The sequence below is a fragment of the Sander lucioperca genome, chromosome 18 (genome assembly GCF_008315115.2).
Source record: "Sander lucioperca isolate FBNREF2018 chromosome 18, SLUC_FBN_1.2, whole genome shotgun sequence".
NCBI classification, from domain to species: Eukaryota; Metazoa; Chordata; class Actinopteri; order Perciformes; family Percidae; genus Sander; species Sander lucioperca.
The window spans coordinates 4,057,471-4,120,084 of record NC_050190.1 but is presented as its reverse complement, the minus strand read 5'-3'; the positions used below and the strand labels follow the sequence as shown (position 1 = coordinate 4,120,084).

At 41.0% G+C, this 62,614-nt stretch overlaps 2 protein-coding genes across 12 annotated transcripts; both read right to left on the bottom strand.

Moving 5' to 3' along the window:
• Positions 1-3,862: 3,862 nt before the first annotated feature.
• Positions 3,863-19,644, bottom strand: pgrmc2 (progesterone receptor membrane component 2). Its single transcript, XM_031280457.2, has 3 exons — positions 19,243-19,644; positions 9,863-10,018; positions 3,863-5,607 (listed from the first exon to the last, which is right to left on the bottom strand). The coding sequence occupies exons 1-3, from the start codon at positions 19,583-19,585 to the stop codon at positions 5,510-5,512; spliced, it is 597 nt and encodes a 198-aa protein (XP_031136317.1). The 5' UTR covers positions 19,586-19,644; the 3' UTR covers positions 3,863-5,509.
• A 1,198-nt stretch (positions 19,645-20,842) lies between these two features.
• On the bottom strand, positions 20,843-60,928 carry larp1b (La ribonucleoprotein 1B). 11 transcript variants are annotated; one of them, XM_031280423.2, is made up of 21 exons: positions 60,117-60,927; positions 56,727-56,788; positions 54,249-54,305; positions 52,946-53,177; positions 50,675-50,848; positions 48,874-48,999; positions 48,429-48,597; positions 45,713-45,857; positions 44,564-44,741; positions 43,763-43,923; positions 43,529-43,603; positions 41,898-42,257; positions 34,353-34,467; positions 32,584-32,768; positions 31,059-31,165; positions 29,886-30,046; positions 28,742-28,886; positions 26,074-26,183; positions 23,043-23,170; positions 22,236-22,343; positions 20,843-22,205 (listed from the first exon to the last, which is right to left on the bottom strand). In XM_031280423.2, the coding sequence occupies exons 1-21, from the start codon at positions 60,481-60,483 to the stop codon at positions 22,068-22,070; spliced, it is 3,303 nt and encodes a 1,100-aa protein (XP_031136283.1). In that variant the 5' UTR covers positions 60,484-60,927; the 3' UTR covers positions 20,843-22,067. The 11 variants fall into 11 exon arrangements, with proteins under 11 accessions (XP_031136283.1, XP_031136286.1, XP_031136287.1 ...); XM_031280426.2 differs by having other exon boundaries at positions 32,584-32,765; XM_031280427.2 differs by having other exon boundaries at positions 34,353-34,464.
• Positions 60,929-62,614: the final 1,686 nt, after the last annotated feature.

The following is a 62,614-nucleotide window of genomic DNA, read 5'->3' as shown; positions in this document are numbered from 1 at the left end:
TTATTAAGTACAATTATTATTATCAATAAGTGTACTTAAAACATCAAAAGTAGGCTAATTATTATGAGACGCATTTCTCATGCGTCTCATTATTTTAACGTCTAATTTGAATTTGTTATATGTTGAATATGTTTTATAATATGTGGTAGATTCATCTGTATTATATTTGTATAAACTAATCATTGTGTATGTATGTCTTAATCTGAAAAGTAACTAAAGCTGTTTGAGCAGTCAAAAGAAATGTTCATAACCTATAAATAGGGCCGGGTACTGAATTCAATACTTTCTAGGCACCGACCGAACTGCCTATAGAGTATCGAGTATCGAAAAATTGCCTCGTCATTCAATACCCAAATTTCAATACCTAAAGAGTAAATCTCATCAGCGTCAGTGAGCCAATAAGCACGCAGCATGCTTCTACCAAGATCTAATAATGTTTGTGATTGGCTGTCTAACATTACACGTTGTAGAGGCACGTACACCTTTAACCTTAAAGATATCATCTGTTTCTGCGATAATTCAGAAAATGGTGCTCTTGAATATCTAATTAATTTCATCATTCTGTATGCCAAATTTTATATTCACAAGCAGAAATGTTCTAATTCATCTCCTAATTTTGTACCTTTTCTCATAGAATTTAAATCTCTACTGAAGTCACTCAGATCGTTGGATAACAAAAAAAAGTATTCAAATTGTGGAAACTGTAGAGCTTTTTTCCCCCTGAGACCTCTGACTAATTGTAAATTTATGTTTTAATGTAGGCTACCTCTTTTTATTTATTTTTTCTGTTATGATTATCTTTGTATTGCTTCGTATGTTTTTTTTTAATTTTTATCTTCATAAGTTTGTACACTTGATGTTCATGTGCTATTAATGTTTACCTGATTCTCTGTATACTGCCTTTTTTCAATAAAAAAAAAATTAAATAAATACATTACACAGAGACGGGGCTCATGTAAGCAGAAGCTAAAAAATAAATAAGAAAAGATTTGTGCCGTAATGTTGTTATTTGTTTTTGTTTTATAAAATTGGTATCGAAAAAAGTATAGTTTAGGAACCGGTATCGAAGTCACGGTATCGGTACCTAGCCCTACCTATAAATAGGGATGCACGAAACGACTTTTTCAGTCCCGATACCGATGCCAGGGCTTTGTGTATCTGTCGATACCCGATACCAATCCGATACTGTTGTTGAATTAATAATAAACTGTATACCTTCCACCTTATACCTTCCTTCCACCATGTGGAAGAGACTAAAGGCACCAGACTCTCCTAACTAAACATTACTTTCCTAACTAAGACATAATAACGTAGATGTAATGTATTTGTACACTCAACTCTTCCAGCATGCGACACATGTGCAACAGAGGGGAAAAAACTAACAAAACTATTTTGTCAATATCGGGACCGATATCCGATCTTAATATCGGATATCGGTCCCCCATTTATGGTGCACCCATAAATAATTAAATGAGCAACAAATATATCAACAATATCTTTTTCTTATAAACTTTCAGTTGTTTTACTTATTTCCTCATTAAGGCCTATTTATTTATTTTACTTCCATATTTGGTCAAATGTAACTATCCTATTTAGTTTTATTTCATTTGACTATAAATTAATTTCCTTCTTCATTTATTGGTTTTGAATGCTTTACCCAATATATGAATATTCCTACTAATTTCTTTTTGTATTATGTCCCATACATACAAATGATTTACTATATCATGCATCATTTGTACCAGTGTTATGTTTCCATATTTTTTTTCTTCTGTATTTGTTTTCTCCTTTATGATAATGAGAGGGCGTTGCCTTGTCATTAAAGCATCTGAGCACATTCATTTATTTATGTCCCCTTTAAGTACCCATTATTAAAAAAGGAGCTTGCAGTTAAACGATTTGGGATTTTTTTTCTTTCAAAAACCACCTTAAACAAGCCCCATAATTTGTGACATCTTACTCTCTAATGTAGTGAAAGTTTCAGGAAAACAGAAACTTTCCATGAATCTCTCAAGTGCTTCTCTCTTTTCTAGGGATACGTTTTTTGTTTTCTGTTTGAACTTTTCTCTTCCCTCTTATTACCTCAGTTTCCCTGTGTGCTCTTCAACATCTGGCGTTGATAATGGTTCGTGAGAGGTTTGCCATGAAGCAGTCTGCACGACACGAACATTTTGTTCCTGACTTTCTTTCCAAATTCACAGCACTGCTTTCTCAAGATATGCAGGAACAACCATCATCTCACTAGAAACTTAGTTTAACTAACTTTCTGTGGTTAGTTAACAACACCAGTGGTGGAAGAAGTATTCAGATCCTTTACATAAGTAAAAGTACTAATACCACACTGTAAAAATACTCTGTTACAAGTAAAAGTCCCTCATTGAAAATGTTAGTTAAAGGTGCTGTAGGTAGGATTGTGAAGATCCAGGACTTAGCCAAAGAATTTGAACATCAACTTCTCAGTCCCTCCCCCCCTTTCTGCTAAAGCCCAAAACGGTCTCCTAAGCCCCTATCCCCACAAGGGAGAATGAATGTGTGTGCATGAGCAGTGATTGACACGCAGTTAGAGAGAAGACACACCAGCCCGATAATCGGCCGTCGGACCGTCTGGCGAGGTCGGTGACTCGAGCCTGTTATGTGTGTCCCGTGCCGTCGTCCGTCTGAGGAGCCGTCGGCATTCATTTGGGCCGACCCGACATGTTCAGTCAGAGACAGGGCAGTCGGGACTCACCCGGAAATGGGGAGCGGATGAGCCGCTCAAAATCTGACGAAAATCTTTTAAACTGACCTTTGTCAATCTGAAATGAAGACAGATTCAGCAACTGCACGGCCTATTTCTCGCTTAAAATGTTTTCAGAAACACGTTTCGGTGAACCATTTTAGTACAATATGAGATCGTATTCTGAACAAGCCGCCATGACAGTCTGGCTGTGAATTTCCGGAGAAAAAAGAACCACGTGACGCGTTCGTCCAATCAGCTGCCGGTTCTCATTTTCTGGGAAACAATCAGACTGTTAATGGAAATAATACAGAGCAGCGCCGCCTGCTGCTATGGAGACGTATTACGTTTCGCGCACACGCAGAGCGTACGCTCAAGTCGGCGTCGCCTCAGTGTGTTCTGAGGCACTTTTTGGACCTCGGGACCCGACTGATCAGTCCAACTGGCTTTTCTGCTGACAGTCAGCCCGTCTGGTTGGTGTGTCAGGGCCTTTAGACACCCCCCCTGGCCCTGATTGGTGCATCTGAACAGGGAGCTGTGGATTTCTGCAAATCTCACTACAGGCCGATATATTGTTGGGTAGATTCATTTATAATAAAACCGTGTGTTTATAAACTACATGTCTTTTGTGTGCGAAAACCTTAATGTGTAAATTAACTAGTAACTAAAGCTGTAACAGATGAATGTAGTGGAGTAAAAAGTACAATATTTCTCTCTGAAATGTAGTGGAGTAGAAGGAGAAAGTGGCATGAATAGAAAAGACTCAAGTAAAGCACAAGTAGCTCAAATTTGTACATAAGTACAGCATTTGAGTACATGTACTTAGTGACATTCCACCACTACAACAACACTGCATGCTTATCATTATCACCTGTTTATTTTTCCTTGTAAATACACTCAGCAGTACTGTACTTCGCAGAAAATGAATTCATCACGATAAGTCTGATGAGTTTTATGCATTCGTATCTTCTAAAAAATATCAAACACCACACAACATGAATGTCTGCGCCTTTGTATTTTCCTTGTAGCGTAACAGCCCTGAAGCAGAGAAGACACTTAATGTCAAACACTTTTATGTACTATACAACTATTTCCTGGTAGTGATTCAATCACGCTGCCTCTAAAAGCAAATAAATTCCAGACATCTTCAATTATTAACCAAATCGATTTATTATGCATGAACAAATCCCTTCCTGCTTCTGTCACGCACACACGCACACACACACACACACACACACACACACACACACACACACACACACACACACAACATTTAAATACATGACGTGGTGGGAATTCGGCATAGCTCACTGTGTTGTTGCACATGCTTTAATAAAACGATAGATATATTTACAGGATAAGCAACGTCTCCGAACAAAAACAAAAACAAAAAAAATCGCAAGAACAGCTCCCGGTCCCGCCCTGCAGCACTTTGCAGCTCTCCCTTTTTTTTGATTTAATTTTATTTATTTTTTTGGAAATTTACCCACGTTTAAAAAGAAGTTCAGAACCCAAAATTTAAAACACAAACCATGGGGGTTTTGGCCAATACGACATAGCATTATACATATATGGAGTTTATCAACTACATAAATATGGCAGTAACACTGAGTAATTCATACGATCTATTTACAAAGTTTGTGAAGTGGGGAAATATTACAGTCTGTGTGTGGACGACTGACAGAACGTACGCCTTCTTAAAAGTCTGGGGGACCGAGTCTAGGGGAAAAAAAAAAAAACAAAAAACCTGACACCTCCATCCCTCCGCTCGCCTCCTCTGTTAGAACGGTCAGGACTGACACAGCAAACAAAATAAGGCACGATTAATACTTGGACCATTTTCAAGGGGAATCTACAGACTTGCAGCTGGCTTGTGAGGCGTGTAAACAATTGCGTCGATTGATTAGGACTGCCTTTGTCACCTTCCCTTTGTATTCCCGATCAGTGATTCAGTCCGTCTGATGTGATTCAAAACAGGTTTCATGTGGCAAAGACCTTTAAACCCCCACCCGAAAGAAAAGAAAAAAAAAAGAATGTCCCTCCCTCACTCAATGCTACTCGACAAATACAATCACATGGTGACAAACAAAGAAAACTAGTAGTGCATACACTACAAACACAACAGGAAAATGCAACACCCTGCCAACTTCCACAGCACCTAGGTCTTAGGCCGCAGCGCTGCCCTCTCAACAAGGGGGGGGGAGGGGGAATTATCTGAACACAAAGATTGATTGACAAAGCTGTCCAAAGCTGAAGCAGTTTCAGATACAATGTGACTAAATCAAGAGATAAAAAAGAGAGAGAGAGAGAAAATGGTTTTCCCCTGTCCGGATCCACTGATCATCTTTGGACCGATGTGTTTCTCTACCTCTGACCACGCGCCTCCCCAACCTGGAGAAATGACTAAAATCTTATGTTGTTTTTCAAATACATCTAATGGCACAACCCCACCCCCCCACCCCGCTTCTCTCCCCCACAGACATGTTTTCTGTCATTAAAAAAAAAAAAAAAAAAAGCCCTCATTGAAGGTTTTTCAATCGCTTCCTCTTGGCAGGATGAAGAGGGAGGGAGGTCTGGGCGTCGAGACTTGAGTCCTGCCCCTTTCCAGAACAGCCACGGCACTGGACAGATTCAGGGAGGGGGAAGAGTTTTGGGGGAGTGGGAGTGGGGGGGCAGGAGAAGAGGAGTGGCATGTAGATCGATGGGGCGGGAGGAGGAGGAGGTCTAGGGGGGAGGGGGTGTCTGTCGCAGCTGTTTGGGGCTCCTGGCTTTGGTCGGTGTGATGGAAGCGCCTCAGTCGTGCTTCAGGTGGTCCTTGATGTCCTCCTCGTCCGTGTACTCCGACGGCTCGTCCCCGGGCTTCAGCAACCTCCCCACGTAATCATATTTTTCTGGAAAATATCGAGAGAAAAAAATGATCTTGCGTTAAAAACAGGGTTGGCGATTGGGGACATATCCTAGGTCAGCGCTCCGTGCTGTAATCCTACTTTTATTAAGAGAGCTTTTACAACTAGGGTTGGGCATCGTTTGATTTTAACAATTCGGATTCTTCCTTTCCATTCCGGTTCTTACCGATTCTCGATTCTTTGAGGGGTGGTGTTGAAGCAGGTCACATGTCTAGGAACGTTTGATTTTGATTCAACGGTGATTTACAGTTTTTTTTTTTTTTTAAAAGATTATTTTTTGGGGCTTTTCCCTTTATTTTTGAAAGTGGATAGACATGAAAGGGGGAGAGAGATGGGGGATGACACGCAACAAAGGGCAGCAGGTCGGATTCGAACCCTGCGCCGCTGCAGGACTCAGCCAACATGGGGCGCACGCTCTTACTAGGTGAGCTAGAGGCCGCCCCGGTGATTTACAGTTTTACCGGGCTTTTTCAGCCACACTTAAGAGCGCTGCCTACTTTACTTCCAGAAAAATGCGGAGTTTTTTTGTGATTGTTGCGGGCAAAAATGATTTTGCTGATTATGCATTAAATTATGCGATCATAGGGACTGACAAGCGCCTGGCTGGGCCGCTACGGAAAAACAAAACTTGCACATGTTAAATTTGGAACCGATGATCGGATTCAAAACCAACTTTTCCAAATGATTCCAATAAAGAAATAATTCCATTGGAATGATAATTTTTGCTGTCATTTAAGGCCGCGCTGCTTTCACTCCTCTCCATTGATCTATTCCACAGACTCTATAAAGTCAATAAAGTAAAAAAAATAAAATAAAAAAATGTTTGCCGACAATGCCGAGTGCAGATGCTTTCGCAGCACAGAGGGCGACTCAGCAGTCCGCTAACTTGTTGCTCTCTCTGCCAATGTAAGCTGCTCTGTTTTAGGCTACAAAACATGCATGCAGGCTGAAACTTAACTGTGCGGTATTGTCGGGATTAAGCTATAAGCAGAAGGAAACGCCGCTAGCTGCGAGGCTAATGTGCAATGGTAGACACTGCAGCGGTAACGTTAATGTGTCCACGTCCACCTCAGCTGAGAACGGAGAAATGTCGTTGCCTTCCCTGCCGTGTATTTTATTAAACGCCGAAAAGTTCACCGAAAAGTGTAGAAATAATTTATAATAATCTGACACACAAAAGAAATCCCCCATATAGCCTATGTAATGGACTGTCCATCGGCTTGTACAAAGCTGAAGTGACGAGCAATTTCATTTTTTTTTCTCTCTATAATCTCTTGAATACAAAATAGTAGTCATTGAGGATAACTAAACAATAATTATAGCTTTCATTATATTTAATATCACACGACACCTTTTCTCCTGTAACTTTCTGCCAGCAAAAAGTCCAAAAAATTATAATACCACGTCACCGCGGGTATTGCGGTGATGCGGTTATCGTCACAGCCACTAAATGCATTTCACGGTGTTGGAAGGATGACCGACCGCCATTTAGGGACAGGTGGATTTCAGACATGGCTGCTTGTGTGCCTAGTGAAAAGAAAACTAGGATGGTTGATGAATGCCCTACATTCTGACCTGACATCAGGGAGAACTCTGGACTGTGATCAACAGCATGCTGAGAGTAATTTACTGACATCTTCTTACATGGTTTAATCAGACATCGTTTGCGGCCGCCAACTTCCAAAGCTGCTGCCCATTCCAACTTTAAATGTGTTAATGCGTCCAGTGCACTCTGCTGTTATTCAAGGGAGCAGAGGCCCGACATGGATTCAAAAAGAACACCTGACAAGCACATTTGAGAAAAGTATTTAAACGACAGACTATAAAAATAGGACCTAAATCTGTGTTACATTTTAAGGATGCACTGAATCCAAATTTTTGGGGTTTGGCCGAATACCGAATCCACTGGTTAAGATTCTGCAGAATCCGAAACCGAATTCCGAATCCTATCTATCATTTTCCAATTGCTGCATGAATGGCTTTGGCCCGTGGGTGATCTGAGGCCCACTGTTTGTTCGGTGTAGGGCTAGCAAAGCTGGTAATGGGCGTCTGGTTAACACCAGTTTTTAGCCATGACTGTCCTTCCTTTGCCGTACCTGAAGTTGCTGCATTTTGGCTGCTGTCTGTAGATTCCTTCATGCACAACTCGTATTCTTTCGGATGTTTCATACGCAAATGTTGTAACAGCGGCGATGTTGTGTATAGTTTAGGGTCCTCGCCACCATGAGACTAATCTGCATTGCAAGTTGAACATGTAGCTGGACTTGAATGGCCTTCTTTTGACTGAAAGTACTGCCAAACTACACTTTTTCTGCTCACGAGTTCCATTTTCACTTTCTCACAGTCTACTGCATTGAACGCTCCACCTACGTAAACACCGTCCCGTAATCAACGGTGCCGTCATTACGTCGACCAGCGTAGCGCGCGTAGTGCAAGCGAAGGGTTCGGTGGGAAAAAATTCTAAAATGCGGCAGAAACCGAACCCTGGTCAAAAAGCCCAATATTCAGCTGAATCCGAAGCCGAATCCTGGATTTGGTGCATCCCTGTTACATTTAATCCACGGATGTGATTCACCGACATATAAAAGTATCTGAGCCCATTGTTTCCTTCCAGTTCCAGTGCTTCCTGTTTCTCAGCAGATGTGCTGGCAGAGGATATTTTTACTTGAGGTTTATTGCATGTTTGTCTCACGTTCACTCCCTAAAGTTACTACTATTTTGATAGTGGATGGATTTCTTGAGCAAAAAAAAAAAAATGGAGAAAATTCACTGGTTTCAGGTTTTTAAATGTTAATATTTTCTGGCTTTCTTACCCTTATATATATATATATATATATATATATATATATATATATATATATATATATATATATATATATATATATATATATATATATATATATATATATATATATATTAGTAGACTGTTAACGGTTTTATTTAATTATCGTTTCATCTGCCAATTATCTTCTCAATTAATCCATACATCGTTTGATCTAATAAATGTCAGGTAAATGAAGGAAAAAATCCTATCAAAATTGTGACAAAACTAGGGCTGCAACTGACAATTATTTCCATAATGGAATAATCTGCTTGTTATTTTCTCAATTTATCATCAGAAAATAGTGAAAGATGACCGTCACATTGTCTCAGAGTTCTCGGCGACATCATCAGGTTACTGGGTTCGTCTGAGCAACGGTCCAAAATCCAAAATAGATTCAGTTGCTATTGATATGACACAGAGAAGAGCAGCAAACACTGCCTCTGGCGAAGAAGGATCCAGAGAATGGCCCAGCAGCAGTGCTTATTAAAAAATGATCGAGTGATAGCTTCAGCTTGGCCTGCATTGTCGAGAACTTCACAAATTCTGAATTTCTTACAGAATCTAAATTTTTCCAGAGCTTTTTTTTTTTTTTTTGGCCATTTCTGCCTTTATTAGATAGGAAATCTGAGATATGAAAGGGGAGAGAGAGAGGGGGAAGACATGCAGGAAAACCGTCACAGGTCGGACTCGAACCCTGGACCTTCTGCATCGAGGAATAAACCTCTGCATATGTGCGCCCGCTCTACCAACTGAGCTAACCGGCCACTTTCCAGAGTTTTTTTTTTTCATTCCTGTATCTTTGGGTTTGAGCAGATGATTGCCTGATTGTTGTCTGTAGTTATTTTGCTCCCACGTTGTCTCCTCATCTTGGTATTTTGGCTCTACCTGCATATCTGTTGTTACTGTGGGATTCTTTCCTTGCATTTAGTATTTTTCTATTCTGTGCATATAAACAATCAATCAATATGCATTACGGTATAAAACATGACTTTTGAGCACTGAGCTTTTTCATAGTTCTTCTTCTTGTTGGACGCACAGTGAATCTGCAGCCTTGCAATCTTTTTTTCCCCTCTCCAAGCGGAGGCTGATTTATTTCTGAACATAAACTGAAGGACAGTGTGTGTGTGAATCGGTTCATCAGCCTCGTTACAAATGTGTGTACTGGCTAGCAGCTTTAAATTGTCCTAATTTAACAACATACAGTAAATCGTGCTGTTCAAACTGTAATACAACGTGTAAAAGCAGTGGATGCGGTTGTCGAAAAAACAAACGAAAGACAAACTTGTGTTTGGGATCCTCCGTCTGACCCGACTGAATATACAGCGGCCCTGTGGATGCATCTGTGAAATCTGAGCCAAATCAATCAATATCGGTGGAGCATTTTTCTCTGGCGGGATTGTCAGGAAACAAGCCTACCCATAAACTGCATCTCCCACTCCCTCACGCTCTCCATCTGTACAGCGTTGAGGTCTGACAAGTCGTCGTACTCGTCCCGCAGGGCGTCTTTCTCCAGGCAGAAGGTGGCCAGGCCTCTCGAACCGTCCCGGCCAGCGAAAATGCCGTAAGGACCATCTGAGGAAGGAAAACATGAAGTCCAGATGAGTCAGGATGCACAAGAGATCAAGCATTAGGGCTGGACCGATCGATATGAAGAAAATATGCCATAGGGTGTGGAATATTGCGATAACGATATTACTTGCAATCAGAGTTCAAAATTAGCACAATTTACCAGCCAAATGCTGGTAAAATATGCACGTGGCTGGTAGATTTGCTGCACGATATGAGGAAAATATCCAATTGCGATTATTTTGACTGATATTGAACGATATTGAAGGGAATGATCAAGTTTGTATCATCATTCTCATTTTCATTGACTAATATTAAATCTTAAAACATTAAAATGATAATAGTGTGACTTTTGCGAGGACCTGTACTAAACAAAAATATTTTTTCTTCAGCCTAGTCAGCTGGTCAGTCTAGTCTCTTTGGTAGGATACGATGTGTAGGCCGGGACGTCTCTGCAGCACCACAATACTTTATTCAGAATGGTTGGACGCATATTTTGCCTTTAACAAATATTGCGCCCCCCTGCGTTTTGGATATTGCACTAGTCCATATTGTGATTTCGATAAAATTGCGATTAACTGCACAGCGCTATTTGCTTCACTCACCGACCAAAAAAAACAATGGCAATCTATTCAGTGGCTAGTAAAATCTGAACATTTCCTAGCCATTTGGCTGGTGGACAAAAAACTTCATTTTGAACCCTGCTTGGGATAAATAAACAGATATTAAAGTGTACTCGGTTCTGCTGCTTTCAGTATTCTGCTAAAATACAACAAACTGCTTGTTGTATTTAAAACAAATGAAATCATTTCCAGCATTCTTTTATTAAACAAACACAAATAAACATAACATTTTTATATAAAAGGCAGCACTAAGAAAAGAATGACAGTTACGTTTTGAAGTGCAGTTTTCTACTGATTTTTCCTTCAACTAACACAAAAAAATCTTTGACCGTCTTTCGCGATATGACGCAGCTTTTCGCGATTTGTTTATTGTGCCAGTTGATATACAGTTGATATCATATATTGTGCAGCCCCTGTTGAGCATCCTCCACTCCCACAGGTCAACAGTCTGACTGAGACTCTTTACTGTTAATCCAAGCTTGCTGCTGATTTTCCGGGATGAACCAGTCACTTTTTCTGCCCGGTTTGCTCTGGCTGTCTCTACTTTTAAAGCTTTTTACGCTGTTTCAAACTGAGTCACAGAAAACAACCATGGTAGTGTACAAAAACAGTCCGGCAACAAGTTCATCCTTGGCGTAACGTCAGACCTCCTTCATGTGACTGCTGCTTCACATTAAAAGCCTCCAGGACTGCCAATAAGTTAAGCACTTGAACGCAGCACAGATACAGAGTTTACAAAGAGACTTCTGGCTCCCGAAAAATCAGACATGCTTTTCTAAAATGTGACATGGTGGCAATCTCAAGAGTGCCTTTAAAAACGTCTTCAAGAAAGCATGAAGGGTCTTATAGACTAGATGCAGCCCAGCTGGCACGTACAAATGTGACGTCATGGGATTGCCGTGACTATTTATATCCGCGCTGGTGCTCGCGACACTAGTTGCAGTCTTCTCCTGAACAGCGGTGGCGCTAATGAGCAAAGGCTACAGATGTTGCTCTTTCTACGGACTAGAAGAAGAAGAAAAACGTAAACAACGGCAGAACTGGCAGCAGCATTGTTGTCAATGCTTCGATTTGATTGGATGAGCTACTTGGTGGGATCAAGCCTTTCATTCACCATAAAATAACTCATCTTAACCCAGTAAGTTTACAAGAGAGACTTGCAGTCACTCTGAGAGTCCTGGCATCCAGTTGTCGGCGAACTCGTTCAGGCCTCCCGTTTCCGCTTTGTCGCGGGCCGCTGAAAAAAAAAAGAGCCGTGCGCAACCTCTGCTCGTGCGCCATAAATCGGGCGCGCCGGCAGGATATTACGTCATTTTGACGTCCCGATGGCACGCGCCACCTTGGATGCGCAGGGTTTCCCCCAGCACTTTGCAGCTCAGGCGGCCCGCCTAAGATGGGGAACCCTACTGCCTTAACTAGGTCGTAAAAAAAAAAAAATCCGCTGCACAAAAGGCCGTCAAGTGCATCTCGGACAATAGCGCGGACGCGCTTCACACCGCGAACGGGCACGCGCACCACACGGCCGAAATGAAAGAAAGAAAAAGAGACGTGGTCCGTCGCTGTCTGGAGGATAACTAGCCAGTTGATATCGCGCGTGTGTGTGTCCGTGAGAACAATCGCCATTTCACCGTCGCGTCGCAAACATGCGGCAGCTGGGGCATGCCCGGGCAGAGACGGGGTGAGTGGACTTACCGGAGCGTTGGCATACGGTGGGCAGAGAACATTTCTATATGTTTCTCTGTCCTGTTCTTCACATCAGTGAGGCTTTCTTCTCTTGTTTCAACAAAGTGAATACATGACGAAGTGACTGGAACTATCCATCACCTCTCGCGCGTGGATTCTCACGCACGAGAGGAACACATTTTCTGCGGGAAACCCTGATGCGTCCAGTATAATTCACGCTTTAGAGTTCAATTACAGCTGCAACCATTAGTCCATTAATAGGGCCCTATGATTTGTGATGCGGAAAACGCGGACGGAATCTACACATGAAAACGGAATTCTCTTATACACGCGGAATCCCAAGGAATTTGCATATATTTTGTTGACATTAAATAAACAATTTTCTTTTACTTCCTTCTCATGTTTCAGTTTAAAACAAGTGTAGAAAGGTCTCTACCTAAACCGTGGCCAAATGGCATTGTTAAACATGTTGCCTAGTAACCATACGTCCTCACGTTCACGTTGTGAGCTTGTTGCGTGGGGAGAAAAAATGTGGAAGCGAGTGGCTCCTGATAAGCCAACGGTGGCGAAAAAATTAAGAAACTCTGAATTAACTGCTAAATACCGGGCTGACCAATACCCCAACGACTACTATGAGTCTGGACAAGGACTGTTTTATAAGTTTTGTCAACATACTGTTGACTGGACCCGCAAAGACACATGTAACGACCATTTGAAATCAAAAGCTCATCTGGAGAACAAAGCTAAATCTACAGTGGGAAAATCCCTCCAGGTTACCACTGAAGCAACGCCAAAATCAATAGATGCAAGGCGTGAGTTTGTGGAAGATTTTGTTGCAGTGTGTGCTGAAGCTGACATACCGCTTGAGAAAATGAAGAGGATACGTCCGTTTCTTGTTAAACCTTGCAAGCAGGGAGGCGCGCTCCCAGAAAACGCCAGCAGCCTCAGGCAGACCCACCTGCCGCCGGTCTTTGACCAGCACACGCAAAAAGTGCTGCAAGAAAATCTTCGTTGCCGTCGACTAAACCTCTGACAACCGAGATCGCAGTGTCCTCAACATTGTTATAGGTGAGCATCCAAAGCTATTACTTAGGTCATTTTGAATGTGCTTTGCTGAATATATTAACAGTTTAAATAAAAAAGCTGAATTGTGAGTTTGTGTCACTGAGTTTTTAAAGGTCAGTACTGCTTAGAAGTGAAAAGAAAACAAGCAAACCAGAACAATCCGAAAGGGCTAAAAATAAATCCGAAAACACGGAATTTGGAAAAAAAATAAAACGGATTTCATAGGGCCCTACATTAATCCAATAATCAATCGTCAGAAAATGAAACCATTCGTTTTTTGATTGATTGATTAATCATTTCAAACATTCACTGGTTCCAGCCACTCATATGTGATGATTCGATGCTTCGTTAGAAGTCAAAATGCTGCTTTTCCAGGGTTTCTATAAGTTTCACCAGGTCAAATTTAAGACTTTTTAAGACCATTATGAATAATATGTAAGACCTATAGCACGACATCAAAAAAGAAAAAAAAAAAAAAAAAACATTAATATGAGTTCCCCTAGCCTGCCTATGGTCCCCCAGTGGTTAGAAATGGTGATAGGTGTAAACCGAGCCCTGGGTATCCTGCTCTGCCTTTGAGAAAATGAAAGCTCAGATGGACGGATCTGGAATCTTCCCTTTATGATGTCATAAGGAGCAAGGTTACCTCCCCTTTCTCTGCTTTGCCCGCCCAGAGAATTTGGCCCGCCCATGAGAAAGAGAGAGACATCATGGCTTGCAAACGAGCAAAGCATGGCAGTTGGTCAAGGCCACACCATGGATGTATTAAGAGAATTGGATACAGTGTTTGGCGGGAAGCTCCGTACGTTCCAATGAGAGTGCTCAAAAGCGCATAAAACAAACATGGAGCTCGGCTCTTCCGCATTGTTGGCCCATAACGCCGGTTGGCTCACGATGGGCATGCGCACTAGCAACAATTTGTTTGCGTTGTCGTAGCAACCGGTAGCAACATGCGCGTTCATGAGCTTCTCGTGTCTCTTACAAGTGGCGAACTCATGAACTCGCCGTTTTCATTGTCTAAAATATTCACTAACGTTAAACACTGTCTTCGTTGTTCCCGATCGTTTACATGCTTAGCTAAATAAACGATAGATGTATTTAGCTAGACAACCAAGGAGATTTAATAATTATGTTGTGCTACTAGCTAGCTACCTACTAACTAGCGTTAGCTAGCAGTTAGCCTGCAGTTTCGTGAACAGAGCTCATCCATGGCTTCAGCTCTCATCCACGTTACAAGCTTTACAGCATACAGCCCTCGGCTGTATCATAAGAGAGAACCAAGGCGATGTAATCACTATGTCTGTAGTAACGTTATGTAGGCATATAGCTAGCTATGTATAGATCTTAATACAGCCATGCTAGCTACCCCTGATGTTAGCAACTAGCTAGCTAGCCGATAGCCCGCCAGTTTGGGAAACGCTAATGACGTTACATCCACGTAGCTAACAGGCTTTACAGCAGCTACATACATCCCTGGGATGTATCATGACTTCATAAGATAATACCATGGACGTATTCATAGAACATATGGTGAATTACAACCATTAGCTATATCCATTATTATAGCTAGCTACATGAGCTCGGGAGAACAGTCATGTGAGCGGGCGGGCGCAGTCTCGCGGCTCTGCTCGCGTCCACTATGCGCGTTCATCATGCCAAATTTAATAATTCTGGATTCGCTTCTAGTGAATGTTAAAAATGTTAAAAACGTAACGTTTTAAACAAGGACCCTTTCAGTGTTCGGTAAGTTGATATACCCAGAAACAAATTATCCGCTGAAATATAGACGTTTCTTTCGCCATGCAAAGTCTATGTGAAAAGTCTTTCTGAGCCATGGGGTGCAGTACCACCGTTATCCGCTAAGCCCATGGTGGCTTTTAGACTCGGCGCTCTTCCTGGGGGCTTGGGCCACACCCCCACCCTCCACCTTGCCCCCCCTCTCTCCTCCTCAATAGCATTTAAAGCTACAGACACAGAAATGGCACATCCTAAGGAAAGCTCATTGTGGGACTGGCTCTAGTGGCTGTAATTCTGCACCAAGGCTGAATTTCAGGAAAGAGACTTCAGATACAGTATTAGGGGACCACTAAGGTCTATATAAAAGAGACTTCAGATACAGTATTAGGAGACCACTAAGGCCTATATAAAAGAGACTTCAGATACAGTATTAGGGGACCACTAAGGCCTATATAAAAGAGACTTCAGATACAGTATTAGGGGACCACTAAGGTCTATATAAAAGAGACTTCAGATACAGTATTAGGGGACCACTAAGGTCTATATAAAAGAGACTTCAGATACAGTATTAGGGGACCACTAAGGTCTATATAAAAGAGACTTCAGATACAGTATTAGGGGACCACTAAGGCCTATATAAAGATACTTCAGATACAGTATTAGGGGACCACTAAGGCCTATATAAAAGATACTTCAGATACAGTATTAGGGGACCACTAAGGTCTATATAAAAGAGACTTCAGATACAGTATTAGGGGACCACTAAGGTCTATATAAAAGAAACTTCAGATACAGTATTAGGGGACCACTAAGGCCTATATAAAAGCATCCAAAAACAGCATGTCATAGGACCTTTAAAAACAAACATCCCTGCTCCGCGCCCTGCTATGCCCTGCTACGCTCTGCAGTGCCCTGCTACGCCATGATCTACTACAACTACTATTTCCAGTCACTGTTCCATTATCTTTATTGTGACTATTATTGCCATTGTTCATCACATCCCCAACTTGCACCTTCAGACACCACCTACCAAGAGCCTGGGTCTGCTGAGGTTTCTCCCTAAAAGGGAGTTTTTCCTCACCACTGTCACACTAAATGCTTGCTCTTGGGGGAATTACTGGAATTTTTGGGTCTTTGTAAATTATAGAGTGTGGTCTAGATCTACTCTATCTGTAAAGTGTCTTGAGATAACTCTTTATGATTTGATACTATAAATAAAATACAGTACATCCCTTATCAATACTGAAGCAATCACTCTTGCAATATTTGTTTCTGTCCAATAATGCTCAGCTCTATGTTGTAGTCCAGTCGTGTAACTTCTACCAACAACAATTCATATGAATATACAGTATCAGTGCTGTATTACAAGAGGATATCACAAAGGATACTGTGTTAAAATGATGCGTGTTGTACTCAGAACTTTACAGTAATCTGACGGATATATGTAATAGCTCTTCAAAAAAGGCCCTTGTGATGTTCAACTTTAATAATACATTTCATAAACAACGCCTCGAGCAGTCCCTGATGCTTTCTCTGCGTTTAAAATATTCTGTTATCCTCCAGAAGAACATCATCTGACCAGCATGTGAAAACTCTGCAGGCCCTCAGGTTTTCTTCCTTTAATTGTGCAACAGAAAGAAAAAAACTCCAATCTGCCGACCATGAGGCAAAGACGCCTTATCACCACCAAGATTAGATGTACCTTGCATAACTACAAGAACAAGCATTTTTACAGATTAAACTGCCAGCCTGAGTAACACTAGCATACTGTATGTTCTGATTGGGCTTTCTATTATTAGAATGTTTTTTTTAATGTCATGACTCACAACAAAGAAGAGATTACTGAGTCATATTTGTGTCTGAATAATAATAATAATAATAATAATAATAATAATAATAATAATAATAATAATAATAATAATAATAATAATAAAAAACTCCTCCAGCTCCAGCTGGATTCTCCTCTAACCATCAGTGAAGGGGTGCAACTGGCTATTATTTTACTTTGATTCATATTTGGGTGTATAAGAGATCAAAAATAATGACAAATGCACACGCTCCAGCTGCGCATCTTGTCTGAGCACCAAAAGCCAACTAAACCCAAAAAGTATTCAGTTTACAACAAGATCACTTTCACTTTTTAGAAACTGGACCAAGCTTTCACTTTCCAGACGCTGAACCAAGACAATGTTTGATATTATGTGCTCATAACTAACTTTAATGGATGACCAAACAAATCATAAATTACTTCTCTGTCAACTGACATGTAGCTCGATCAGCATGACGTGCCAGGGTTTCCCCCAGTGTACTGCAAGCTCGGTGGCCCACTGGGCCTAAGTTGCCCCCCTAACGGGCCCAGCCACTGGGAAATATTTTTTAATTTATTTTAGACTTGTTAACTACAGTTACAGTGGGGCGGCTCGGTTATAAACTTAGACGTAGTCATATTTTTAAATCTCCGGTTAGCTTTTAGCACTGACTTAATGTAGAACCCTATGGAATCTGAGCTTTTTTTTTAATTCTCAATTTTGCAGTTCTGTCCATGATTCTGTTATCACAGAAACTATTGGGCTCTACATTAATGCTGCCATCAGCAGTGGTGGAATGTGACTAAGTACATTTACTCAAGTACTGTACTTAAGTACAACTTTGAGGTACTTGTACTTCGCTTGAGTCTTTTCTTTTCATGCCACTTTCTACTTCTACTCCACTACATTGCAGAGAGAAATATTGTACTTTTTACTCCACCACATTAATCTGACAGCTTTAGTTACTGGATATCATCATATGGTATAAGTGTTGTCTTTTCCTGCTTTTAAATGCTTAATTACAGTAAAGTGATGCAATTTTCTGAATTTAACAGACTATTCTAGCGGTTTTATTATTTTATTTGTCTTTACCCACTTAGTCATCATATCCACATTACTGATGAGTATTTTTCAAAAATCTTATTGTGAAAATATTTTGTGAAAGCACCAAGAGTCAACCCTACAGTATCGATATCGAGGTGTTTTGTCCAAAATATCGTGATATTTGTGTTCTCCATATCGCCCAGCTCTAATTTTCAATGCAGGACTTTTACTTGTAACAGAGTATTTCTTTCAGTGTGTTATTAGTACTTTTACTTTACTACTAAGTAAAGGATCTAAGACTTCTATCACCACAACTTTTCTGGGGGGGAACCATGAGTGCACTGTGATTAACACCAACTACACAATGCATGGTGTGGTTCAGTCAACTAAACTCCAGCGTGTCTCTACTGTAAAAGCGTGGCTCATCATTTGGTGAGCTGGATAGATTTAGGCCTGCTTGGCTCGCTGTTGGTGGCATGCGTGACACATGAGACTGCTGGGAATGCTGTCTGAATAATTATAGTTTATGACGGAGTAGATGATTGAGTTAGCCAGGTCGGAGAACGTGTTGAGTAGCACGTTAGGCTTGCTTTGCACAAATACAAAATATATATAAAAAAAATACTTATGGGGACTGAAGCATGTTTTGTTAAAGTAAAGAAGTGTAATATTTGCTCTACGGTACACATTTGTTCACAAACGGCTTCCCTTAGCTGCTATTCATTTTCACTTTGCACAGCAGAATGGTCAGTGGCCCCACAAAACAAAATACGTATTTTCTGCATAAACTATCCTCTACTTTAGTAAATATAGCATTAATTAACATTCTTTAAGGTTCAAACATTGGTGCAAAGTTCCCAATATTCATGCATGATGAGCCCCCATCAGTGTAAACAAGCAGCGGCTCCAGACCAGACACCCAGACAGTGCAGTGTGTCAGTGTGCGCGTCAACAAGCTAACACAGGCTAGCTGGGTAAAATCTCCAGCCTTTAACTTTAACTAAGACGTTTAACAGGTTAAGTGTTCAAACATATAAAGTTTAGAGGTGTTCATGCATCATCTCAACGGCCACGACCCCGAAACAGCCGTGCTAGTTAGCTTACAAGTAGCATCCCATTCAATAACACAGACAAAGCCAAAAGAGCTAACGTTAAGCTAGCTAACCACAGCCCTTTGCGCCCAAATATTTGGGACAACTCACCATAAGCGGGGACATGTCAGCTAACTCACCCGGCTGTCAGCTCGTGATCTACCCATTGCCCTGCTCACCTTTCCCGTAAAACTTTCTGCCGCTGGTCACGTCGAAAACTTTCATGTTGACAGCCATCAGGATGCGGGGGTTCTGGAGTCCGTCGTACTCCCGCAACTGCTCCAGAGAGAAGTCCCGTCTCCTCATCTTGGGAAGCGCCGAGGCCTCGTCGCCCTGGGCCGCGGCAGAGACAAGCTTCCTGCCCCACCGCCGGTACACCACCAGACAGACCGCCACAACCAAAACTAAAATACTGATATTCAGCAACATCGCGCCGAGGCCGAGCCCGTCCGACTCATCCGCTGGCCCCTGCCCGCCGCTTGTGTCAACTGGTCCGCTCGAACTATCTCCATCGTCCGCCATACTGCACGGTTAGCTCCTACCCGCCCCTGGCCAGATGCTGCGTTCAGGTCCTGTCGGGTTAGCGGATCCACTAGTTGAGCAAGCTGTCTGTGTTGTGACATTGCGTTCTATGATGCAATGTAAAACTCTCCATCTGCAACTAATGATTACTTTAACTATCGATTATGCTGATTTTTTTTTCCCTCCGATTAATCAAAAAATTATATATATATATATATAGTTCATGTTCATTATTTGATACATTTGAAAACGTGCTATCAGCTTCAGTTTGCCCTTTAATTAAAAAGAAAACAAAAACAATCAATAATTAAAATGAAGCAAGACAGTATCAGCATAAATAAAAAAATGAAAAATTACATTTGTAGATTCATGAATTTGATATCAAATAGGCCTTTCTGATAAAAAAAAATAAAGTGTCATTTTATTACATAATTTGGCATTTAGGTTACTTATCTTTCAACTTTTAGTGGTTACACATTTTTCTTTTTAATACATTAGTATAATCACGTGGCATGTTTTCAAAACTCGCACTAGTTTGGCGCCACCCAGATTCAAATTTAAACAAATTAAACTACTAAACATTAAAACGACTGTAATTCTACAGCAGCACTTGACAGTCCCATTCAGATCCACGTCTCACTCAGAGGGGTTTTACGAGCCACACCTGAAGGCAGCAAAACACACGCCTACCCGTCTCATAATACATCCATGATCTTAATTTGAGAGGACCGATGTTTTTTGTCCCTCCATCGGGACCCGTAGTGTCACAAACCAAATGCCAAAAAGTTATAATAAAATAACGCAGAAATTTAGACTTACATTTCTTACTTCTTTAAATATGTACTGTAGGGTTATATAGCTTTCCTAATGGTATGGAACTATGATCATATGAGCAGAATAAGGCATTTCAGATACAATAAATGATCACAAATGTTACATTGTTGGTTGGCTTTGTTTTTTAACCTCACACCTTCTTTGCCCAGTGTTGCCCTTTTTATTCAGCTGTTATCTGAGTGCTATTTGCACACTTTATGTAAACACATTTTCCTCATATCTGTTTACTCTGTAAGAAGGGATAAGTGTTGAAATGCACTCAGTGGAAACTTGCTTTTGATTTATAGTTTATTGAGCTCAGTGTCGTTAGGAACAAAAACCTGCTCATCAGGCTCAGTGTGTCGCCCTCGGCAACACAAGACAATACCAAAAAGAGAGAAATGTGCATGAGTAAGAAGGACAGATCACACAAACACAAGTTAATACAATGAACTGTTATTTTATATTTTTTTGCATTTTACAATTCATTCGTGGCATTAAACATGCATTGCTTTATCCTAAAACGCACTCAAAACCACACTACCGATAAAACAAATCAATTCTTAAAATCAAAAAGAATAACTGAATAGCAAATGATTTTTTATAGTATTTACATTTTTTTTTTTTTAAACTCAACTCTAAAAACCTCTCCGAAGTCCATCGATGAAGTAAAGGAAAGTTAATTATTTAAGTGCTCTAGAGCACAAAGCCTCAAACATAATATGAAGTCAACTTCAAGCTAAAATATACTGTAGTTTGATGATGCTAGCTCACACCCAAAATTCCAGCAGAAACATTTCTCTTTTTATAATATTCAATAGCAAAAGCCATTAGAGACTGCGATGATTACCTAAGACTATTTCATCAAATCAAGTAAAAATAGAACAATAAATTATACTACCTCTGACTGTAAAACGGAACTTGAAAGTAAAGTGTCCCACATAAACGTGTCATTATTCCTGCGGGTTAGATTTAAAAACCAACATGATGCGTTTAGCTGTGATAGCGTCGGTCAAAACATCAGGGAACGCCTGTTAATGAGCAGCAGCCTCGGGGTCAGTCCTAAACTAATTTATGACTGCAGCTTGTCAACCTGATTGTCATTCTAAGAAAAAAAGATTTATGTCTCAAAAAAAGAAGAAAAAAGAAAACCTGCAAGTGGTGTCAGTTTTAAAAACATTCAAAAGCCCCCAAAAAAAATCAATTGGGAAGACTGAAATTTGGACTACTTTGTCTCTGGTCGCCCTCCCCTTCCTGGAGAATTAGATGAAGGCACATAAGACTATCTGCTTTATCTCTTATCTTGGCAAACTAGAATCACAGTTCAACAGGCTGAGAGCTCCTTATAGGCCAGAGCTCTTTACAGATTGGGATCCACACAAGTGTTGAACAGTTTTGGCATCTGAGAGAATAAAAAGGCAAAATGCAGGGAATGCATTTTAAATTTTTTTTTTTTTTGTAAACGTTATGAGCCGTCACTGCTTTTGCTTGCTTGCTTTAAAATGAAATGCACAGATAAAAACAATCAAATTAAGTCAACCACGCTCAATCTCTCTTCATACCCAAACGGTTTGCCGCTGAAAAGAGCCAACGCGGATCTCAGAGCTGCAGCCGCCGCCGCCTCGCTCCACATCTCTTCTATCCAGACTCGCGCCTACAGGAGCGAGCTTCATTTATTTGGCGCAACACTTTCCTTCTTCCCGGCTCCAGACTCGGGCTTCTTCCCCTGAGCCGTGGCTGTTTTCTGGGCGTGATCTTTGGGTGTGTTCTGTGTGGCAGCAGCGGCGGAGGCGGATGGTTTGGAGGCCTGCGGTTTGGAGGCCTGCGGTTTGGAGGCCTGCGTCGGCTTTGAGGTAGTGTTGGAAGGATGTCTCCGACGCCTCCCTTCATCCCCTCCCGAGGATGAGAGACGTCTCCTCCTGCCTCCCTCCTCTCCCATCGGGGGCTGCGGGCAAAGAGATCAGAGGTCATTACATGAAGACAGACCAATCAGGCAATGTTAAAAGAAAAGGTGATGCGTTTCGATTAGCGTGAAAATGGATGCTGAGAAGGTGAAATGGAGGCTGGCCTCTGGAGGACTTATTTTATTTCTTTGTTCCAACTTCCAAGTGGCCTATAGCCTACGTTAGTTATGAATAAATTATGTTAAAAAATGTATAAAATGACAAGGCAAAAGAGCTGTGTGCGTGCACACATTTAAATAATGTCGGGCTGTAAACCGGTTCGGGCTTTTAAAAAGCTGTCAATCAAAATGTACTTGTCGGGCTCGGGCCGAATTCTGTCGGGCTCGGGCCTTGTCAGGCCTAACTTTTAAGGCCCGATTACAGCTCTAGTGCTCGCGGTAGCCAGTCCGACTATGTTTTGAAGGATTTGCACACACTGTGCTCGGAATTAATTTTTCAGGTTGACGCACGTATCTATTTTTAAAGACATAACGTTATATAATCCACTAGCCTCGATAGCAGCATCAATAAGCTCTGACCTTATTGTTCATCGGGTTTTGAGAAATTTGGAACCAGGCCCTTAATAGAACCGGGTCTCGAGACCATTAGCTTTTGTAAGAACAATCACAATTACCCCCCCCCCCCCCTCCCCCCCAAACGGTTGAGCCCTAGTTTTGTCCATACGAGACACGGAGACTCACCACCACCCTGAAGTCCTCCAGGTTCTTGAACTGGGAGAGGTGTTCCTTCAGCTTTGGGTCGATGGGCTGGTTCTTTATCTTAGAGTATTTTAGGAAGGCCCAGAACTTCTCCAGTCCATACAGCTGACCTGGAGGAGGAAATAGCACAACGCAAAACTGGTTTAGTAAAAATACTAGGGATGCACCAAATCCAGATTTTTTGGGTTCGGCCGAATACCGAATCCACTGGTTAAGATTCTGCAGAATCCGAAACCGAATACCGAATCCTGCTCCCATCCTCAGTCCATTAACACAGTAAACACATTAATGAAGTAAACAACGTCCACAGCAGTGTATTTTTCAAAGCTGGTAATGGGCGTCACCAGTTTTTAGCTGTGACTGTCCTTCCTTTGCCATACCTGATGTTGCTGCATTTTGGCTGCTGTCTGTAGATTCCTTCATGCACAACTCATATTCTTTCGGATGTTTTATACGCAAATGTTTTAACAGCGGTGATGTTGTGTATGTTGTTTCGACCAGCGTAGCGTGCGGAGTGCAAGCGAAGGGTTCGGTGGAAAAAAATTCTAAGGTTCGGCTGAAACCGAACCCCGTCAAAAAGCCCAATATTTGGCCGATTCCGAAGCCGAATCCTGGATTCGGTGCATCCCTAAAAAATACACAGGTCATTGTCAAATGCTACTTCCAATGCAAGTGCTCGCATACACAATCAGCAGTCCACATTTGCCCGGAAACCTTCTCTTCACTTTGTACAATTTTGTCTTTGGTTGAGCGCAATGTTTTTTCCCCTTGACCATGGAAAACAACTGGACCTTTGTATACTGTGAACGGCTGTAATGAGCATCCTATGCAGTAGAAATACAGCTTTGCCAAAAATAAAAAAATTTTGGTATATGGGAACATCAAATCTGAGTAAAAATCGTTTAATCTGATTTGCTGATTTTATAAATAACTATTTTTGGGTGCAAACAAAACAATCCCTCTTCATGCCGCGTTTCCACTGTATGGCACGGCTCAGTGTACACTGCACAATACATGTAGACATGCATGTGAACACACTGAAGCCACATCACTTGTACTGTATACAGAGAAGCTGAGCTGATTAAAGGCTTTATTCATCAGATTTCAAATTGAAACTCCTTGGACACTGAAATTAATTATCATCGCGACCCCTAAGTACAGAGTCTGGCATGTGACTGCGGCCGGACATTTGCTGGTCAGCGCGCCACATCTCTCCGACACATCCGGCTCGAATGGGAAAGGCGTTACTGAACACCAAAATAACTCAGCTGGAAATAAGTGGTTTTACTGGCAATCCTCCCTTCTGCTTCACGGAGTCACTCCGTGTTGAAAGCGTTTGAGAAATTGACTTTAATGCTTTTTCTTCCTCTTTTAACACATTCGCCTTAGAGGGGTGAAATCTGCAAAGTGAACTTTTAAGCCGGGTCAAGCAGATTTACAGATCAAATAGTAGTATTTCTTAGCTTTCATAATCTGTATATGAAGAATTAATAAATGGCTTGCAACACACAGATATAAGGACATTTGTGTTCACACGTGTTAATTAATGTTTGTTAACAACTAGAACTCCATCTGAAACTATTGTAGAAACAGTTGAGTGTTTGATTGTATGTCCTTAGGGCTGTCAAAAGGAACGCGATAATAACGAGTTCTTTTAATGGCGCTATTTCCTTGACGCGCGATTAACGCACACACGCGCATTCTGTAACGTGGTCCCCCGAGCCAATCAGTAGTTTAGGAAATCAGAAGGTGATTCAGCGCTACATCCATGCGCTGCACTCACCGGAGATTTCTCTCAGTAATCAGTTACCTCGGGATCACAGCACATTATTTTGACCCGCAGTGGGAACTTCGGTCGCATGCTTCGACTGTTATGAAGATAGAGGAGGGGCATTTGGCCGACGCATGCATAAAGTCAGCACACTGAGCGCTGTAAGTGCGCGCAACATGACTGCAGTGGCCAGGACACCGACGTTGGAGCATAGCCTCCACCCAGCCATCACAGTTTCTCTCACACTTTATCTATTGTTTTTTTTTTTTTTATTTATTTATTTTTGGTATCAGCTGGTTTTAATCCCCCTTAGTAGAAGGGGATGTTTTGTGAGCCTTTATTTTCCCACATGAGGTTAAACACAATGACAGTTACATGTAGCTGACCAATGTACAGTGCGTCTGTTGCTGTAATGCACGAGCTCCATTGTTTTGTGTTGAGCTGCTACCGTTCTAAGTGTAAAGTGGGACACTACATTGTGTCAGTATTACCAAGTAGTGTTCCATTCAGGTCAACGTGCCCATCTGTTGTAGCTTGATGGGCTTGAGTTTGCCATATTATGCTTCAGCAAATATTTTGAGCGTACAGTACCTTTGAGGTTTTTCTGGAGTCATTGTTTTGGATTGTCGCAATAATAATAAACATTTGTATAAAGCAAGCATATTTGTCCGCTCACACAGCGTGTTCCTTATGTCCTATTTCAATTTAGTTTCTGTTGCACTTATTGCAGACATGCACACACACACACACACGTCTAGTAGGTCAGCAGGTGGTGACCGACTCATGACCTCGCATGTCTTGCGTGCGCGAGGAAAGGTGCAGCACAGACGGACCGAGGCAAGTTCAATGTTATTACATTATATATTTCAGCCTATAATGGTACGTTTATTATTGCCGAATCATATCGATTCCTCCCGGCCCGCTGGATGGGGACCCCTGGTTTAATGGTTTTATTTACATTTTCTTGCTACCATGTATCAACTAAAAAAATAAAATAAATAAATAAATAATGCAATAAAAATAATTATAATAATTTAATTTGGATGATACAACTATGTTGCTTCATGGTCAAGTTAAAATTCCCTAGTGTCAAAATATTTCATGAAAAACTATCACACTTTGGAAAAATTCAGTTTGTGTTTTACATAGTCAAACAGTGACTGTCTTCTAAAAATCTTGGTAAATTTGTAAAAGTCCCCGGGGAAGTTTGGGACATTTTGGTTACTTTCTGGTGTTAATTACCTCTCTCAAAGTCCTTCAGGGTCTCTTCTTGAAAGTCCTTGAACAGATCCAACCTGAATCTCTTCTCCAAACCGTAGCTGTAGTATCTGAAGAGACACTCCAGTCCGTACCTGCGGGAGGGGGAAGAGGGGGTGGGGGTGGGGAACAAATATTTACCTGCACTCTAACCACAGAGCCGAGCAAACAAAAGGACGCTGGGCTTCTACACACAAGTGGATTTACATGGGCATGATGCTGTGTGATGTAACTGCTGCCCTGTAAGCGTATCTGTAGTGTAGCAACTATCGGGCCTCCAACAATTCCCAACAGCAAAAGCTTTGTCTCACGGATTATTAATAGCGTTAATGGAGCTGACGAAGGAAACAGGTCGGCCAGTTTAATGAAGCCGAGGTGAGCTGCTGCGTTAACAGCTGTTTCAGTTACAGCTTGTTACAGCGGCAGTGCTCACACGCCCTCCAACTGCCACTCCAACCAGTCAGCTTATGTAGACAGGAATGTGGGTTTGGCAGGCGAGTTCGTGGCAGATACGCAACCGTGTTACAGCGCGGCAGACGCCCGCCTGCCGACGAAAACACTGCTGCTGTCTGCAGGCACACACTGAGGGATCAGGAGCCCAGCAGTTGGACAAGTTTACACAGAGAGGAGAGTGGGCCTGCACGATACTGGAAAAAAACGTTTTTTTCCCTGGGAAAAAAAATAAATAAATAAAAATGAAAAAGGAAATTTTCTTATGTTTACTTTAATGCGTTACAAAAACCAAAGCAAGTAAGCGCTGTGACTACTCTTCTGAAGTGATTTTGGAGAGGGACGTTAGGTAGTTAAATAGACTAGTTGACTGACATGACACCATTGTATTCATATAATACTATCAATCCAGGCTCAAGTGAATGAAATTAATAATGCATGCATGTTGCGGTTGTGGTGGACTAGCGGGGGCCTGCTTTGGTTGTTAGATACATTGATCAATATTGATTGTGACTGGTGGTTTCCTGCGCATGCAGAGCCTGCATGTCACACACTAGCAACAAACTGTGTGTCCAAGAGCACTTCAATCAGTGTAAATATGTTATATCAGACACAGACTGCTGTTGTAGATTAGGGTTAGCGTCGCGGCTCTGAACCTAACTATATTAGCTTTAGCCTGACTGGTAGCAGCTTTCTGCGGTGAAAAACGGCCGGGAGACGTTGTGATAACGTTGCATTAATCAGGTGATTTAGTTTGTCTTTGCAGCGAACATCAAACACTGACTACTGTAGCTTCACTACCCATGGAAAAGCATGTGCATCACTGTGTCAGCGGATGCTGCAGCTTACGGTACTTTTCTATACACGGAGAGCCTCGCTTCCCATAACAAACCCCGTCGGACTAACGTTACGTCACATGACCAGCTGTCTTAAAGGGGAAGGCTCGGCCGGTAATGTTCATGTAAAAGGAGAACGGTGAAAGTTGACTTTTCCATCAAGCGGCAAAAAAGTTTTAGCGTTAACATCGCATTGTCCCGCGATGTGACTACGGCGCATGCGCACATCGCGATGTAGATGATGAAACAAAATATCGTGCAGCCCTAGAGGAGTGGGTTATCCTTTGCAAATTCAAGACTTTCTGGAGTTAAACCGTAAAAACTGGCGATCCCTGTGCACTACGATAGATAGATGGGATCTTTATTGTCATCGTTTCACAACAACCAAACACAGTTTAGCAGCTCTCGGTATGACAATATAAATAAAAAATACATAATAATTTAAATAGTAAAATATATCAAATGACAATATGCTTTTGTCCCGATTCGATTCTTTCATGATAAATGGGTGGCGATTCGATTTTTGTGTTGGTATTTTCATTTATTGCGATTCTAGAAGTATTGCGATTCGACTGTATTGATTTTCTTTTGCTTCTTTAACAAAAACAAAAAGTTGAATAATACACTTCTAGAGACAAGCTATCACGAGACATTTCTTTAAAACTAACTGTTTTCTCAGAAGAATGACATCACATGTCAGTCAGTCAGCCTGACATTTATTTCAGAACATGACATGGATTTTCTGCTTTCGCTCTGTTTTGCTGAAAACGGATATGATGAAGTTGCTGTCGGCGGTACCGTATAAACAGATAATGTTTAGGTGAATCATTGGTAAAAAAAATAAATTAAAAAAAATTGATTCTAGGGAAAATAATCTATTTTAAAAATCGTTGCATAAAAATAAATTTAAAAAAAAGCACAATACATACAATTTTCAATTTTCTTTCCCACCCCTAATAAAAAAAAAATCAAGACAAATAAACACAATGAGGTGGCACTATATACACATATACGAGGTTACTGCACTTACAGATCTTGGGGTATATTGCACATAAGTCTTATAGATGGAGGAGACAAGAGGAGGGTTTGTGCATTTAACTGCTTGTGGGTTTTTCAGTTTGCTCTGGATCTGATTATCCTGGATCTTTTTCCAGAGGGCAGGGGGGAGAACAGGTGATGTCCTTAGAGCTGAAAAGGGGCTTTAGGGCCTCAAGATATGGCTTCTGTAGATAAGGGTTTTGTCTCATTTCCAGCACAATTTGCTCTGTGTAAACGTCTTAGCAGTATGTTTTGCACTTTCCACCCTGAGGCACAGAAGTATGTTCGCAACTGAGCTTATCATTTAAACACGGTAATGTCCTGCTCACCTGTAGTTCTCTTTGGCGTCCTCCAGCGCACGTAGTTTAAACTCCTCGTACATTTTCCTGTTGAAGTTGTCCCTCAGGAAGAAGGACCAGAACCTGAACAGAGTGTTCATCTCCTGAGACTGGCCGATCCCCAACCGTTTCCTCTCTGAAAACATCATGGATTCAGTAAGTGGACAGCACACCGACCAGCTGTGTTCTCGACACGTGGTCAACAGACGGTTATGAACACCTGCACAATCGTCCATCAATCTGAAGGCCGATTTATGCTTGTGCGTTTAATCGACAACGTGCGTAGGTACGTGGAGACACAGACCCTACGCCCAGGGTTTCTGCAGGTTTTACCAAGTCAAATTTAAGACTTTTAAAGACCTTTATCACGACATAAAAGTACAACGAAATGCAAAGTCACAAAAGTAAAAGAGTAATAATAATCTGTACATATACAGCTAATTATATTTGGACGAGCGAAAGAAAGAAAAAATACTTTTCAATGAGCATTAGAGTCAGTACATGGTCGTAGGAAAATTAAGACCCGATTAAAATTATTTAAGATAACACAAAGAAACACTTCAGCAAATGTAAGACTTTTTAAGGATAAACATTTTATTTTGAAATTTTAGACTTTTTAAGACACCGCAGAAACACGCGTAGCCTTATGTGCACCTCTCAAAAATGTAGCTACACGTCGCGGCAACGCACGTTGCTTGGCCGCGGCTTGGTATCGTTGTATTTCCCCCCCGACTCATTTCCTGGTTCTCCTCCTCCATAAACAACATGAAATCAAGGAGAGGGTTAACTTCTCCTGCTACAGATTTCCCACCGTGGTCAGAAAAGGGGAGACACTTTGTCTCTCTCACTGTGACTCTAGAGTCACTACTCACTCCGAAGCCAATCGCCGTCACTCTCTCACTCACTCTACCACACACTCCCCACACACAAACACACACACATGCCGGCCCCGCTATTCTCTTAAAGAGATCGACGCAAACACCAACGCACAAGTATAAACTTCAGGCCACTTACGGAAGTATTGAGTACGGCGAAAGCTCTGCGTGGAGCCTCCGCAGGACCATAAATCAACCTTAACACTTCTTTTTAAAAGGTCTAAAAAGCATGAGCACGTGGGTGAACTTTGCGTCCGTACCGTTAATGCACCGCCGGAGGTACTTGTGGTATCCCTGCTGAGTGAAGCCGTTGTCCCTCAGCAGCTCGTGGGATGGATGCCAGAATTTGGGCAGGGACTGGGGGGTGCAGCCGTAACTCCCCGCCAGCGGAGCGCCTTCTGATGGAGAGGCGTTGGAGCTGCTGTAATAGGACGGAGGACAGAACACGTTTGAGTGACAGTGTTTGAAAAAGATTTCTAGTATGTTAAGTTTTTTTTTTTTTTTTTTTAATCTTGCTTTTTTAAATCTCTCCATCCCATCAAGGAATATTTTTTAATTATTGTATTCATTAAGCCAGATCAAATTTTCATAATTTGTTTATTGTACGGCTGGAATTATCAATGAGTGGACCAGCCGAAGATCTTCAATCATTTATCAATGGAAAACGTTTATCAGTTAATTATTGAGTTTTTGGGGTTTTGGACTGTTTGTTAAAACAAAGAAGATATTTAACAATGATAGCTTGAGCTAACGGAACTTGTGATGGGCATTTTTTCCTTTTTCAATAGATTTCACTGGTCTGGTATTTTTTGACTAAATGATAAATAGATCCATCAGAAAAGCAATCGAAAATGAAGCACCAGAAACCGCTATTATCAAAATCAATAATATGGTAAGTAAATGGTAAATATGTTGCTCAAAAGCTTTTATGTTTTGAAATATAAATGATCACGATCTACCTGGATTTACAGTTAATATTGGTATTTTGTCAAAGAAAAAAAAAAACTGGAAAACACTTGATATTGCGATGCGGTCGCACTTCCCTCAAAGTTCTCCACTTGGCGAGTGATTCTGGTCAACATTTGATTCTTTTTATAAATTATGAATTGTGCAGAGTGCAGCTGTCAGATCGTCTGTACTTGCAGAATTTCATATTAAATGACGAAAATAATGAGTCCTTCATACCATGTGTGGCTATGTAAAAGGAGTTTAGCATCTTGTTTGTGCGTATTGATGCAGAGAAGTGAATAAAGGTCATGAAAGTCAAGCAGAACAACCACAATGAAAGGCATGCTGTGTAGAGAACAGGCTGTCAGAGTGACCAAAAAGGAAGTGACCAGTGTGTGTCCTCCTTCTGCTTTACCAGTTTAGAACTGAAACATCGAGTGAAAGGCAGCAGCTTTACGCTCATGAAGGAAAACGAGTGGTCGGACCTGATGGACGCAGAGCGCGGCCGGTGTTCACGGGAGTCCATCACCCAGCCGATGTGGGCTTCCTGAGGGGGGTTCGAACTGTGGCGGGTCTTCTTCTTCCTCGGCGTCTGCAACGGTAAAATCACAACAGCAGCTGTTTACCAGGACGGGACAGGGCTTAAAATCTCTGACCTTTCAGCTCCAGCGTGTCCCTGATAACTGGCTGCATAATAAGTCCAGCTGAGTTTGCACTACAGTTTAAGGCTGAATCCCATTTCTCTGTCTTACCCCTTCGTCTTACCCCTAGCCCTTGTCCCTCGAAACAGAGTGGTAAGGGCTAGGGGTGAAAACAGGTGTGTGAATCTTCACCGGTGTCCCGATTGGATTAGGATTATCCTGTCAACGTTTCAAAATCGATAGCACGATGCATCACCCACTCAATATTATTATATATTGCTACACATGGTTTTTCATCAACAAATTCAAGCAGTCAGATATATATGAACTCCCCATTTTATTGGATCTGCTCTTAAAAAAGACAGCTCCTGAATGTAGCGGAGTCTGAACACAGCAGACGACGGAAAAAGGCAAAAACAAAACCGCAGCGAAGGGAAAATCTACAAGTAACATCATTAGGCAATAATGGATTATGGTCTGTCGCTGCATCGCACCGCGATGCAATGATTAATTTCCATGCCCCTACTCCTTACGGTTAGTTATAATTCAGAGCTAGATATAATGAAAGCTAGATAATTAAAAAAAAAAAAACATTTTTTCAAAGTCTACATTATATTTTGAAGGCACTTTTCATCTCCTCTTGTAAGTCGACTGCTCAGAGCTTGCATCTAAAATGATAAAATGAGGCCTTTAAACTCCATTCCATACTTGTGAAAACAGAGCAGTATTTGCAAATGGTGTTTTAACCCTTTGTAACCCTTTGTAACCATGTCAACACACACATGCAAAACAAACAACAGAAAAGGCATGGTCTGCCAGCAGTGAAAGAGAGAGTTGTTTCCAGTCTGGACTCTTGTGCCAATAATAACCGTCCAAACAAAAACAGTACAATTTCAACAAGCAGTGAAGTGTCGCCAGGCCTTAAAACCAGAATCACCAAATATTTGAACTGCAGATCAGTGAATTGTACATTTATGTCATAAAGAGCAAGTTTCACAGATATGGATCATTTTTTTTAGACCAAAGAGAATTCATCACAACCGAAATCCGTCCGGCACTTAACACAAAGACGATTGTGATTGGTTTCAAGAAATGCCAATAAACCAGAACACGTTTTTCTCCCATCCTGCAATGCTGCGTGGAGTAGCCCTCCTCCGCTTCGCAGCATGTGAATGGTCTGGCAAAGCGAGACTATAAGCCTACTTACTTCAGTATCATATAAAACCAGGTGATAATCACTTTATTCCACACTTTTTTATTCTTACAGTTGCAATCTTTCCCACCTGCCGCCCAACACAACAACAGCAGCAACAGAAGACGACGTGGGTCTGTTGATTTGCTCCGCAGCACACCGAGGAAGAGGACTCACCTGTCCGTCGATGGTGCCGCTCTCCTTCATGACGGGGTAGAAGCGGGGCGTCTTGTTGGGGTCCTGGCGCCCGGGGGTGCGAGGCGTCCTGGGCGTTCGGGGTTGGTGAGCGACAGGCGACTCTGGGACCGATGTAGGCAGAGAGTGGGCCAACTCGGCGCCGCTGTCCACGGGCACCACACCTTGTTCACACACAAAATACATCATTAATGCTCACGCTACGAGATCACTTTCAACATGGTTGTGGTTACACAACATGCATGTGATCCGGCGTGGGCCCGTATAACATTCTGACGGTATGATAACCTTCAGCATAAATCTCACGGTTTCACGCTATTGCAATGACAGCTTTACAATGTGTTATTCAATATGCTCTCCTCCTGCTGCCGCAACGGTCAAAGAAAGACATTTCAATCATTTTCAAGCTCAAAAAAAATGTCAGTGTTATAAAAAGTTAAAGTTGTATCATGAAGCAAGACAGTCATAAAATTCAGTATTATGTTGTCTGGAAGTCAAACTGGTCTCAAACTGTAAAATGAGAATGAAGAGCATTATGTGTGGAACACAAAGTTACTAAAGCATCAGAGTGGCTCTCAGTGTGTACTTGTATTCGACAGCTCGGCTGGTCATGATTTTGTCTTTAACTGTGGTCAGAGTGACCGTGCTGACCCACTGAGGGTAAAAAAAAAAAAAATAAACAATAAAAGATTTCAGTGGTTAACAACATGGCAGCTAATTCAATAACAGGAAGTGATTCATGCTCTGCCAAGGCTTAAGAACCAGAACAAGCTAGTTCACTGACTGTTCGACACCAACATTCAAGGCCAAGTACTTACATTTGGGTACTTGAAGTACTTCAAATGAGGACTGAAATCTGCACACTTTCTCAACAGACTGTAGCAACGGTTTGATTTATCTTTTCTCTTTTTTTTTCATTGTCTTAGTTTGTTTTTAATATATACAGTGCTGCTCATAAGTATTCATTTTGTGATTGAATAATGTATCGTAAATAAATAAATGTTCTTCCTTAAAATACAGGGGGCATAAGTCAGTACACCCCTATGTTAAATTCCCATAGAGGAAGGCAGATTTTTATTTTTAAAGGCCAGTTATTTCATGGATCCAGGATACTATGCATCCTGATAAAGTTCCCTTGGCCCCCACATCATTACATACCCTTCACCATACCTAGAGATTGGCATGGTTTTATTTCAGTTAGCTAACTGAAATAAAACCATTAACTGGCCTTTAAAAATAAGAATCTGCCTGCCTCTATGGGAATTTAACATAGGGGTGTACTTACTTATGCCCCCTGTATTTTAAGGAAGAACATTTATTTATTTACAATACATTATTCGTTCACAAAGAAAATTAGTGTCCTTAAAAGGTTGGATTTTTCCTCATTTTTTTAATTAAGGCATTAAGATCAATTTCCAAAAGATGATTTTTTTATTCCTCTTTTTAGTCAACTTTAGCATGGGTATGAATACTTATGAGCAGCACTGTGTGTGTGTGTGTGTGTGTGTGTGTGTGTGTGTGTGTGTGTGTGTGTGTATGTATGTATGTATGTGTATATATATATATAAACATGATTAAATAAAACAACAATTGAATGCACATTTTCTTCACAAACGTGGTAGAATCAGGTTGAAGAAACTGACGCAAGAAAAGGAGATGTTTAAGAAAAGTATCAAAGGTGTGGTCAAAATGCAGCAAACAGGAAGCTCTGCTTGTGTGAAACCGACTTCATGGCGGCTCCACAAACCCACCTGGCATGAGAGGAGGCGGGACTTCCTGGTTGGGGTCAACGGGCACTTTGGGGGTGAGAGTGTCAAACTGGTCTTTACTGATGACGTTGATCTTCTTGAAGCCCTCCACTTCCTGCTGGGGAACACACAGACAACATGCAAAGAGTTACTTATTGTAATCAGAGGTTTAAATTCATTAATCTGCAATATGCACCAAAAAAACATGTAATATAAACCTATAAAGTACTGTAAAAGGAGACCATTTTTAATTTCTTAACTGTGCAGTGAGCGGAGCCTTAAATACATGCTCTTGTACAAATCTATTATTTTCTACTTTATTTAAGAGTTAAAGTTGAGTTCACATTGCCCAGTTGAATTATTTATTTTTCATTCTACTTATTTAACTGTAGTTTGATAAACCTCTCTAAAATTTAAAAATTATAATATTCTTTAACATCTTAAAGTGATATTAAAAAAAAGGTGGAAAGAAGTGATCTTTTACTTTATTTTCATTGTTAGAGACCTAAAGGTAGAGGTAGAATTATTAAAATTTTGTTTATCAGAAATATGTCTTTTTTTGGTTCCTTATCTGTTAATCAGCCATCACAACCCCTCAAAAGAAAAATACATGATGTCATTTGAAATAAACAGCGATAAAAGAAGTGTTATTGATGATAAACTACACCATTTTCTGTTTATTTTATTGCATTATTTCACCTTTGTACTGCATTTGGTTAAAGAAAAAAAAAAAAAATCTAATCAACATTAACAATCAGAGCATATCAGAGATGACTATAAATATTCTAACCCTTCACTTCCAGGCTGTTTAAACTATTAACACTGTGGTAATAAATGTGTGATATGCCGGCAGCTGCAGCCACGTAGAGCGTGTGACACACAGCAGATGTGCAGCGCACTTTAAACTTTACACGTAATGTGTGTGTGTGTGTGTGTGTGTGTGTGTGTGTGTGTGTGTGTGTGTGTGTGTGTGTGTGTGTGTGTGTGTTCAGGCGGAACATTTCCCACATGTGATGACATCAGTGACAACCTTTGAGCTGGCAACTTTTTTTTCTGAAGGCTGTAGTTAATATTTACTTTTCAGAGTGAGATATTACATGTAAAACATACAACAAGCTGTTAAAATATCATGTTTTGTTGTTATGTATACAACTTAATAACTTATTAAGTTCCACATGAGCAAAAGTAAGCAGACTATTAAGAGAGAAGACACACCAGCCCGATAATCGGCCGTCGGACCGTCTGGCGAGGTCGGTGACTCGAGCCTGTTATGTGTGTCCCGTGCCGTCGGCCGTCTGAGGAGCCGTCGGCATTCATTTGGGCCGACCCGACATGTTCAGTCAGAGACAGGGCAGTCGGGACTCACCCGGAAATGGGGAGCGGATGAGCCGCTCAAAATCTGACGAAAATCTTTTAAACTGACCTTTGTCAATCTGAAATGAAGACAGATTGAGAAACTGCACGGCCTATTTCTCGCTTAAAATGTTTTCAGAAACACGTTTCGGTGAACTATTTTAGTACAATATGAGATCGTATTCTGAACAAGCCGCCATGACAGTCTGGCTGTGAATTTCCGGAGAAAAAAGAACCACGTGACGCGTTCGTCCAATCAGCTGCCGGTTTTCATTTTCTGGGAAATAATCAGACTGTTAATGGAAACAATACAGAGCAGCGCCGCCTGCTGCTATGGAGACGTATTACGTTTCGCGCACGCGCAGAGCGTACGCTCAAGTCGGCGTCGCCTCAGTGTGTTCTGAGGCATTTTTTGGACCTCAGGACCCGATTGATCAGTCCAACTGGCTTTACTGCCGACGGTCGGCCCGTCTGGTTGGTGTGTCAGGGCCTTTAAATGTTCTGGATTAGTGGTTCTGGTGGCGTTCTTGTGCACAATAAGCATCCTAATCTCAAAACTAAAACCTCTTCTTCAATCACTGAAATCAGCCGATTTTTTTTCTTGAAAAAATACTTGGGGTTTTAAATTTCCTTTCATTATAAACTTTCACTTCACACTTCCTGAACTAATGCTGCACTTTCACTCGACTCAAAGCTAATTTAAGGGAAAAGAAATCACGTTTTGTTTCAAGAGGAAAGAGACCTGACTTTTGTGTTTCAATCTGTTGATTCACACGTACACAGGGGGTTTTAAAAACAGGCTTTTCCCTCCGTAAAAAATAAATTAAAAAAACTCCCGTCCACACAAGCACGAAAATGAAAAAAAATGAAAAAACACAATTGAAGTACTGTCAAGAGCATGCCAAACCAACAGGCGCCGATATAACGCCATGTTGGCCAATCAGAAGCCTGAAAAAAAGCTATGACCAGTTAACAACCTATAGCTCCGTAGCATTCGGACACTTCTGTCAAGAGTAAGAGCAACTGTACATTTGTGTGTAAACATGTAAAAAGTCCTGTTAGCAGTTAGAACCATGTGCGCCATAGCACAAAATGTCACCTCATTTGTGACGCCTTTGAAAGGAGTTAGCGGCGCACACTCTGACGTTACAGGACAAAAAACTCAGAAGTTTCTGGGAATCTTCACCGGGAAGGAGTTTTCCAAAAGATCCTTTTCTGTGACGTGTGTGTGTGTGTGTGTGTGTGTGTGTGTGTGTGTGTGTGTGTGTGAATGTACAAACATTCTCAGGTAAAACCATCCATGTTTCAGCACTGCAGTAGTAACTAGTACTTTCTTACACCTGGTTGCCAATACACCAGATGTTGTTATTATCAATGAGGAGTCCAGTGAAGTGCATATTTTGGAGGTAGGCTGCAGCTTTGATTCCAGCATGGAGGAGTCTTTCTACACCAAGGTAGTTAAATACCAACCACTCCTAAACACCATCTCAGAGCTAGGCTATAGGTGCACGCTACTAGTTTTCATATTTGGTAGCCTAGGAAACACACACAGGTTGGTAGTAAGAGGGCTGCAACAATCTGGGATGGCCAAAAAGAGGGCTAAACAACTTGCAAAGTACTGTGCCATATCTGCTAGTATTGGCAGCCGCCACATATGGCAGAGACGCTGCTACTTATACCCTTAAGAACTGAGTATTGTGCTACTTATACCCTTAAGAACTGAGTATTATGCTTGTTAAGTGATATTGTGAAGATTTGCTGCGTGTCACTGGTCCATGAGTTTGTGTATGTATGTATTGTATTGCATCGGTATTATTTGTGTCTCTGTACTATTTTTCTTTATGTGGACATAAATAAATGATTAAAGTGTGTGTGTGTGTGTGTGTGTGTGTGTGTGTGTGTGTGTGTGTGTGTGTGTGTGTGTGTGTTCAAGGTTCAAAACACAAAGAAAAAGCTGGGCGCCATTTACTCTTTAACACAGCGGGCCAGGGTTCATCTCCGACCTGCGGCCCTTTGCTGCATGTCATTCCCGCCTCTCTCCCCTTTCATTTCTTCAGCTATCCTGTCAATAAAGGCCGAAAAATGCCCCAAAAAAATAATCTTTATAAAAAAAATAAAAACGCAACGAAAAAACTAAAAACTGATGTACGTGTGGACTAGGCCTAAGTTAGTAGTACAACATTTGAAGTACCAAAGAGTACAAGTGTCTGCCACTGTACCTGCATCATTAAGAACGACTGTACAACCCTTCGGTCTACCACACCTATCTTCACAGCGCTGTGCCAGCGTTGGAGTAAGGTACACCGCCCATCTATTCTGGTACAGGGGAAAACACGCTCTGGCTGGTTTGCATTTCTTTAAACCAATCACAACCGTCCTGGGCGGCGTTAAGCCCCGATAGCAGAGCGTCTCTCACGCGCCAGGTATCACATATCCCAGCAATGTACATCCGTTAAGCCAGACTAAACAACACTATATGATAATGTAACTGCTGTAAAATACTGATCTCGGATCAACAGCAATAGCTACGTAATTCTGTAATAAAATGAGATTGCGTAACGCTGTGTAACGTAAAGACTATAGATTGTTTCTGCACCCGACAAGGCAGCTTCTCCAAAAAGCAGGCCACTCGGCTCTGGAAGCAGCTGTGGGTCACACGTCAGTCTGGTGTAGTCTGGAGGCTTGTATAGTGGGCAATAAATAGTAGTTTTTATAAATAGTATTTTTGTGCCCCTCTAAAGTGTGAGATGTAACAGCTCTGTCACAAAGTCTCTATGTCAAAGTGCTCAGAGTGCCAGCAGAGCATCCGAGACCTAAAGCTGGAGAGAACCACACCACAGTGCAACCTTTGTGCGTCTTTATGAAAAATGCTTAAATTGTTTTTATTGACTGTGTCAAAAGGCACAATGTCAAGAAACTGTCAGACTTATTTATGATTAAATGTCAGGTCCCTTACAGGACAGCCTGGCGCCTCATTTGAGACTTGACTTTCCGCTGAAGAACCAAAAATATATTTCTAAAATCCATCTTTGCATCTTAGCCTTTCCTCGGTGAATAAAGCATACGTACATTAGTGCTAAATGTTACGTGTAGATGTGTCTTATTGTTATAAATGGTAAAGTTTTGACTGCATCGTGAAATCGAGTTTTTAGAACTATCACAAAAATGATATTTTTTTGTCAAAAACGAAAACAACTTTAAGTTCCCATGATAAATTCTGAGAAGTGTTTTGATATTTATGCAATATTGGTAACTGTCTGATGCCAGTCAAGCTTCGGTAATCAAATCCCGACTTTCTAAAAAACATTGAACAGAATTGTGAAATCAATGCAAATATCCAGCCCTATCTGCAAAATCCACTGAAGTCCAGGGTGCAATTTAAATGGGTCTCCAATAAACAAACGTATTAAAAATAGCATACATTAAACCACAGACTATCTCAATATCCTCCCTGCTCTCCTCCTGCTGCCACAACGTTCGAAGAAAGACATTTCAATCATTTTCAAGCTAAAAAAAAATGTCAGCGTTAGAAAAAGTTAAAGTTGTATCATGACTGCACTGAAGCAAGACAGTCATAAAATTCAGTATTATGTTTTCTGGAAGTCAAACTGGTCTCAAACTGTAAAATGAGAATGAAGAGCACTGTGTGTGGAACACAAAGTTACTAAAGCATCAGAGTGGCTCTCAGTGTGTACTTGTATTCGGCAGCTCGGCTGGTCATGATTTTGTCTTTAACTGTGGACAGAGTGACCGTGCTAACCCACTGAGGGTAAAAAAAACAAAACAGATTTCAGTGGTTAACAACATGGCAGCTAATTCAATAACAGGAAGTGATTCATGCTCTGCCAAGGCTAAACAACCAGAACAAGCTAGTTCACTGACTGTTGGACAGCTGGACACTAGGGCTGGGCGATATGACCTAAAAATAAAATCCCCGATTTTTTCAAAAAAAAATCCGATTTAAGATTTAAATCGATTTTTTTCTCCCCCTACTTAAAATCAATCTGCAGATGACAAAGAAATTGTTCAAAACAAGTTTTAACTTTATTTTGTTTTGATTCACACACGCACACACATGGGGCATGTATACCATTATGATTATTCATGCCAATTTTGTGGAAATATAAATTGGTTTGAGTGTTTTCCCTTTTTTTGGATGGGGGGTGCTATATATTCAACAACAAACAAACGGATGCGTGAGATAAAGCTTTTCACTATACAGGTAATTCACTTCTCGTTCCTCGCTAAAAGTTCAAATCATTTTAACGTTATTGGGAAACCTTGCCCCAATTTTCACCTGTTGCTGAGTAACGTACATTAACATCCCATGGTCTCTTGAATGTATACCTGTAGCAAGCTCCTTCGTAGTAACTAGCGGTAGAAACAAACGTCGAAGAGGAGCTCCGTGCTACAGAGCGGCGATTGCTAGTTGTTTAAGCCGCTACAGACCTCCATCACAGCTCGGTCGTATCAGCGGCATTTAGTAGATGTGGTGAGCCGCAAAAGAGTTCCTCAACACCGCCTCTGGTGCCCCGCATGGTGGTCCTTTAGGTCAGCGGTAGCTGGTGGTTCAGTTATTCGAGAATAGGTGACTCTCAGCCGGGGACAGAGCACCGCGAGCTGCCGGTCATTTCGGATATCGGAGATTACGGATAAGTAAGTAATGAAACTACTAGTTAAGAAAAGAATTAATGTTAGTCCCTGTCGCTGCCATGTTGTTTGTGTATCTCTATGGCAAACGCGCGGGGGGAGGGCTGAGCCCGTTCGGAGCTATGGGAGCCCAGAGGGGAGCGTCGGCGGATGTTAAGGAGAAAATCGATTTTCATTTTAACAAATCGACGTTAACTACACATTCGAGTTAATCGATAAAATCGATTTATCGCCCAGCCCTACTGGACACCAACATTCAAGGCCAAGTACTTACATTTGGGTACTTGCCGCACTGAGTACTGATAAACCTTACTATATTTCTTTAAAAAAAACATGCATTATTTGCACCTGAATGCATCATGACTTTGGGCATCTTATGTTCAAGTCTTTTTCTCCTGGATGCAAGATGAATTGCCCTTCTTTTGAAATATGTCATCTTACCGAGTTTTTTATTTATTTATGCAAATAATACCCTAAAAAAAGGTGAGTATTTTTTCAAGGTTTGTGACTTAAAATTCAAAACTTTTAGGGACCTTGTGCCATGCTAGTAGCTACGGTTTCTGTGAATGGTGCCATAATGTTAAGACCTGCTTGTTCAGCCGTAACTTGGTACATGTGTTGCATGTTCATTTCTGTACTAGAACAACCAGTACTGAGATGTACTGTCTATGCTGTTATTCGCCACTTTGTGACAGACCTGCTCAGACACGTTTGGTTCCCTAAACTGAAATATTGTTAATTAAACTGTAAAGTTCAAATATTTGGATTTGGTTGCCAACACTTTCTCAGTTCATGTTGCTCATTCAACCAGTACAAATACTGGGTAATAATACTGGGCTAAGTTGTTTTTAAGGACACAGGGAAGAGGAGTGTCACTAACACAAAATCAAACAACTTAAGAATTCAAAAATGGGGATAAATTGCCAGTAGGGACGACACTCTGCATTTAATAGCTACAGCCCAAACTTTGGAAGCCTTGTAATCCATCAATAGTCAATGTTCCTGCTTAAAGTGCTCATATTATGCTCATTTTCAGGTTCATAATTGTATTTAGAGGTTGTACCAGAATAGCTTTATGTGGTTTAATTTTCTGAAAACACCATATTTTTGTTGTACTACACATTGCTGCAGCTCCTCTTTTCACCCTGTGTGTTGAGCTCTCTGTTTTAGCTACAGAGTGAGACATCTCACTTCTGTTCCATCTTTGGTGGGAGTCACACATGCACAATAAGTACTGCTAGCTAGTCAGTTGCAGAGCATGAGGGCGTGCCATGCCAGCAGCTAGGCGAGCATTATAACGTGCGTTATGACGAGTGTTTGTCTCTGAAGTAAAGGCTGGACTACAATAGAGCTGTTTGGAGCAGTTTGTGAACAGTGTTTTCTGTTGGAGATGGTAAGTCCCTTTGGGGTGGACTTTGGGCTTTTTCACTTTGTAAACCTATAACATGCACAAAAAAGATATATAACGCAATAAAAGGAAAGGGGAAAAGCCAAAAAGCATAATATGAGAACTTTAAGACGCTATCCTCCATGTGTTTTTCTTACCTTGGTACACTCAAAGGGTTCGTCTCCCTTCCACAGGTCCTGTTCGTAGTAGAAGAGCCCGTCGTTGATGGCTTTGGCCAGGTCGGTGGTGAGCTTGGCGCGGGACTCGTGGTTGCCTGTCCGGTCGCCGCCGGGGTGCTTGCGGATATACGGTGGGGTCTGGGTGACGATGAGGATCTTGTTGACGTCCTGGTCGTCCAGCTCGTCGTCCGAGTCGTCCTCGTCCGACCAGTCGGTGAAGCGGTTCTTCCTGGGCGCCATCTGCTCCATTTCCTCGTCGAACAGGAAGTCCAGCTCCTCCTGGTCCGGCAGGGCGTGCGGACGGGCCTGGTGGCTGCGCGGGGGGGCCTCGCTGCGCTCCTGGGCGACACAGACGCGGCAATTTAACCAGGGAACAGGCGAGAAGAGCATGAAACTACAGAATGGCGTGGTGAAGTGGAGAATGTAAAAAAGGAACAGTTTCATTTTGTGAAATATGCTTTAGTCGCTTTCTCGCCATCCATATCACTCTCACGTGTGTTCAAACACTGGAAAATGCTTTTGGGTGGCCTTGTTCCAGGTTAAAGGAATTTTTAAGTAGTTTCATAGACGAATAGGTTCATTTCAAAATATTTTTTATCCTCTATTGGTTTTCATTGTGCCAGTATGATTTGTCTTTTTTAGATGCATGTGTTGCTTTCTCTGTGTATAGAACAGTATTATATTGACGTTAATAATATTCCCTTTTTCAATGGCCATCTTAATTTCACATTGATTTTTTTGTTGGCTACGTTACATCTGCCCATGGACCACTGATGGGCTTTTGGTTAACTGCCTGACACATTTACAGCAAGGTTTAATAATGTCTCTATTAAACAACGTAATTAATAAGTACAATAAATGTGATAACAAAAATCATATCAAATCATTGCAATCAAACTATTAGGAATTACCTGCCTTGTGTCGAAGGCAGGACCCTCCATTAAAAATCACTAGGTTGCACATCAGATAATAGTTCAGAAAATCATCATGTCAGCTAATTAATAATGGTTAATTTTTCACAACAATGAACAATATTATGTTAGAAAACAGTCACTCGTTAATGCTTGTCCTTTGCTGTAACTCAAACTCTGTAATTCACACGATTTTCCAGGAATGTGACTATTATTGCCACCACTCATCAAATCCCCAACCGGTGCCGTCAGACACCGCCTACCAAGAGTCTGGGTCTGTCTGAGGTTTCTTCCTAACAAAAAAAAAAAAGGGAGTTTTTCCTTGCCACTGTCGCAATAGCTACTGCTAATGCTTGCTCTTGAGGCAACCACTGTAATAGTTGGGGCTTCGTAAACTACAGAGTGTGGTCTAGACCTACTCTATCTGTAAAGTGTCTCAAGATAACTCTTGTTATGATTTGATACTATAAATAAAATTGAATTGAATTGATGGTTGAAAACTAAGGGAGGGGGATTAGGGGTGAAAAACTAATAAAATGAGGCTAAGCAAATGTAAAAATTGAATGAGAAATGTTTGGAGGTCTGACAGTAAATATGAGACATGAAATGAATGAGAAGCACAGAAAAAGGACAGGCAAAGGAGAAGAAGTGATGATAAAAAAAAAAAAAAAAAAAAACTGTGAGCAGGAAGTACTCAACTGCAGAAGGGAGGAGGCCGGTTCGGAGCGCTGTGGGAGGAGTAGAGCTGACAACACACACATCATCAGTGACATGCTGCCGGCCGAAAGGTGAAGAACACAAATGGAGAGACGGACAGGTGGAGACACAGAGGATGGAGGAGATGTAATGAGAAACAGAAAAAAGGGGAAGATGGAAGGGATGAAAATGGAAACGTGGTGCTTGAAAAATCATAGGCTTTAGCTTGTTTGGTACCTTTCCAGAGGGCTGTCGGTGGCGTTTCTCCACCTGGATCCAGGCGTCGGGGTCAGGCTTGGGGGCGTCTTCGGCTGGGAGGGACTCCTGGCTGGAAGAACTGGGCTCAGCGGAGTCCTGAGGCTCCGCAGGCTCAGGAGTCTTCTTCACAGGCGATGAAGCTGAAAGGCCCCAACACATCACACACTCAGACAAGCTTCAGCACACATCACACTGTCAGCTCACATTCAGCTGCAGGAGGCGCCGAAGACGGAGGAAGACTCTGTGTCTTTAAACAGCTATCAAGAGGTAAAACTCTTTTTGGGGCGTAATATTATTTAGAAACAATTAAGATAATCGTTTAAAAAGGCAGGGTTGGAAACTATTTCCAATATACACTTTTTTATATATTGTTTGAAATGGTCTTTACACCCTGACAGCAGTAAATAACTCATGGGCTCTGAAAAGAAAGTGGAAAAGATCTGTCATCTGTAGCTGCTGTAATCCTGTAAAAACTCCCACCAATCACTGCCTTTGCGGCCCGCTTGGAAAGAACCAGTGAAATGCCTCTTCGCCCCGCTGCGCGTACTCTACCCCTCCCGTGTACGAGCCTGAGCTCAATGCGAGTCTGAGTTAATGAAGGAACATGTCACCCAGTGCAACAGTGCGACTCACTGATGCGTTTTGCTCAGTGTTACCGAGGAAGAAGATGTATCAGGCTTTGATACACAATACTTGTTAGTAGGATGAATTACCGGCCTTCTTCTTTACTCTTCCCTTTGGTGTCTAAGAAGAGAAGTAGCAGAGCAGTTGAATACTGACCGGAGTTTGTGGAGTTGAGGGTCTGTCGAGGAACGAACTCGGGACAGTTGATGAGCTGGGAGAAGTCGGTCCGAGGGGAACCCACGACAGCGGGGGCGGGGATGGGCCAGCGCTCCGGCTCAATTTTACAGCGAACTTTGTCGTCCACCAGTTCCACCTCTTTGCTGCTCTTCAGGGCCTTGAGGTGGATTTATTTATTATAGTTATTACAACAAGGACAAATACATGTTCCTATTTCTAAAATGCCATTATTTCCTGATTTTTTTTTTTTTTTCCATTAAAAGCAACATGCCACAATTTCTCATGGCTCTTATAGCGAGTAGCTCTGTAAATATTATTCTTCCCACATTATTTAATAATTATGGGATTAAAAGTTAATTTTAAAGCAAATACATAACTGAAGGAGCCAGTTATTCTGAGATCTTTGTGTGGCAAAGACACTTCATACGTAACCTGGAGCCAATTAGTGACAACACTGCAACATAGCATTACAGACTGAGGAGTCTCATGTGTTGCAGAGACAGAGCGCATAATTTTGTCTGCTAGCAAACAACAGAAAAATGCCCAAAGGCTGCTGTGTGGTGATAATCACTACCAACCATGTAAATAGCCAATAACTTAAGTTTTTATAAGCTGCTGACCCGAAAAACTGAGCTTTTATGAAGACAAAGGTGGATACAGACGTGAGGAGTCAGCAGAGAGAATGGGGAGACTGTGGGATCCTGACACTGAGCTAACCATATGTCTGACATTACATTTGTTAGTTGGCATTTGGATATTTGACTTGGTAACAAAATGCTTGCTGCAAACATAACGTTAGGCATAACGTTAGCTTAGTGTCAGGATCCCACAGTCTCCCCATTCTCCCTGAACGTCTGTATCGACTTTTGTCTTCATAAAAGCTGAGTTTTTCGGGTCGGCAGCTTATAGAAACTTAAGTCATGGGTTAAACATTGTTGTTAGTGCATCCCAACATAGCAGCTTTTAGGCATTTTTCTGTCGTTTGGTAGGAGACGGAATTGACGAAAGAGGAATCTTCATGCAGTACAAGTCAATGGAGAGCGGAGAGTTGCTTTCCCCTCCGGTGGGCGTGGCTTTCCGTCTCTATTGACAGCGGCACCACTTGACTCAGTGATGATGTGATGTTACCTCCATGATGAGGCTGACATCCATGGTGAGGGCCTGCACTCTGTGGAAGCTGGCGATGAGGGAGATGGGGAGGAAGCCCTGCGTGTCCATCTTTCTCCGCAGGAAGAAGTCTCGCTCCAGGTTGTGGAGGCTGAAGTAGTATTCACTGGAGGAGAAGGAAGACAACGTGAAGCATCGAGTGCTGAGTGTGAGTTCACTTCATCAGGAACATACGCTTCAAATTAATGTCAAAAATAGTTTTGGTACAGAAACTCAGGTCACATGAGTTTAATGTTGCTCTTTTTTTCATATCTTACTTTGAGAAGTATAAACATGTTTTTCTACAAAACTATTTTGTAAAGAAGTAGCCATACCAATAGTCATACCAGAACTTAATGATCTCAAATTGGCAAAATTTTTATTTTAACCAATTAAGTGAACCAGATTAAGAGACTGCCAAGATGTTCAATGCCAGCTTTCAGTATTTGACAGTCTTAAAAGATAATATATAGAATATAATGTAATAAAACAGTGTAACAGATTTACATAATATAGTATGGGGGAAAAAAAAACATAGTATAGGTAAAATGTAGTAATATAGTATAACATAATATATAGTCAATTCAATAAAATAAAAAGGCATAAACAGACAGTAGTGTGAAGGGTTTTGATGCTACAGGCATATTTCGCTACGTCTGATTGTATAACAACAGAGGAGAAATCTATTTCTGTGAAACTGTCACTTTATAATCCTTCTAAATGTTGTCGTGGGCCACAACAAATGAAAAATCTTGTGACTGGAAAACCAAATCTGTAGTTGGAAAAAAAAAAAAACTCTGTCTCAGCAAGTTAAAACACACACACACACACACACACACACACACACACACACACAGCTCAGCCTGCAGGCGGTGGGCAGTCGCAACATCGGCTGAGTGAGCAGCCTGTATAACGCTGAGGAAGACGAGAGAGGAGACGACAAGAATGTCGTGTGCCCCCCCCCCCCCCTTATTTTTTTTTTTCTTTTTTACATTTCCTCGCTCAGCGCTGCATATACAGTAATTCATCCCCTGTCTCCTCTAAAGCACTCAGACTATATTTAGGAGTCCTCCTCACCCTCCACTATTCTGAGTGTGCTGCTGCAATGAGGCCAGAGCTGTCAGTCAGACACAGAGTGCACACTGCCCCCTGCAGGACTGAGACACAGGAGCTTTACTGACTACACGTGCACACGTTTCCTGCTTATCAGCTATTCAGTCACTCACACCTAGGCCTGTAACAATTACTACTTAACTGTCTGTCAATTCTGTTTCTTTGTTTAACCGCAATTAATTGCTAAGGTCTTAAGGGGTATGACTGTTGATGGCGATTGTTGCTATAATAATATGTAAGCTATGCTAGTTGTTGGCACTTGACCCTATACACGTTCATAGCAACAAAAATGACAAGGAGGGGATCGGGTTAGAAAAAATGTTTTATGATAATAAAGAGGCGTGGTTTACTTCATAGGTTGTGTTTTTGTGTTATTACATGATCTGGGTCACATAACAGTAAAAAAAAAAAAAATTTACCTGGACTTCATTCAAAACTTTGATTAGTTTAAAAAAAAGTTATGTAATAAATAAAAAATGTAATTTGACTGAAACAGACAATTGTATTGTTAATCGCAATTATTTCAGACACAATTGTACAGCAAGCATTTGTTACAGCTCTACTCACACCTGCTCTGTACGGTCACCTTCACCTGTTTGACGCTGCAGCAGCGTGTGGTTAAAACAGAACTTTGAGCACTTTGCACGCTGACCTTTTCTGCCATGTTTTTCTATTCCCTGATAAACACTTGGGATTACCTTGGATCTCCACTGCAGACCTACAGAGCCCCATAAATTACAGTTTTTGGCACTGCTGGAAGGATGCGTTTGATGCACTTGAAGAAGCGTTCTATCACATCATTTCAAAAGATCTGAAAAATGCTTCTTCTTCTACTGTATAAGTAATGCCAGAAGGTTATGAGGAATGGCCTTAAAATTTAATTTACCAATTCTAATACTTTTAAACATAATACAATTACAGTTGAAGCCAGACTCCCACTCAAAAAAGTAGAAATAGTACTAAAGATGGAACAGATAACTTGTATTAAGGCTCCAAAAAACCCAAATGTCTAGGAGAAGTGGATGCATGTGATGGTCCTTTTAATGCAATATAGTTTACAAGTCCACAGACACATACAGTGTGACAAAATACCTACACACACCTATTATCATTTATATGGAGGCTGCTGGGAACTGGATATGGAAAGAATTGACATGTTGTATTGTGCAATTGTTTTGCATTGTATGTAAAAGAGAGGCTGAGATTGAAATAAATTACCTTTTAAAAAAGCACTTAAATGGGTTTTTCCAACATATTGCTCTGCAATTAAACGCAACAAATGATGGAAATGACAATAAACTGTGTTAGTGATTCTTCATGCCCTCTTTTCCTCCAGTTACAGCTGTAAACGCATTCTGATAGAAGGTGGTGAACATTACCTACAGTATATTAATGTCTCATTACAATTACTCTCTGGTTTATGGGTCTTGTTAAAGCTCTGGACATTTGGTGACGTGGTGTTGGGGGAAGACTTGTGATTTTTTCCCCCTGGTAGTAAAGGAATCTGAACCACACCTTCCAGTCAGACACATGCTTCTGAAAGCCCCCCCCATGTTGCCAATCAAAGTAGATGTCAAATACTCACATTTGGCGTTTGATGTATTCTTTAAGAAGCTTCTCATCCACTGTGTACATCTGGACCTTGCTGCCGTCGTCGTAGTAGTAAACCATGTTGCTGCCGAACTCGGAGGGGGCCCGAACCGAGCCTTCAGACGAATGAGAGTCCCGGAAGCTCTGAGAGTATTCATAGCGGCCTGAAAGAGCAGCACAAATGGAACAAAAATATCAGAGACTATCACTGAATAAGAGCCAAGCACTGACATGTTTTCTGGTAAGGGAAGTGGAAAAAAAAAGGTAAACTGCTCTTTAGGTCTGCCAAAAATAAAAGATTTGTTGCAAGGAATTAAAAACAGACACACAAAATTGAAACATTATACAAACAGCCCATTTCAAACAAGAGGAATCTTTAAAGTTGAAATTTTGGGGCGTTAAACCAGGGAGTAAATATCTGGCAAAACAAAAAAGCGTACCTCGTCCGCGGCCTCTCCCGCGCCCTCGACCTTTCCCTCGGCCTCGGATTTCTCCGTGAACGCTCGCGTTGTCACTTCGGACGCTGGCGGGATCGTCCCCAAAGTCCCGCGGCTCTCTTCTCCAACCTGACAACAAGAAAACAAACATTTTGTGTCAGATCTTACAGATCCTTCATGTAGTGGCTCCCAACAAGTCCCAACGGTTTCTGATTAAACCGGATCAATTCTAATTCTATTAAAACCTACCAAGAACTTGGCATAAATGAGCAGCTTAACAAGCAAACTACTTTTAGAAGTTAAGTCATTATTTTTTTTTATACTTTTGCCCATTGTTTCTATTTTAAAATTTATTTTGTACACGGCAAGAAACCCTCAGTTTAGTCAGATTATGTAAACCACTGTTTTGGAGGCAGCATCAATTAATCTGCAGATTATTTTTTATTATAAATCAATTGTTCGGGCAATAATAAGTCAGAAAATAGTGAAAAACATCCATCACAAATTCCTAGAATCCAAGTCTTTATATATCTTGTTTTGTCTGACCAGGGGTCCAAAACCTAAAAAATATTTTTAATGTTATCTAATTTGGGGAAAGAAAAAGCAACAAATTCACAACCTTGAGAGGCTGTAACCATTAAAATAATTTTATAATAATAATGTTTCTGTTGATTTATTAATCATTCAACTTACATTTCAAATTAAAAAAATTAAATCATTAATGGAGAAAACCGGTTTGCCAAATACATTAGAGTAGTATTTTTTTTTTTGTGCATCTGAGATGTCCTCCCAAACGTGGTGAAACTGGGGTTTATTTACAACTTGTGTGACCATCTGGAAAGTTTTCCTTAGCACAGCTGGGACTCGATACAGGGTACCTTTATTGCCACTGTACTAGTACAGTGAAATGTTGTTTAAAGCAAGCCTGTAGATGCCTAATTAAAAGGTGCACTATGAGTTCCTGCATGGTCACTTCTGTTGACGTTCCAAGTAAATACCAAACAAAACAGAGCAAGCTCTCCCCTCCCCCATGTTTCCGTAACTGTCACGACTAACTGAGTAACTGTCACTAACCCCCACCCCCTCCCCCAACCATCTTCTCGGTGATTGGCTGGAACGTGGTTTGTTGTATTTAGGTGCACAGCCTGTGCCTCCAGCGTTTGACGTTTACGACCCCTGTGTTGCCTCCCGAGACCGGGCTTTTTCACGGTGTGTTCAGGGGGCAGGCAGCTAGCGCATCAAGGAGAGATGAAATCGCGCTGAAACCATGCAGGAACTCATAGTACATCTTTAAGGATAAAAACTTAGAATATAACACTATAAAAAGTATAACTTTGAGTATAAGATATGAAACATAAAAATAAGATAAATATAATAAAAGACTTGATTTCAGCCAAGTTCCCAGATCTCAGAAGTAAAGTTAGTGTGTCAAACGTTATCACTGCCGACAGAAATGATATGATGTTACCATAATGGGGCCTGTTTACCTTCTCTTTTTCTGGCTTAATTGTGGACAACTTCTATCAAACAGGCTTTGAATCACCTTGCTGAAGCAACAAAACTAAACGAACCATTGAGAGCAAACTAGTAAAGATTTTCATTTGGTTAAAAGATCAATTTGAACACAGCTTAATATGTATGCCATGCTTTCACTCTGCCATGCATTAGTATGGAAACAAAGCTTGCAGACAGTGGAAACACAGATGGCAGCGGGGCAAAGCAAACTGTATGTAAATGAAGTGGAGGGAAGCACAACACAGATTGAAGCCATCAACAGAAAATGGTGAGCTGCGTGGCCACTTACTCCTGCTGCTATCATGCGCCCTGTTATTATGGAGTGTGTGATTGGGCGACGTGGGGTCGGCTGAGTCGCTGGTGGGCTCTGTGTCCGAGCGTGCCGGACCCCCACCGGACGTCTTGTCGCCGTCGTCCCGGGACCCCTCCTCCAGCGGCAGAGAAACCCACTTACGTTTGTTACCTGGCGATGATTGCACACCGAAAACAGAGCGTGACGCATTTTGTTCCAAAAGCGCTGGAACCAATTAAAATCAACAATATGTGTCTCTAAAATAAAGAACCGCTTGTTAGTACGTGTAATCAGCTCACGTAGCAGCTTCCAAACACTCCCATGGACAAAAAACTCAAAAACATTTTAACGATTTTAAAAAGGACTTGTTTCCCTCAAAGAGCACCTCATCACGTTGAACTATCGAGTCAAGACAACCCTGAGTTGTAATGTAACGGCACATAATAAAATAATGAAAGACTTTGTCATTTAAAACCATGTCAATGGTTAGGAAATATTCAACTTCCAACCGGGATATTCAAACGATTGTGAGTCAAGTTCTAGCTCGACAGCCTAATTTATTAGCAGTCAATCTATGTTGCTTTGGGGGTATAAAGAATGAGTAAGGACATGTTTCCAACTTCATGAAAATTGCAACTTGGCATCACTAGAATTTGCTGTAACATACTGTGCGTCAGAATTAAACCTTACAGATGCCTTATTTATATTTGAAAATATTACTAAATAGCATGTAAAGGTTGGGTTTTCAATCCCATTTGTCTGTTTTCGTAAGTTTAAAGTTGAGTTTTTCTTGCTTAGAGTTATATAAAGCCAAACGGATTCAACAAAGAAGATATAACATGTTAATCAATAAGCTTTACAAGTGCTGGTAGGAAGTTATTATTACTTTATGACAAAGCTAGGCCAGCTGTTTCCACCCGTTTCCACTCTTTATGCTAAGCTAAGCTAAGATAACCAGCTGCTGGCTGTAGCTTCATAATTAACCAACAGATAGTAGAGTGGTATCAATCTTCTCACTAACTCTCAGCAACGAAGCAATTAAGTGCAATGTCTGAAATGTCGAAGTATTCCTTTGACAGATTTCAGCACAGCTACTGAATGGACCTTGTAGTTTATTGTTTTGTCAAATCATTTTGATGTTTTAAGGAAGGATTTGTTAACATTGTGAGGTACGCCAATTTTTTAACCTTTATTTTACTTTTACTAGTACTACTATACTGCTACTACCACTTCACTAATGTAAAATCTGAAACACTTACACCATTACTGTCTATCACTGTGTGTATTTGTATAGTGATCCAGATACTGATATTAAAACAACCCCTTTGTGTGGCTCTTGTTAGCCTCAATGATTTGGACCGGTTATTTCTTCTTTAAAATGTCTAAAAAGAAAGGTGGGAACGAATCAGATGAAGTGCAACCCATGAGATTATCAGAGCAGAACATGCACCAACCAGCATTTAGCAACCGTGATCAATACGGTTATTGACATGCTCCCTCTGCGCAGCAATCAAGGGTGCAAATCATCGCTGTCCAGTGAAAACTTTCATCTCCAAATAAGTAAGTGGGTTCTTAAGCGTGATTTATGGTTCTGCGGAGGCTCCACACAGAGCTTTCGCCATAGGCTACATAAGTGGCCTGAAGTTTAAACTTGTGCGTTGGTGTGTATCCCTTTAAGGGAATAGCAGGACCGGTGTGTGTGTGTGTGTGTGTGTGTGTGTGTGTGTGTGTGTGTGTGTGTGTGTGTGGAGTGTGTGGTAGAGCAAGTGAGAGAGTGACGCCGATTAGCTTCGGAGCAGTGGGAGAAACAAAGTGTCTCCCCTGTTCTTTCTGACCACGGTGGGAAATCTGTAGCAGGAGAAGTTAACTCTCTCCGTGATTTCATGTTGTTTATGGAGAAGGAGAACCAGGAAATGAGTTGGGGGAAATGCAACGCTACCAAGCCACGGCCTAGCGACGTGCGTAGCCACGACGTGTTGTTACATTTTTCCGAGAGGTGCACGTCAGGCTACGGCGTAGGGCCCGTGTCTCCACGCACCTACGTATACGTAGCCACGGTGTAGATTTAAGCTCATGGCAACATTTAAAAAAATAATTCAGATTATTTGAAAATTGTCCATCAAATTGTTTATAAAAAAGGTGACATGAATGATGAATGAGTTCACTGGTCAGAGAAGAAATGTGCATTTATCAAACTTTGATCTGAAGCTACTATAATCAATAAATACTGTTTAACATGCTTAACTTGGAGAGAAAAGAAATCCTCACCCTCACCTCCCCTCTTCCTCAGGCCGGCGCTCTTGGTGTCCGGTCCCGCCTTGGACTCCGCGTCTTTGGGCAGCTCTCCAAGCAGGTCCAGCTGGGCCTCCTGGTTCTCTTTGCTCTCCCCGCCGTCATGGCTGTTCTCAGACTTTTTCTCCATGCCATCCCTCTTCTTCTCCTTCTCTCTGCGTGAGGAGGGAGGCTTCTTCCCGTTGTTGTTGAGGACATTTTGTTGCTGCTGGAAGATTGAGAGGCCCGCTTTTAATTGCACTGGTGAAACGTCATGTGGCCTTCTTATTTTTACACGTTTTTTTTTTTCCTTTTAAAAAAAAAAAGAAATTCACATTTTGGGTCCGAGTTGCAGTTAATCGAAATTTAAAAATCGTGATTACGATTTTGGCTCCTAATGATCACAAAAACAGTAGTTTTTAAAGTAAAGTCTTTTAAAAGTAAATTCATATTTTTTAAATTGTGTTCTGAATGAGAAAAGAAAATTTTCAAATGAGAAAAGTATGAAGGGAAAATTCAAAGCTCAAGGTGTTTTCACTGTTGATTAACTGTTTCACTGTTGTTGTTTTTTAAGTTTAATAATTGCAACATCTTTTCAAAAGTCAGTGATAATCGTGTTCAATAATCGTGATTTTAATATTGACCAAAATAATTGTGATTATGAGGGTTTTTTTCCATAATCAAGCAGCCCTAGTTCAGGCTCTTGATGCACGGATTAAACACGCAAAATTAAAAAGGACACAGTACAGGAGACTGTGAGGTCAAACCGTTCAGCGTTTAACAATAAAACTTAACTAAATAAAAAAGGATTTTAACATAACGTATCCCCTTTGCTTTGCCTGAAGAACATTTTCTTCTCTGTGATGAGTTTTTCACAACTTCAGGAATACCTGAAAGTTCCCCGGATTTACTGTACGTGAAATTGACTGGGCACTGAGCTAATCAAATTTGGACTCAAACTGTTTTGACAATGCAACCCAAAACTTTTTTTAAATGTTGTACCAAATCTTGGGGCGGCCTCTAGCTCACCCAGTAAGAGCGTACGCCCCATGTAGGCTGAGGCCTTTGCAGCGGCCCGGGTGTCATCCCCCATCTCTCTCCCACCTTTCCTATCCACTGTCACTTTTAAATAAAGGGAAAGCCCCAAAAAATTATCCCAAATCTTGTACCAAATCTTAAACATTGCAACATGTTTTTAGTGCTACATCTAGTGAGCAGAAATAAGAAAAGCTCTTCTGTATTCCGACCAGCAGAACATAAGCACAAGATGTTGCCTTTAACATGAACACACTTGTCATACCTCTTTGGCCAGTTCACCAGGTGTGGGCCAGTTAGTGATGTCGCTGAAGTCACTTGACTGCAAAAATTGAGAAGGAAAAAAGCAACAACATTAACAACAAATCATCAATTCAACATTCTCAAGATAAACCCTGTCACGGGGACTCCTTTTGTTGATTTTAACACTGTGTGGGGGTCAGGTGGAGTCTGGAGGAAAAGGAGGTCAGTGCTCCGTCTGTGAGCAATCTGCAAACAACTACGAAAAAACAGGCCGAGTTTCCACCTCTACGAATGTTGGAAAAAAGGACAGCCTGATATGAGATCAAGGTTAGACGGACAAGGGTTAGGACTACACCCAGAAACTGCTGTTATTTATCTATTTTAATGTTTCTGTCATATTTTTTTTAGCATGTCTGAATGTTGTTGACAAGCTGGATTTAAAAACGGTAACTTCGGTATTTTGCAACCTTCAATTAGTCCAGTATTGAGCAAGACTGCTGCAGCCGCGATACAGACTGCGGTGTAACCAGTCGGGGCATTTGTGCATTTGAGCACTAAAAGTGCTGTTTTTGCCGCTGACAGGCTCAGGTTGCTATCCTAAGTGTCTGACAACATTATGGAAAGGATCCCTACAGAGAAAGACCTTTTTGTTAAAGAGTCAATGTAATGTAATAATAAAAGTCAGATCCTTTTTGTTTAACATGAAACAGCCCTGAAATCGCCATTGCCAAACTCACCAGACTCCATTTAAATAAACAGTACTTTTAGCGTGTATAGAGCCAGCGTATTTCCACATGTAAATGGGTGAATTAAGGGTTTATTTCAACCAAACCAGAGTGGTGATTGTTGTTTTACAATGATAAAATTATTGTTTATTTACATGGAGTCTGGTGGGTTTGGCGATAGCGATGTTGAAAAAATCGTTCCAATTGTTCTCTTTAACATAAAGGTCGACCTCTTAGGGATCCTTTCCATAATGTTGTCACACACTTACAATGGTGGACGGAAATTGAAGGCGCACAATTGCCCTATTAACTTAAATTGCAGCTTGTTTCGCTGCTGGTCTTGCTTAATACTGGACCAATTTCAAAATGTTTTGCTCCCATCAAATCACTTAACCCTTGTGTTGTCCTCCCGTCGACCATGCAACTTTTTGTTTTTCTGGGTCCAAAATTTAAAATTTAAACTTTTTTTCAATGTTTTTTTTCCAATACCAAAGTTACCCTTTAAAGCTATAGTGCGTAGTTTCTGTCTCCCCCCCCCCCATGAGGAATTCTAAGTAATGACAACAAAACTGTCGACGCGTCCACATGATACAAGCCTTCTGTGACCGAAGGCCCCCCACCCCCCTCAGTTGCTAGTAGCCAAGGAGGACACAGAGGATTAAAAACACAATGACTCTTCAGAAGAGATAATTATCACTCGAGTTTCTGTGCGCGAAAGTCACCGGACGCCACAATCTTCTGAACATAGTCATACTGAGAAATACAGAGAGAGTTGTGTGGAGCTGATAGTCTTAATTAGCTTTGTAGTGACTCATGTGGCAACGGCTTGAATGTAACGGACATTCATGAATATCAAAAAGTTACGCACTAAAGCTTTAAAACTAACAGAACTAGTTATTAAGTTTTGGTTTCACACATCTAAAGAATTTGGTCTCATTTAAAACATCACAATATATACAGTATTTATACCAAAAACATCCATCTTAATGCTGTGGTAATGATTATAATCATATCGGCCCGAGTAAAGTGCAGCTTTAGTGTAACCCGTCACCTCTGACACATGACTTTGACCATGAAAAATGGTTGCATTCTGGGTCAGCAGGGTGCAATTCATTCAAAAATGCACTTTATGCGTGAAGGTAAGAAGGTTAATGAGTCATGAAAAAAATTACCAGCCAGTACATAAACTGTAGCAGAGAGCCACAGAGCTGAATCACTTCCTATTTCAAAATCATCATTACCTGTTTGAAGTGAATAAACTGTGTCCATTCAAATTCATTTTAAATCAACTGCGGTGGGAAAACTGGTTGGAAAAGCAAACAAAAAACCCGACTTAAACCAGCTAACGTTTGACCACTGGCAGATGTCGAGTTCACATCCTGCATGTCATTGCCTGGCAGAAAGCAACAGTGCTGAAATTTGAAACGCCAACAAACATTTGGGCTTATTTACAGGTGAGATTAGCACCCCCTCGAAAATGAGATGCTACATCTCAAGGGGCTATCCGTCCAATAAATGCAAAAGCAGGAACGCTCAAGCACATCACGTATGACTTGTAATTCGTTTTGACTAAAAGCTGAATTAAAAACGCATCAACTTACACATACATTTACACATAAATACACATTAAACAACAGAACAAAGTGGCAACACATGCTGATTATTCTGTGTTGCTTTGGGATTCATTAACAAGATGTATAAGATCTAATAAAGAAACTTTGGAAGCTTTAAAAAAATAAAAAAATAAAAATAAATAAAAAGTCAAGATAATTTACCTTGCTGGATTTTCTCGGTCTGGGCTTGCTGGCACGGACGACTTTCAGAGCGTTTTGCTGATCTGCAGATAGAGAATCAATAAGTGAAAGGGACATCATCGTACTTGACAAGACAAAGTGTTTTAATCCCTTTTTAACAACCCCAGAGAACAGGCTATCAGCCTGGAGAGTGCTCAACACTGGAGTTAAGAAGTCAAGTCTGTTCGGCTATGCAGTATTGGGAGGATTTCTGTCAGTACAGAATGCATAAATACCCTCCCTTCCCAACGAGGGACTGAGCGACCAAACTAGTTGAGAGTGTTTTGTTTACGGCCAGCGGCGGTATGTGGCTGCGTCTCCCCAGGCAGCCGCATGCTGGGAGTGGCCTGCTGCAGCCTTGACAGTGCCTATCGCTCGGCAGAGGATGGTCGGGTTGATAAGAGCCGCAGGGCCGAGGCTTCAACATGAATGGGTGTATCCTTACTGAGCCTGCAGGCTTCCACCCTCAGAGCTGGTTGTACAGTAGCACATGTAAAATGATGCCTGTGCTCTCGTCAGAGTCGAAATATAGCTCCCCGTAGACGCTCTGTGCTCTGACACACACTCCCAACTCAAACTCAGTTTGACTGTGACTTCAACAAAGCTGCTGATTTATTTCTCTTACACATATATATACATATATACATATATATATACATATACATACATACATATATATACATACATACATACATACATATACATATATATATATATATATATATCATACATATATATCTATATATATATACTATATATATATATATATACATATATATATATATATATATATATATATATATATATATATATATATATATATATATCTCCATGGGAATTAATCAGTAATCTTATCAATACATTCTTACATGTGAAGTGAGTCGTCTTGTTCCTTTCAACATTTGAACAGGCACTGAAATGATTAGCTGATTAATCAGGTAGCTGATCAAACAGTCAGAAAGTTAATCAATCACATTCTGATAGCAGTTAGTCCATTTTTAAAAGGGATACTCCACCACTTTAGTATTAAACTTCCAATGAAGACCAAGGGGCTTATAAGAGAGGGATTTAAAAAAAAAAGATTAGTTCTAATTGAAGCAGGCCAAAATAGCCTGAAAAAGCACTGAATCCTACATTTCCCATAATGCAACAGTGTCTTCCATTACACCCTCCCTGCCTGATAAACATACACATCTTTCAAACTCCACATACCCCAAGTTGGTAACGTAGACTTAACTTGGATAACCCCGATGACATCACTATGACATAGTGCAGTAGTACTCTGTATGACAAAGGAATTTCATGTGTGAAATCAGCAAAGTATCCCTTTAAATTGTGTAAATCGTCACTGTCAAGTACAAATACTAATCCTATTCTAAAGCTTTACATATCCTAGTAGTTGTTTGTTTTTCATGTTAAACATTTATTAGCAACAATTTTGATAATCCATTATTTGTTTAAGTCATTTTATTGGTGCCGGCTTCTCAAATAGGATTTTTTTCTGCGTATACATTCGTTTCATATAATTGTAAAGCTAATATTTTGTGTTTGAACTGTTGGTCGGACAAAACAAGTGATTTGGGATTCTAAAAAATTCCGACAGGCATTTTTCTGGAGCTGAAACGATTAAGTTGAATAATTGGATTGGTCAATGGGAGAAGAAAAAAATAAATAAAAAAATCAGCAACTATTACAATTATGATAAATTAATTGTCATCAAACAAGACATCTGATGGCATTATCTTGGGCTTCAGGACATTCTGATGGCATTTGTCACTATTTCATATTTATACCTAGAAAATAATCAGCAGATATATAAATCTGCAACTTATATACTGTTAGTTGCAACCATAAGCAACAATTCAATTCAACTTCATTTCAGACACACAGGTCCATATCAGTATGAAACAATTAGTATTACAAAACTACTTGTATTACTACAATTATGATAATCAGTGGTTTATAAAGCAAAAAAGCCAGATAAAGCAAAACATTTTGAAGGCTTCGAGAACTTATGGGCATTTTGTATTTTAACAAACAATCAACTATGCATAAAAACATTTATTTGAATGACTGTTTAAATTGTTGTCATCAACTTTAGGCTGCATTTCATGTATCAAAAGAGAGAGCAATATTAATTGATTGATTAATTAACTGATGCAGTACTAATATACTAATTAGATTCACCCAAAGTAAAAGTACTAATACAACACTATAAAAAATACTCTGTTACAAGTAAAAGTCCTACAGATAGAATGTAACCCTAACCCTAACTTAGGGCCTAATTAAAAAAAAAAAAAAAATTATGGGAACATAGGGCTGACCCCTAGGCCTGTATATTGTTGGGTAGATTAATTTATAATAACATATTTTATAAACCATGTGTTTTGTGTGCAAAAATCTTAATGTGTAAAGTAACTAAAGCTGTCAGATGAATGTAGTGGAGTAAAAAGAACAATATTTCTCTCTGTAATGTAGCGGAGTAGAAGTAGAAAGTGGCATGAAAAGAAAAGACTCAAGTAAAGTACAAGTACCTCAAAGTTGTACTTAAGTACAGTACTTGAGTAAATGCACTTAGTCACATTCCACCACTGCTGATGGCAGCATTAATGTAGAGCCCAATAGTTTCTGTGATAACAGAATCATGGACGGAACTGCAAAATTGAGAATTTAAAAAAGCTCAGATTTCATAGGGTTCTACATTAAGTCAGTGCTAAAAGCTAACCGGAGATTTAAAAATATGGTCACACCTCTAACCTACTTGAACTCTCCCACCTGTCCAGCCACCTTGTTCCCATACTTTGACTAGTAGTGACAGTGGAAAGCAGAAGGCTGGTGGGAGGAACTGTAGGCAGCCAGGCCATTGGGCATGCAAAACGTGTCTTTACAGCAGCAGCAGTTAGCCTGGCTGTCTTAGCTTCTTTTTTATATATATACACCCGAGAAAGCACAAACATGAGGCTGACTTTGGGCTCAGTTTGCTCTTATTCATGTGCTGCATTAAACCAACATTAACCTCATCTCTCACTGGTATTTCCCGTTGTTAATCGCTAAGTTTAAGGCAAAAAGAAGTAGCAGTTGTCAGCAATCAACACGTGGTGCCCCGGAGCAACCCGAGCACAGGAGGGGGGGATGGGGCAAATATGCCACTAGTACCAACACCTCTTGACATTCAACTTTAAACACTCCGTTCAACCATTTTAAAAAAGGTCAAATTAGGTATGACAGAGATTAAAGTGGATTTCCGTGCAGTGAGCTGTCAAAATGCTGCAACAACGTGCCCAGACTGCAGCTGGTTGAGCTGTAACGTTAACCATATTGTCACAGTTTGGTCACTGTTCGGCTTTAATTAGCTAGTAGGAATTAACTGACCTTTCTCTTGGGAGCTGGAGTTGATATTGTTGCTCGGCACCCTGCCCGTTGTCCTCTTAGTCCAGGGGTTGACTTTCGGCGGAGGTGCTTCAACAACTTTCCTCTTCACCGCCTCGACAGCCGAGTCAGCATTGCTGCTTTGGTCATTTTCTTTATCGTTTTCTTTACATTTCTTGTGCATGTCCGTCGGGCTCTTCGCTGCCTCGGAGCTGTGGTCGTCTGCTAGCTGCTTTCCCGAGCCTTTCTGTGGCTTTTCTTCTTGTTCTTGAGCCCCCTCAGACTTGTTTTGGTTCTTCTCCTCCGCTCCGCCGGAGCTGGCCGCTGTCAAACCCGAGCCAACCTGACTACACTCAACCTCTGTGGACATCCTGCTAGTTTCCTAACAGCGCACAGTTTTAAATCCAGTGTGAATATTTGGTCCTTACTCTCTTATCCCAGGGAAAATTCGTGAAAAGCTCTGAGGGAGACCACATTCACAACTTGGGGTAAACAACTTTTGGGCTGGACCTCGATAGCCAGCTAGCCAAGTAGCTCCTGAAGCTAACTGTTAGCTAGCTAGCTAGCCACCATGCAGAAATCAGCGAGCTAAATGTTGTCTTCCACCCCGATCGAGTGTTTCATATCCACAAGTAGTTACCTCAGAGTCTGTAGGCAGTCACCATGTAAACTACACACGCTGAGTATGTCCCCCTGCGAGTTTTCTGTGACTTTAGAAAAAAAACCAAACTACTACAGCGACCTCCTCGCTGTGTCTCTGGTTCCAACTCCACGCTACCAGCTAAGAGCTCGTGTAGCCAGCTGCTGTCTGCCTGTAAACAGTGACTCTGCTGCCCCCGGCGGCCACGCGGAGGTACTGCAACAAATATATTTAACTTTAAAGGTATAATAAACGATGTTAATCCAATACACCTTTTTGTCAAATTAACTAAAAGTAGCAATACAACACTGTAAAATACTTTGTTACAAGTAAAAGTCCTGTGTTCAACCTATTACTTAAGTAAAAGTACACAAGTATTATACACAAAATGTGCTTATAGTAGCTATAGTGCAGAATAGCCTATATCAGAATAATGTATATAATATCACTGGATTATGATTAGTGAAGCATTAATGTGTAAGTGTCACTAATGTTGGTGCTGGTAAAGGTGGGGCTTATTTGAAGTACTTTATATACCACTGGTTTGCCTCGTCCATAATAATACATCACAATGCATAAGTTGATTTATATTTTGTATTAATAATCTGAATCTGTAAAGAAACTAAAGGTATTAAATAAATGTAGTGGAGTAAAGTACAATATTTCCCTCTGAGATGTAGTGGAGTAGAAGTAGAAAGCAGCATAAAATTGTACCTCAAAATTGTACTTAAGTACAGTACTTGAGTAAATGTACTCACCCATATTACCATGTCACTTTCCACCACTGCATTAGTGCCATTGCACAAATGTACCAATGTCTAAATGATGTTATAATTTTGGATTATCTGACAGTAATGACTAAGCGCTAGACAGCTACATTTCAGTTTGGAGTTTATCCAAATCAGAGCATTTGTAAATCAGACCACAGAATATTCAAATGACACGTTTATCACCGTGCTGTTATCTCCCTGTTTAGACAGATACACAGTTCAATACTAAATATATACACAAAAACATTTTCAAGACATAATGGGACAAAATCAGAGCTTAATATTTGTCTTTTTGCGCTCAGTGACATCACAACTTGACATGACTGTGTATGCATTGACATTTAGGTGAAAGAGTGTGTGACAGCTGGATCCATTAAATCCGTTGCTGTTTAAGTCATTGTCAACGTGAAAGCAAATGTGCCAGACAAATAAACATGCCCCAAAGAAGTCAGTACAGTGATATAACCAGCACATGTCTGCAAAGGTTAGCAGGAGGATGTAGTTATTCTGAACAGTCTATAAACAACAAGGTAAAAAGTTACAATTTAAAGCAACACTAGAGAACTTTTCGAGAGGGGGTTGTAGCCGATTCTGTGGTCTGGCACGGACCAGTGGTCACAACCACTAGGGGCGCTAAAGACAGTGGTTGCGACCAGCACCTCACTGGTCTGCCCTGTGGTCCCTATGGTCTGTGAAGCGGCTTTAGTATTTTCTCCCCCTTCCTGTCGTTTTGGCAGTACTGTTAGCTGGATAAATGTCAGAGATCATAATCTTTTGTCTATAAAATACACTATATCAGATATATTATGATTATTATTAGGGCCCGAGCGCCGACAGCGGCGAAGGCCCTATTGAAACTGAAGGAATTATTATTTTCCCGGCAAATGAATTGGCTTTTTGAGGGGCTTAACATATTCAAAAACTCACCAAATTTGGCGGTCGCATCAAGTCTGGTGAAAATTTACGTATTTTAAGGGTTTCGGGAATAGGCGCGCAAAAATGGCTCGCTAGCGCCCCCTACAAAGTTAAAAGAAATTGAGCCCCTGCAGTGCGTTTAACGTAGACTCACGAAACTTGGTACACATATGTAT

Bases quoted from the DNA above. Each gene is read 5' to 3' on its own strand.
- pgrmc2 (XM_031280457.2), bottom strand. From the start codon at position 19,585: ATGGCGGACGATGGAGATAGTTCGAGCGGACCAGTTGACACAAGCGGC. The intron at 10,019-19,242 runs GTGAGCAGGGCA...TTCCTTCCTCAG, and splicing joins CAGAAAGTTTTACGGGAAAG to ATGGTCCTTACGGCATTTTC. The intron at 5,608-9,862 runs GTAGGCTTGTTT...GATATTTTCCAG, and splicing joins GTGGGAGATGCAGTTTATGG to AAAAATATGATTACGTGGGG.
- larp1b (XM_031280423.2), bottom strand. From the start codon at position 60,483: ATGTCCACAGAGGTTGAGTGTAGTCAGGTTGGCTCGGGTTTGACAGCG. The intron at 49,000-50,674 runs GTAAGTGGCCAC...TCTTGTTGTCAG, and splicing joins GGCGCATGATAGCAGCAGGA to GTTGGAGAAGAGAGCCGCGG. The intron at 42,258-43,528 runs GTTGAGTACTTC...TGTGTCGCCCAG, and splicing joins CCGGCCTCCTCCCTTCTGCA to GAGCGCAGCGAGGCCCCCCC.